We start from the raw sequence: 71,765 nt of genomic DNA on the forward strand, positions 1-71,765 counted from the left end.
TCACTTTGGTCAGGGATCTTTTGGTTGAAAGTGATAACAAATCTACCTTTAAAAAAAAACCAGAGAGGCCTTTATTGGCTCAGCAGTTCAGGATTTTCAAGATCAAAGATGCCATTGAGCTTCCACATGTCTCTCATCTTTGCTGTCCTTTGTGCTGGCTTCTGTCTTTCTCTGTGAAAGGATCCTCTGATCTCCCGGAGCACAGAAGACAGAGTGAAGTGGAAGCAAATGCCGGTGAGAGAGGATCCTCCATGCGGCTGCTCATCTTCCCGCGCTTCAAGGCCTTCAAGGTTACCTTCATGCAGGAGGAGTCTGCACTTCCTTGCCTCAGCCATTGTGGGTCGGGGGGACCCTGGGCTCTTAGAGAGATTTTGGAGGAGGAGGTAGGGACAGGTGAGGGGGCTCTGTTCCAAGACTCCAAAGCTGTTTTCTTTAACAACCTGTCCCTCAATACCCCCCCCCCCACACACACACTTTTCTTTCTCTAACGGCCTAAAAAGCAGTTTCTTAGGCTTCCCAGGAAGAGAGAAAAGAGCAGGATCCCCAGAAACTTGGTCTCCTGCCCTCTCATTGTGTCACTCTTGACCTGCACCATCCTTCCTGCCAGCCTCCTAGTCCTTTTTCAGACATTTTCATGTCCTGTGTCTCCCTCAACTTCTGGGCTTGGCAACTCCCCCACCTGGTGGACAGCCTTTGGGCGCCTCACGCCCGCCCCACCTGGGCAGGAGCAGTGGAAGACTAACCCACCCGGGACCCCGCCCCCACCCTGCCCGGGGATCTGCCTGGCGCTTCCGCCTCCGGGGCGGAGACTCCTCCCCCTCCCGGCCCAATTGTAGTCCCTGGAAGCGCAGCCAGAGAAGCCTCTGCTTGCTCCATCGGGGTAGCAAAGAAACTGGTTCCTCCCCTCGGTCATTTTCTTGCGCCCTAGGAACCACCGTGTGGCAGCACAGGCGCACCAAGGCTCCGGACACCACCTGGCCCCGGCAGTGAGACCTGGGCGCGACTTCAGCACCACGGACAGCGCGCGCCGGCCGCTCAGGCTGGTGCTATGCGGGCTGAATGTCTGGGAGCTGCAGCCCCATGGCGCTGCTTCTCAGCTTGGGCCTCCTCGGGCTGTTCCTAGGTAAGGACGGGCACTGGCCAGGTCCCGCTAGTCACGGTACCCTGGACGATGGCCCAAGATGCTGTGCTCTGCTTTACCCAGCCAGGCCGGAAGGTGCAAGGGAGGGATTCCCTAGGGCTGGGGAAGCCTGCTGAGGGGTAGGCAGGAGACCCATGATGTGGCGGGGAGCACCCAGAGACTGAACTGAGAGAGGAGCCACCCTGAGAAGCGATGCTAGGGAGAAGTGGAATCCTGGCCAGTGGTGGTGAGGAGGGTGTGGGTAGATGAGGAAGCTTTCTGTGATGGCAGGGGGCTGGTTCTGACAAGAGCTGAGGTGCCACTGGATTTCTTGGTGACACATTATCTCAAGCAACATATCTGGTAGAGCACCCCTCCCTGAGGACTCTATCATTTCTTTCCTTTGTTACTCTCGGGGAATAAGGCAGAAAGCGAAGAGAACAGACTTTTCGGTCCTCTTTGTCCCACAAGACAGGAAACTTGAAAGAGAAACTGACAGGCTGAGGACAGAGAAGGAGCTCTCCAAAGGCCTGGGGAGGGGCATGTTTGTGCAGAGTTATGGAAGCAGACTGCTAGGTGCGAGGGAAGGAGATATCCACACCTGCATGCCACTCACAGGCTGCACTCCTATGGGTATGGAGCTTGGGACTAGCCCAACCCACAGCTTCCCAGCCCACAATGTAGGCTGCCCAACCATTCTACCCAGGCCTGGGTCCCACAAGGAAAGGGGATGGTGTCAGGAGCACAGTTCTATGTGGAGACACACAGTGATATATACACACATTAACAGACACTGGCTGAAGAGGTATGTGCAGGGATGCAAACTGTCCCTCTTTGGCACACCCTGGAAGAAAAGCAGGCCTCACTTGGAAGCCTGAGGAGTTTGACAATATGGAGAAGTTTTGACTCCCTTCTAAAAATATCTGACTCCCAGATGTGGTCCTGTACAATGTTTGGCTGGCCTAGGTCAGTGCTCCATCAGTTCTTAAGTGAGTTCTCATCTGAACTTTTTTTTTTTTTGAGAGAGAGAAAGAGAGAGAGAAAGAGAGAGACAGAGAGAGAGAGAGAGAGAAACAAGGTGTAGTTCAGGGTGGCCTTGAACTCAGGCTGGCCTAGAACTCATGGCAATCCTTCTCCCTCAGTCTCCCAAGTGCTGGGATTATAAGCATGTGCCACCCCCATTATAGGCATGTGCCACCATGTCTGGCCATGTCTGAACTTCTTAGTTATTGGTCACAGACAAAAGCTTCTCCATGGGACTCTTAATTCAGGACCTCCAGGGGGAAACATGAACACTTTAAAACATCCTTAGAGACAGCAGTAGGAAGTGACAGTCTAGAATGCTGTACATAATGGAACACCTCACTTGCTGGGAAGGTGGCTTCTTTGTGAACCCTTCTGTTACTCACTTCCTGTCCCTGCCTTGCCTAGGAGCGTGGGGTACAGACACAGAGGAGCGACTGGTGGAGCATCTCCTGGATCCCTCCCGCTATAACAAACTTATTCGTCCAGCCACCAATGGCTCTGAGCTGGTGACAGTGCAGCTCATGGTGTCACTGGCACAGCTCATCAGTGTGGTGAGTGTGGATCCCAAGCTCTCTGCCAAGCAGCTAAAGTCAGCCTCGCCAGAATGCTTACTTGTCTCAGTGTGTCCCATGAGGGTGGGATGTGGGTTGTGGTGCGGATGGCAGGGGACCCCTCAGAAGCTTCCCTCTTTCCCTGCAGCATGAGCGGGAGCAGATCATGACCACCAATGTTTGGCTGACCCAGGTCAGTGCTCTTCCCTCCACACCTGTGGCCTTTCCTTTCCTCATCTTTATGTACTTTTTTTGTTTGTGTACTTTTAACCCTGTCAGTTTCTTCAAGTGCAGGAGAAAAGCTATATACCTTAGAGTCCTAAATAACTGAGCTTAAATCTTGGTTCAGTTATTCATTAGCTCTGTTATTTTAAACATATTCAATGTTCCTAGGTTCATTTTCTCACTTGTAAAATGTAGACCATAACACTTTGGCTCAATTGTACAAATTAAATGAAAACAAATCATATGATCCATACTTTGTGGGCAAAGAACTCATTTTTGGGAAGGAGGCTATGTTTGAAGGCTTCTTCAAGTCATATGGGTTCCAGCTTGTCCCTAACCTCGACCTTTGGGTCCTGTGGGAGGGAGTTCCGTGCTGCCTCCCTCTCTTCCTTTACCAGGAGTGGGAAGATTATCGCCTCACTTGGAAGCCCGAGGAATTTGACAATATGAAGAAAGTCCGACTCCCTTCTAAACATATCTGGCTCCCAGATGTGGTCCTGTACAACAAGTAGGTGGCCTTGGGGTAATGGAAAGTTAGGGAGACACAATGGGAGCACTCAGGGGGGAAATGTCTTGCTGGCAGATAAATTACCTTTGCTATGAGCAGGAAGGGGCATTTGCAGGCAGACAGAAGACCCAGGTCAAGTTGATTTAGGCCATGACCCGCCAATTAGGACTGCCAGGAACTTGAAGCTGTGGTGAGGATGTAAGATCCACGGCCCTCAGGGCTAAATGACTAAAAAAAGACTTTCATGGAAATCTGGGCAGGATCAAAGGACTCAAAGTCCCAGTTTCTCTTCCAGGTTCTAGGTTGTCTCCACCTGATCCCACAGATAATGGGACCACATCCTACTCCCACCTGCCCTTGGCCCCCTCCATGGCTTGGAGCTCCTCACTCTGGTCTCAGTTCCTCGCACTTATGAAAAGTAACAGACTTACACACTATGAGACAAGTCAGAAGCAGGTCCCCTCCCTCCTTGCCCTCTCTTCTACCCTGGAGGGGCCGCACAGGCCTCCTGACTAGGGCCCCTCTCCCTTGCTGCTAGCTCCTGCTTCAGCCCTCCCCCTCTCGGATGCTTCTCTCCACCCTGGCGTCCTCCTCCTAGCTCGCCTGCCTTTTATCTCCTCCCACTTGGGCATGGGTGGATGGGTGTGAACCGGGAACCACTTAGGCCTCGGCTGACCTTACCCTTCCCTTGACAGTGCCGATGGTATGTACGAGGTGTCCTTCTACTCCAACGCGGTGGTCTCCTATGACGGCAGCATCTTCTGGCTGCCACCTGCCATCTACAAGAGCGCCTGCAAGATTGAAGTCAAGCACTTCCCATTTGACCAGCAGAACTGCACCATGAAGTTCCGCTCGTGGACCTACGACCGCACTGAGATCGACCTGGTGCTCAAGAGTGACGTGGCCAGCCTGGACGACTTCACGCCTAGCGGGGAGTGGGACATTGTGGCGCTGCCAGGCCGGCGCAACGAGAACCCTGACGATTCCACCTACGTGGACATCACCTACGACTTCATCATTCGCCGCAAGCCACTCTTCTACACCATCAACCTCATCATCCCCTGCGTGCTCATCACCTCGCTGGCCATCCTCGTCTTCTACCTGCCATCGGACTGTGGCGAGAAGATGACGCTGTGCATCTCCGTGCTCTTGGCGCTCACGGTCTTCCTGCTGCTCATCTCCAAGATTGTGCCTCCCACCTCGCTCGATGTGCCGCTCGTTGGCAAGTACCTCATGTTCACCATGGTGCTGGTCACCTTCTCCATCGTCACCAGCGTGTGCGTGCTCAACGTGCACCACCGCTCGCCCACCACGCACACCATGGCGCCCTGGGTCAAGGTCGTGTTCTTGGAGAAGCTGCCTGCGCTACTCTTCATGCAGCAGCCGCGCCACCGCTGTGCCCGCCAGCGCCTGCGCCTGCGGCGACAGCAGCGTGAACGTCAGGGCGCAGGGGCCCTGTTCTTCCGTGAGGCACCTGGGGCCGACTCCTGCACCTGCTTTGTCAACCGTGCATCTGTGCAGGGCTTGGCAGGGGCCTTTGGAGCGGAGCCTGCACCCGCGGGTGGCCTGGCGCACCCCGGGGACCCGTGTGGCTGTGGCCTTCGGGAGGCAGTGGATGGTGTGCGCTTCATCGCTGACCACATGCGGAGCGAAGACGATGACCAGAGCGTGAGTCCCAGGGGGCAGCAGGCGGGTGGGATGGGGATCCTTGTCATGTGGGCTGAGCAGAGGCTGGAGAGAAGGTGAGTCAGGCCTCCTGGGGCACCTCTGGGGCGCTGGCCTGGGTTCTTCTGCTTCTGCGTTGCTTCTGGGAGGCTGCGTCACTTAAAGATGGTTCCACCTGACCTTGGGCCTCCTTGTATCCAGGGCAAAAGGCCTCAGCTGGGGCATCTTGGTGACGGGAGGGCGGCGTGGAACAGGAGGAGGCCCTGCTGGCTTTGCAGCTGACCTGTGACTGTCACCACCAAAGTCCTTCCCTGCGGCCATCACTGCACATTGTTAATGTGCAGCTTTTAGCACAGTGGGAGCCAAGTCTTTTATGAGCCCCATGGGGAGTAAAATCGAGGACAGAAAGCCTGCCTGTGTGGCTCTGTGTGTGTGTGCGCATCGGGGTTGAGAGGTTCTGCGAGCCTGTTCCAATCAATATCCTTTTTCTGCTCTTGTGGGGCCCAAGGTGAAATATTTATGGAGATGGGGGTGGGTGGCTCCCTGAACACCTCCCTTCTCCCCTCGCTGCATGCTCTTAGAGATTTGGCTTTTTCTGCAGCAGCTCCCCAGGAGGGGATTTCCTAAGACTGAACTAGGAGTTGAGGGGAGATAGGATAGGATGACATCACTCCATTCTGGGTCACAGCTGGTCTGCTCTGTGGTCAGCCTCCACCTGGCTGGTTCTAGCCTAACTCTCAGCTGTTGCCATGGTGACTGACCAGGCTTCCTTTGGGACCCTGCCATTTCTTTTTGGGATGAGGAAGGGCTGGGGGGATATGAAATATCAGCTCCCCTGGATGGCAGGAACCTGGGTTACAGCTAAGTTTGGATCAAGAAGCATCTCTAGTTGGGATGAAGGGAGATGGGGGTGCAGAGCCTCAAAGCCAGCTGAGGCCAAGTGGAGATGCTGGAGTGCAGGGCTGAGCTGCTGCTGCCTCCAAGCCTTCCCTTCCCCACCTGCTGCAGGGAACTCTGACTTCAGCATTTACTCAGCTGGGAGCTGGGCATCTGTGACCTACTTGAATGCCTTGCAGGCCACTTGACCTCAGCGTGCCCTAACTGTGTGCTTGATCTATGTTCCTATCACCTATTTTCCCCTAGCACTCAGCAGACGGCATCACCATTCACCCAGCGGTCACTCTGGAGTGACCCTTGACTTCTCTCTCTCCCTCCTGTCTCTCTGCACCGTGTGGGTCATGTGAGGTCCTGTCCTGTGAGCACCGCCTTCTCATTTCTTCTCCTCCTCTGTGCTAAGGAGTGGTGCTAGGCTGTCACCAGCTCTTGCCTGGAGGAAGGAATCTCCTAGTCGGCCCCCTAACTTGGCTGTTGGCTCTGAGTAATCAAAGATCCTTGTCAACTTGTGCTTTACCCCCTGTTCATGGCACCAGTTTACTGCTGTGCTGTCTGAAGCAAGACAAGCTATTTTTCACCTCAAGGTCTTGGCACGTAATGATCCCTTTGCTTGAAATGATTTTCATTTTTCCTTTAAAATGATTATTAGTGTCATGAGAGTATGTTGGAAACACTGTGACTATTTATCTAGGGTGTCTCTGAATGGGAACATTTGCTAGGAGTTGTGGGACATGCCTGCATTCCCAGTACTCGGGAGGCTGAGGCAAGAGGATTGTTGCAAGTTCGAGACTAGCCTGGGCTACAAAGTGAGCTCAAGCCTGAATTGCATAGCAAAACCCTGTATCAAAAAGATAAAAAAAGGGGGGAGGCATTTTCCGGCCTAACCCAGGTGGGAGTTGGGGGTGTAGTTCAGTGGTGGAGTGTGCTTGAGACCCTGAGTGCCCTCCCCAGCAGAAAACAAATTAAACCCCAGGATTAATGATCACATGCAGAAAATTGACCATCACTGTCTTTATCTACTACAAAGTGACATCCACTGTATTTCCATTCGTCCCAACAATGTCCTTTTTTGCGTCACTGCCCCGTCCCCACTGCACACCAAGACCTCAGACTGCGCGTATTCTCATGTCTCCTTCACTGCCTTCAGATTGGAATCACTACTCTCATGGCATAAACATTTTTAAGGGTACTATTTGGATTTGTCTGCATATTTTTCTTCACTTTATCCCTGAAACAGTGGGTTTCTCCTCACCCAACAGCTCTTGGTTAACTGCCACTCCCTCCTGAGCCCTTCCCAGGCTACCCTGTGCACTGTATCCTCCCTCTATTTCTCCATCTCAGCCCTTGCTTTCCAACACTGTGTGTCATTTTAAGCATTCTTATATATTTTTTTGCCTCCACGTTCCTTGGGAATCTGTAAACTTCAGGCTGTGTTTGTCTTGCTAAGTTGTATCTCCAGTGCCTAGCACGGTGCCTAGGTGGACAGCAGGCACACAGTGGCCACATGCATGAGTGGTTTTCAGCTCCTGACCCAAAGATGCATGGCTGATGACCCCCACCCTGCCAGCTTGCTGGGCTCCTGTGAACACTGGGCCAGAACCAGGCTGTGGTGGGACAGCTCTGAGGAGCGCTGGTTGGCTCTCAAACCCTGGAGAGTATGATCTTTCTGACTCAGCAGTCTTTTTTTTTTTTTTTGGGCGGGGGGACTTTTGTGCTTCATAGAGAAGCTGATTATCTAATTTGGACTTTGAGGGATATGTAGGTGTTCGCATACCTAGAGAACTTAGCAAGACGAACACAGGTCATGATTTTCAGATACGAAGGAATCCCAAAGGCATAGAGACCTGAGAGACAAGTGGTTTGGTAATTTTGGATTGTGGGGTGGGAGAGAATAGGAGATGGGCCCTTAACTGTCATGGGTAGATCTGGATTTCAGATCTGGAGCTGTGGATAGGCCATGAAGGCAGGTAAGACCTCGACTATGCTTTAGAAAGCTCATCACGATTGCTAAGGAGAAGGAGTGGTGTGTGTGTGTCTGTCTGGACCTGCTTATACTCATCCCACTCCTATGTCTCATCACACGATTGATACCAGGCCTTCATCTTCTCCATGCAGGTGAGTGAGGACTGGAAGTACGTCGCCATGGTGATCGACCGCCTCTTCCTCTGGATCTTTGTCTTCGTTTGTGTCTTTGGCACCATTGGCATGTTCCTGCAGCCTCTTTTCCAGAACTACACCAGCACCACCTTCCTCCACCCAGACCATTCAGCTCCCAGCTCTAAGTGAGACCCTGCTCATTTGCACCCTTCTGCACCCTACTGCCCCTGCTGTACAGTAGTGTCAGGTGGAGGATGGACAAGCAAGCTACCAGGAAGGGGTGCTGCCCCCAGAGATCTGTCCTCTTGCTTCACCTCCCCCTGCACCAGCATCCCCAGAGCCAGCTGCAACGTGGAGGAATGGACCGGCTCACAGTATTGGCTGGTCTCCTCTCCTCTGGCCAACTGGACAACAGTGGTGGTGGAGGTGAGTGAAGGCTGCAAGGCGGGGACAGAAGTGTCCCCACCTCAAGCAGGTTGATCAGAAGAGGCCCTGAAAGGACAGAAGGATCCAAGACCTCCATGTCATGGGAGAATGGCGTGACAGGGAAGAGAAGAGCAGCAGGAGCTCAAATTCTATGCTGGCCTGGCTGACACAAGGGGTATGGCAGAGGAGAGGAGCTGGATGTGACGTGGCCTCCTCTCTACTTCTTTGGGCCACAGCCCACAGTGCCAGAGGGTCCTGCCCGGAGGACTTGGCCTAGCCCTGCAGTCTATCTCCTAGGAAGCCTTCTGGCTCAGTCCCACAGCCCAGTGCCTCTGAGGGATCCAGAGCACAGCCCAAGTCCCCTTCTGCCTGGTGACAAGTTCTCTGCATCCCAACTTCCCTCTCATCTCTTTCTCACTGCAGCTAAGGGAGTGGTGGGCAAGGCTAGACCATTGAGTTCTGAGCCTCTGAGCCTCTGAATAACACACTTAGAGTTTGAGGCCCAAATACTAATCTGTGTGAAGAGTGCAAGCTTGCAGGCATTAGGATCTGGAAGAACCTTTTGCAGTCATGGATTCCAAAAGGGAGCCATGTTCCAATGAGGCCCAGTTGAGCAGTGGCTTAGTGCATGGTACTTAAATAACAAATGAAGACACAGGCCTGGAAGGTGCCATACGGCTGAATGGCTTCCTCCCCCCCGACAAGCATCTATCTGGGTGGTGGCCTTTTCCCACTCTGAGCTGATTGACTGCTGGAAGGATGGAAAGTGAGGCTATCAGCTTCAGGCGGCCCTGGCCTCTCTGTGCACAGCAGAGCTGGGCGGGGCAGTGGAGCTAGCGGAACAGGGGCACATGGCTGAAACTCTGCCATCTTTGTTGCTCATAACCCCCTCTCTCCTATCGCCACCTAAACTTGAGCAGCTGGAAGCAGGCTTCAGGACAGGTGTGCTGCCACCAATGACTTACAGGAAGCAGAGCTTCAGCTGCCTACCTGGGGCCCTGCAGGCGGCTCCGAGAGCTCCGCCAGAGGCCACTTGGCCAAGGACAGAGACTTGTTAAGGATGTTCTGCACCTTCCCCACCATGTGACCTGTGCTCAGTGCTGGGCCAGCAAGTGGCAATGCCCAGAGGGATCAGTTGACCAGGTGCACCCAGGAGATGTGACCCAGCACAGGGCATCCTGTGTCCTGAGCCCAGAGAAACTGCTGCTTCTCCAAGCACAGAGGCAGCGGGAGACCATGCTGATGCAGTGGGCGGGGTGGGTGGGGGGTGGGGGAGAACACAGCATGGGCAAGGAGCACTGGACAAGTCCTGGACACCAGCTTCTATCTAGGCCCAGCTGCGCTACTCTCTCACTAAGCCAGTGAACACTTGCTAGGCTTCAGCCTCCTTGTTTATAAAATAGGGAGAGGGATGGCCCCCTCCTGTGGATATAGTAAGGTGAAGGATGCTTGTGAAAATCTGTCACTGTACCTGGCACAGAGTAGGCACTTCATGAACGTTGAGTTTGAGAAACCATCAGAGTCCTAGGGATGCCACCTCACTGCAGGCCTCGTTACCCACTCTTCCTTAAACAAGCTGTCTCCCAGTGGTGCAGGACAGGACATCTCTAGTGATCTGCTGGGTTGGGCTTCCTCCCTGGCAGGTCTTTGCCCTGGCTTTATCTTTCCTTTGTGTGTGATGGCTTAGGAGATCTAGCCCTGCCTATGGAGTGGTACCTCAGAGCATCCCCACTGCTCAGAATGGCAGCGTGGCCATTTCTTCCTGGTGGCGTGGAATGCCCCTGCATCACCGAGATGCCCTCTTCTAAAGCAGAGTTGAGGACTTCCTGGGTCATGCGTAGGTCTATCTTTAACTCAAGAGACCTGGAAAACAGCTGAAATAGGTAGCAGCAACTGGAAAGGAACTCTAGCTTTGAAGGGGGACTGTGGGCTGGAGTCCCCATCAGGTGCTGCTGGGGTTGTGCTTGCTTTTAACACCACCTACTAGTGTCTGTGGTCCAAATTAGCCACCAGAGGGTGGTAGAAGGATGTTAGAGAGCTATGTGTCCAAATTCTGTGTCCCATTTTACATACAGGAAAACTGAGGTGTGGAGATGGCTTGCTGTCTGACCTATATAACGCGTGTACCCGTGAACCAGCTGTTCTGTGGCTGTTCAGTGGAAATGACAGTAGGCATGAGTGCAGCAGGGAGGGAGTAGGGGGTGCTGGAGGAAGGTTACTGGGCAACGTCACTCCTTCCCTTTGGGTACAGCCCTTTGGGGACCACCACAGTAGGGAGGAGGAAGGGCAGCGAGGGTAGGAGGTAGGCTCAGGGCATGGGCACCGGGAACCTTTGGAGAACCTCAGTCCTGCTTTTCGGTTCCGTGCTCCCTTTTGTGATGTCAGGGAGGCCCTGTGTCTCCTTCCCAAGGTGGGGCTGGCTCTCAAGACAGTGCTGGGCAGGAGGTGGCTCTGGATATGAAGAGGGAGGTGGAGAACCTGGATGGAAATCTGGCATGGGGACGTGGGAGCGGAGCGTGAGAACAGGAGTTGGGATTCATCAACAGAGAGGCTGAGAGCAGTTGTTCTGTAGCCATCTTTGAAAACACAACATTCACAGCTGTCTGGCTCTGCTTCTGAGAGTCGGCACCACAGCTTGGGGTGCGGCAGCTTCCTGGCACTGAGGCCTGCACCCTGGATCCGCTGGCACCATGTCTGAAAGCAAACCAGACCCAGGCAGCACCCCGACCCCTCCACGTCTGTTCTGAAGGGAGGGCTCTCCACAGAAGGGCAGCATCACTTCCCCCAGGAGACAGGACGACCTGGGAGCTCCGGCCTTGGCCAGTTTTTGGCCTCTCCAAATCCCAGGATTAGCAGCTGTGTCCTGTGTGTGCTCCATGCCAGTGCTTTCACTTCCTAACAACGGCCCTGTGAGGAAGGGGCCGGGTGACAGCAGGTGAATAGAGCTGAGCTTGAAACCCAAGACTGCCCGGAAGTGCAGACTCTCACGGTAGCCTCCCAGACAGGAGATCTGACAGAGGAAAGTGAGGTCCTTTTGGGGCCTCTCTGCATCATTCCCAAGGCAGAGAGACTCAGTCCAGACAGAAGTGTGCTGTGTCCCACACCCCACAGCCCAGTGCTGACCAACTCCCCTCAATGGCCCTGACCAGACCGAATGGGCAGCCACCCTTCAGTAGTTATGCTAGCAGGTCTAAGGGTCCATGTGATAGTCAGTGTGCTTAAGGGACCATAGCTCTAGGAGTCAGGAGGACACCTCACACACGTACCTCTGGTGCTGGTCTCCTCACACTGCCCCTTGCTGCCTGTCTGCACTCCAGGACTAGCACCATGGGACTAGCCCACCCTAGCTGGACTCATTAGGAACTTGAGATTCTCGTAAGAAAATTGTTTCCAAAGATACCTTGTCACTCTGTTGTATTTTTGGTGGAGGTTATGTGGTGGCGGGGCAGTGGGGCAGTGATTCTCATGGTCCAGTTGGCAAATGTGGTTTCTGGAGAAATTGGACCCATGAAGAGTCAAAGGCATTACACAAAAGCAAAGAAAAGGTGAGTGGTAATGGTCTGCTGTTAAATTATTATGGTTTGTTGCCTAACAAGCCTACTTATCAGATGGAAAAGAGGTGGACAAATGGATGGGCTCAGGATAGACAGAACACAGGAGTGGGCCCTAGGGAGACTCCAGGAAGTCAAGGCTGCAGGCTGTTCGGAGAATCTTGGTTTCATCAGGCCTCCAATCCAGAAAATGGTATTATACCGGGGGGCTGAGGATACCGGTCAGTGGTGGAGTGCATGCTCAGCATATGCACAGCTGTATGTTCCATGCCCAGTACTACAAAAAATAAAATGCAGCTCCTTGCGATGAGGAAGATGCAGGGTGAACAGCATCTGGAATGACCCAGCCTTGCTCCTGCAGGGCAGGCCTTCTTCCTGCACCCAGAGCTGGGCGAGAGGACACCATCCACCTCCTCCAGGAGGTGCGGAATGTATTTTCCCGAGCTGTGCCCTCAGCCCAGGCACTGCCCACTTCCTAAAGGCCTCAGGCCCCACGTGTCCCTCCAACTGAACCCAGGCACTGATTAAGAAGCATTCGAGGTTCCTAGGACATCATCCTGGGGACATTCTCCACAGCCTTTAAATTAAAAATGCTCAGACCCAACACTGTATTTCAGGAGACTCTCCCTCTCTGCCAAGTTCTAGTTCCCACTCATGCTCCCAAACATGTCACTGGCTCTCCTGGCCCCAGCTGTCCCATCGGTGTCAGAATGAGGACAGTTTCACCGTGACTTGGTTTCACTGTTGACAGCAATGTTAAAAGCTCAAGGATGGGTCGTCCAGAAATTCTCAAGTACACTACAATGTGGAATGAGCTGAAATTAAATATTTTAGTGCTACAAAGTAAGAAACCAAAGTGCTGTCTTCTAACACTGCTACTGAGTCTGCTGTGGTCCCAGCTGTGACTCTAAGCACACATCCTTGCAGGCAAAACAGATGTGGAGAGAGAGAAACAGCCCTAAGAGCAGGAATCTTGAGTCTCAGCGTCCTCTTCCTAGTCTGAGCCTTGAAATCCTACATAGCAAGTCCCGGGAGACAAGCTTCTTAATGGTGTGCTCTGAGGAGGGCTGGGGAGTGGAGCGGAGGAAACACAGGATGGATCCCACCCCACCTGCAACAGCTCACCTGCCCAGCAAGGTTCTTCACAGCAGCTTTTCTGCAGGTGGAGGGATGATCTTCTCCCCCAGTTCTGTCAGATGTGGCTGATGATGTTACCCCATGTGCTACGACCACAGGTCCTCTGTCCCCCTATTTAGCCCCTCCCCAAAACCAAGATTTAAAGTTCTCTAACAATTCAGATTTATCTTTGATTTTATTCATGAGGAATGTCTACTTTCAGAATCAAGGGGCATAAAAATCAGAATCATGAAACTGGACTGCAGCCATCATGGCACCAAGGCGATGCTTGGGCTCTTCCCCACTCTTTTCCTGGGGCCACTGGCAAGACCCCAAAGCCAACAAAGTCCCCTTGACTTGAGTAAAGGAAACAGCTTCAAGCACTGACAAGTGATTATTCACAGAATGCACAATAGCCACAGTTCAGACAAATCAACTACAAAATCATGAAAAAGAAACGGGAAGGGGATCTTGCTTATGAAAAACAAAGATTGAACACAAAGAGAACACTGGATGGAAGCTCTGCCTGTCTGTCCTGTGAGGTGTCTTGCTCTGTTCCCACAGCAGAAATAAAATATTCCACGTTTGCTAGATTAAGATCTCTGTGGCTGCCATCTTTTAAGAGACCCTGTGCTCTTTGGGAAAGCAGAGGCAGCAAAGTCACAGCTCTTCCAGACAATACTGTCCCAGAGGACCAGAGGGCCAACATCCTGAGCTATCAGCAGCCTCCAGCCTAAATAATCCAGGGGAGAAGCTTTCTTCCAATGGCTGGGCCCGCAACACTGCTCCTCCCCAGAGGCAGCAGCCAGAACTCATTTAATGTGCCTTTAGTGAATATTTCAGCTGGTGATATGCACAATGCCAGGGAGCAAGCCTCTTCCATTCCAAAGACAGGCACAAATTCTCCACTAGCTCCTTGGGATGCTTTTGTGTTTTGCAAAGACAACCTCAGTGTATCTTAAAACTTGTATGTTAGTCAATTTTTGGTCATAGGTACAGGATGTTAAGTAGTCATGATACAGATGCAAACAAGGATTTATCTACAGTTGCAGAGGTGGGCGAGACACAGGATGGGCGAACCAGACAGCAGTTAGAGGGCTGAGGTGGGGGACATGAAAATCTTGTGAGGGTCCAGGTGAAGATATCATCCAGAGCACAGTGGCAGCCTGATCCCAGAGGAAGCATGGGCTCCACAGTCCTGAGCATACCAGGCTGGTAGAGCCCCAGAGGTCAACGATTCCCAGGGGCCTGAGGATCTGATCACAGAGTGAAGCAGGGTGGAGGTGTAGACAAAGAATCCCCCAGAGTTTGAAGACACCTGCCCTTTTATCTAAAGTGCTGTCTCTCTAACAGGGAGGAGGACCTCAGGCCGGTGCCCTGTCCACCAGCTTCCAAAGCCACAGCTAAATCAAAATACTTCGATGAATAAAGGGGGAAAAACATATTTGAATTTTAAATCAGTGCAACTAAAGCAAAGAATCAACATCTCTGGCATTCTTTTCAAAAGCTCTGAATTTACACATGGCTTAGTCAACTTCTCTTGGTATCAATGCCACCAGAAATATTATACTGGACGGGACAGTGATCTGGCCCACAACCTGATTTCTCTGCCTTTATTCTTGGTAAGTGCTGACCACCTGAACAGAGATGATTTTCCCTCTTCAGACTTGTCCTGAATTTTCTCCTAGCAGCTGGCTGAGGTCTAAAGCCCTCCCCCACTGCACAGGCAGGGCCTATTCCTAGGAATGCTTTACATGAAGGGCAGATGGGAGCCTGGCAGTGCTCTGAGGAATGTCTGTGCCATCCTGCAGGGGAAACCTCAGTGACTGCTTGGGCAACCTGCCGGGCCCACTCTGGCTGGCTCTTGGCTTCCCTGCTCCCTGGCAAAGGAAGGGACACACTTCCCCAGGAGCAGCTTCCCCCCGCTTGCTGAAGTGCAAGATCCCATCACTGTGCAGGATCTGCAGATGCCAATCACATTTCCAATGGCTCTGGTAATTCACTGACTGCAGGTTTCAAAGCCTGTCCTTGTAAACGGTGCACCAAATTCTTCAAGCTCACCTCTTTACCCTTTGGGTTGGGAGGGAGAAATCTGATGATCACAGGAAGGACTCTCAGAAAGGAAAGGACCTGGGCCTGTGGAATCCGTGAATGAAACCGTGAGTTCCCGACATGATTTGCAGAGAACTGACTGGAACTTAATGAAGTCCATGAGAGGTGAGTGTAGCAAACACAAAGGAAAAGGAAATGGAAAAAAACAAAACAAAACTTAAGAAGAGGAAGTGGGCAGCAGGTGCTTGGAGGCTCTGCATGTTTGGGTGGAAAGATAAACCCTTTCTCCTTCCTCCAAGTCTCTGTTTCCATACTTGGGAAAAGAGATGGAACTTGGACTAGGCTCTGCCTAAAAATCCCCAAGCAAGCAGAGTAAATGGGAATCCAGGCTTTAGTACCAGTAACAAGGACTCCATTAAAACAAAATGTAAAAACAACACAAAACAGAACTGTAAAAGTCCTGACCAATGTGATGAGGAATCTGAGGAATGCTAAGACCTCCCTCTCTCAGTAGTGCCAGGCTGGGCCCTCAGTCGTTGGGCACTGGGCAGAGATAAAAGTTCTTTTCCTCCTGGGGTTTACTAATCCAGTTCCCATAGCCCATGTCCTTCAGACTTTTTTTGAAGTAGTTCTTGGTTGTCTCGTAGTCCCGGGCAGCTTTCTTGGCCTCACCATAGGAGAGTTTCAGTAAATCCCTGCGGTAACGGAAGGAGCAGAGCTTCTTAAATTGAAGAAAAATGTTCTTCTTGGAGACCCGGGATAGTTCATTCCGTGGCCTGGGGACAAAAGCATTTGTGACTCATCCAGGTCAGTAGAGTCAGGAGCCCATGTGGGACAGTAAGTGGCTCCTCAGCTCTGCAGATGGGCAGCCGGTGAGCTCAGCCCACTTGTCTGTGCCCTCCCACCTTCTTACCCGTCCACGGTGCCCCTAGTGCCATCCAGGATCTCTAGGTCATAGCCATCAGCCAAACACCAGTTGACACTCGTCTCTTTAGTCTTCCCGGACTGCCTTTTGGAATCATATACACTGACTCGGCCCACCTGGAGATTCCAGAAAAATTAAAGAGAGAATCCTTTCAGGGATATGGTTTCGAAAGAGGGACACAGGGCTCACAGCAAAGAGCACATGAGGGGCCACAATCCTTCCTCCTTCATTTAGCATGTGTTTGACCATGACCAAGCAGAAGCTTGACTCTACATCAATTCAGACTAATCCCAGACTAGAGGGGGAAACAGGGGGTCTTGGTGCACAAACACTGCCTCTCCTGGTCCACAGAGTATACTTTTTCTCTGCAGATAGGACGTATTGAAAAGAAAAAACAACAATAAACTGAAGAGAAAATAGAATGGGGTCAGAGCACCTTGGGGTGGTTGACAATAAATGGGTATCGTAGTCCATCTTCAAACACACTCCCATCTCTTGTCACACGACAGCAAATAGCACGGGTCAGATGCCCTTGGCTGAAAAGGTAACCTGGGTACAAAGAAAGAAGAGTATATATCCGTGCTTGCACCAGATCCTAACAGAGCCTAACAGAGGCTTGCGGGGAGTCCCAAGGCCCAAAACAGAGGTGTCAAGACAGAGAAGTAATTGTGGCTCCCCAGGATATAAGTGGGACCATAACAGAAGATTCCAGGTAAGGCCCAGTCTGGGGAAAGCAAAGAAACAAAGACCCCGCCATTGTAAGTGGCTGATTTCTTCAGGGCATCTTGGGAAAGACCATGAGGCACACTTTCCTGGCTGTGCAGACTGGGCTCTCAGAACCATTAGTGACTCAGTCAACCTTGCTTTGCAAAAGGGGAGGCATCCTATCAACACCTGGTGACAAAGCATGCAGTCTACTGGGATTTGGAGCAAGAAGGGCAGATGGGTTCCAGTGCCACCACTGCAATCAATTTCAGAACATTTTATCACCCGCTAAAAACACCCTCTACCTACATTCCCCTTTTCTCTCCTTACCCAGTGTGACAGATTTCAGATACACAGGATGTAAGAAGTGAGTCAACAGCGCCCCCTGCAAGCCTAGAACATTCCAGCGCAGGATTTTGTCACTACAGGACATGGTCCGGAGTCTCTCCCCAAGCCGAATGCCATCCCATGTAGGCACAATGTCGCTGGACTCTACGGGGATTGTGCCTTCCCCTGCAGGAGAGATGGGAGTCAGAGCCACGAGATCCAGGGCCAAACCACTCGTGGGCATCTACTGTATGCTGTGCACTACACCTGGTGCTGGGCAGCAGTGAGGAGTAAACTTCAGTGAGATCCTAGTCCTCCTTCAGTGTGCACAGGCTGAGGTCCAGAAAGGGACCAGAGACACGCTGACCAAGCAACCTGTCCCTCCGCAGGAATCCTAGCTGCTTAGTGCTTTGGAGCATTTGAGAGAGCTATGTTGGGAGACACACAGGAAAATCTCTGGGATAGCTGTGGAATCAGAGACAAGGAATAGCTGGAGTGCCACTGACCCAGGGAACAGCAGCAGCAAAGGCCCTGCGGCTGAAAGGGCTGGGTGGCGCAGGGAGCTGATGAAAGAGCTGATGAACCTGGAGTGCCCGTGCACGAGAGGAAGGGTGGTGCGGGTGAGTGGAGGCTGAGGTCAGAGCAGGTCTGCCTTCTGGAAAGTGCAGGAAGAAACTGACAGGACGTTTCTGTTTTTTGTTTTTGTTTTAAAAATAGTAACGGCTTTATTGACATACATCTGAACACTGTAAAACTCACCTTTCTACAACCTAAAATTCAGTGATTTCTCTTTTTTTAACTTTTTAACTTTTTTTTAACTTTTCACTTTTTATCGGTACCGGGGATCGAACACATGACCGCCTTCTTGCAAGGCAGGTGCTTATGCCGCTGAGCTAAATCCCCAGCCCCTAAAAATTCAGTGATTTCTAATATCTTTTTAATGTTTTATAATTGTGCATCCATCACTGCAATCAATTTCAGGACATTTTATCACCCCCTAAAAACACCCTCTACCTGCTCTCCCCTTTTCTCCAGCCCCAGTGCTGGGCACTTACTAACAGACTTCCTGTCTCTATGGATCTGTTCCAGGCGATGCATGTAACTGGAATCATACACCACGTGACCTTCTGAGACTGGCTTTTTTTTCCCCCCTTTTGGTATGGAAATTGAACTTACAACCTTGCACTTGCCAGGTAGGTGCTTGTGCCACTGGACTGAATACTGGTCCCTATGACTGGCTCTTCTCATTCAGGACTTTATTTTCGCATTCATCTAGGCTGTACATGAATACTGCATTTCTTCTGATGGTTACATATGGATGTACTGTACTGTATTAGTGCATTCATCCAGGGATGGATGTTGCTATCTCTCAGACGTTTTTGTTTCTTATATACTCCTGCGAGTCAGCTGCTGGGTCGTCAGCTTATACCCTAGATCAGTGATGGCGAACCTTTTAGAGACCAAGTGCCCAAACTGTAACCCAAACTTGTATATTTATTGCAGTGTGCAAACACTACAATTAAACTTGAATACTGACGTTTTAGTTCAGAGGATACAACTCATACATTAACACCTTTTAAGAGCTGTTTAAAACAAAAAACAACATGCCTGCCTCTGGTTTGCCACCACTGCTTTAGGGTGCTCAGCAGGGAGGTGACATATCTGTCTGAGGACCACATAGATGGCTGCTAAGTGTGGCGGGAACAGCAGTGATGTGAGGAGACAGGAGGGGGTGGTGGAAGCCAGAAGAGGTGAAGAAGCTGGTGGACAGGGTGCAGCACTGCAGACAACAGGAGCCAGACATGAGAGCCAGACCCTCAATGTCACTTCTGCCGCCCTCACCCGGGCTCTCCTATCCATCCCACAGCCATGCAGATGCCACAGGATGATGACTCTCATCTTTTGTTTCCTGCCAGACTCTGCTGAGATCCGGATTGGCAAAGTCCCTGGCCCCAAGCTCACAGACTTGAGATAGAAGCACTCTTCCTGCAGACCTCCCCACCTGGCTCTTCCTCTTTGCTCGCTGACCCAAGGCAAACCCTGTAAAGTGCTTGTGGGATGGAAGGAGATCATGTGTCACTCACCATTTTCCACCTTTGTGCGGAGCTTGCCTTGTTTGGGATTCTCAAAGACAGGGTAGTGGCGAGAATCTGTGCTTTCCACAGCCCGATCACTACAGGACTTGTCAAAGAGGGCACCATCTCCACAGGGCGCAGTGCTGCAAACAGGGTTGTCACTACATGGTCTCCCTCCCTGCTCACCATGCTGACTTCCCTCCACCCCTGCAGGGCTCAAAGGTGGCTGTGGTCAAAGCCAGGAGCATTGCCTGCCCTGGCCATGGGGCAAGGGGGCAGAGTATGTGGGAGTCGGGGATGGGCTACAGGGTAAGGTCAGGTTCAGTGGCCAGGGCTCTGTGGGGACTCACTCCTGGGGGCTGGGTGGAACCTGGGCTGGCAGCAGTGAAAGTGCTACAGACCTTATATAGAGATGAAATGAGACAGACTTCTTTATTTGGAGTTTTTCTCCTCCCCTAGCAGGCTCAAATATACTATCCTTTGCCGTCTGGGAGTTGTATTTCATTAACTCACTGTAGAGAAACCTGCAAAAGCAAAGTGTGGTCAGGAAGGTAGGTCCCCTTCTGGGGAGAGCAGCCTGTGCCTCTCTGCCCTGACTCCACTGAGCGCCCAGGAAGAAGAGCTGACTGGTGCAGACTCCCAGGGATGAAGCAGCTCGAGGACGCAGGGCCGTCAGCAGGGCATGATGCAACAGTAATCTTTTCCATTCATTGCATTTCTGTAGGGGGGACCTTGCTATGGTGGCTATAGGGATTTTAGAGAAACTGATTTAAGGCATACAGGAGGCTGTTGCTTCTTCCCTTCATACAATAAAGACAAGGTAAATCAGAGAATGTGGTCAGAGAGTTCAGGCTGTTGTCAAGTCCTCAGATGACGAGAGAGGGGTCCCTCATCCCCAGGGCCATTTTGAGTTTGAAAAAGGTGTGAAGCATGTTGGGACGTAGGCAGCTGCACAAGAAAGCAATTTGCCTGCCTGCTTGGTAAGCGCCCCTGGCGCCGGCTGGGAGGAGAACCAGTCAGCTGTTCCCGTGAGCCTACCTGTGTGCAGGCTGAGAATCACACATCTCCCCTCCCACCCCAGCAACTGGAGAGAGAGCTCTGAGCATCTCTTGGGAGGATGACCATAGGCAATATAGCAAATATGGGGGATATCCTTCTCTGTTCTGTTTGAAGCAAAGGTATTTTCACTGTTATGTTTTGTAATGAGTCTTTTGCTCTATTCAATATTCTCCTTCAGTTGGTTTTACAATGTTCTGTTATTGGTTTGATTTAGCTATCCCTAACTGACTGCACAAATATTGTGAAGATAACAAGACACACTATAGTACCTATTACTACTATCCCAGTATCCTGCCTTGAAGTTCTGTATCAATGTAACTACATTGTCTCTATTGGCTTTGTTCTGTATTGTTCTATTTTTACTACATTAAAAAAAAAAAAAAAGGCATGAAGGATAATTAGCAGAAAAAGGTTGAGAAACAAGCTGAGGAGCACATGCAGCCGGTGAGAGGGGACAGAGGTCCCAGGATCTGGGCTATAGGGGAAGGGTGCATGGCCAGGCAGTGTCTCTGTGTGCTGGGTGCAGGGAGGAGTGGCCAGAAGCCGGGGTGCCCTGGTGGGACAAGAGGTAATAGGCAAGGGATGCCTGGAACACAGCCAAGCCAAGGAGCCACTCTGACCTCGCTCACCTGATGAAACCCCTCCGGGAGATAATTTCTGCATGGCAGTCGTTGACAGTTTCTCCCTTTAGGCTGAGAGAATCTCCTTTCACACAGCGATTCCCTGGGAAGGCATTTAAAGCAGAATGGAATAATCAGAGGAAGAGGCTGGCAAGCTGGGCAGAGGCTGTCCGTTTTTAAGGCCTGAAGGTTCTTAAGCTCTAAATGATCAGAAATCTCAGGAGCTGAGTGAAGCTAAAACAAACTCTTACCCAAAATGCTTGGAACCAGGTGTTTCAGATTTCAGAGCCTGTCAGATTTTGGGATATCTGTGCAGAGCTTACCAACATTTTAGTGCCATCACTCTGGCAGACAGGCAGGGCTGTGTGAAATGAGTCTTTTCTTCTTCATGCTTGTCACATGAACTCTAGTACAGGTTGAAGGGAACCTGCTTCGAGCCCCTGTGGGAACACGCACCTGTCCCCAAGCTGACCACGACACCCATGTCCTCAGAGTCCTTCTTCATAATGATGGCAGCCAGGATCTTCCGGCCAAGCAAGGAGGGCTGAAAACTGTTGGTGAGGGCATTGAAGCACCGGTGGCTCAGCATCGCTATCTGGTCATGGAAGGTGCTGCCAGTGAGTGGAAGCTGTGGGGACAGGTGGCAGTGTCAGGGCATGCAGCCATGCCCACCATATTTCACAGCGGGCAAGAGGTCACGGTCTCCTGGACTGTGCGTCATCTTTCCCCTCTCACCTCTAGTGTCCCCGCTATATGCTGCATCGAGGCTAGTGCTAAGGCCTAGGAGCAATTCACATGACAGCAGTGACCAGCCAACTCCACTCAGAGAGGAGCTGCATGCCCCTCCCCCCAGAAAAGAGAGCACGAAAAGTAGACGTCTTAACTGTCTTTGGCTGTGCATCTGGGGACCTGGAGAGGAGGAGCATAGTTCTTCTGAGACTGGCCCCTGTCACTGGGGTTACCTCTGTGAAACCCATGCGCTCTGCCTTCTCGTTCTCCCCAATCAAGACACGGAGGGCCGCGTCGGCTGCTTCCTGCTTGCCTTGCTTCTTGCTGTGGGCACAGACCGCTGGAAACCAACGCCCCCCGACTTTTGCTTGGTAAACAAACCTGTGGGATGAGAAACAGGATGAAGACAGGCACCGGGCCTTGACAGCTATGCAAGGAATGAGCTATTTTTGCTTAAGAAATGGCCAGTCTTGCAAACACATGGACCTGTCAGTCTTGCAAGTTCATTTTTAAGGCTGCGTTCCCCAGATTTAGGACATTTATGAATTGCAACATGATTGTTGCTAGGTCCAAAGGTCACCCAAACTATTACTTAGTAGTTTTCTCTAAACCAAGTCTTTGCAATACAAACACATTTAAAAAGAAAACTTCGTATTTTACAAGTGGGAAAACCAGTGCCATAGAAGGCTATAAAATGGAATATGACACCACCATATTAAATTCTGACTAGATGTTGCACTGCACCTGTGAAAACTCTGACAGTCTTTACCATAAAGAAGACCAGGAAGTAGTAATGAGACTGAAGAAGGAGCACCAAATGTGGACTTTCTTCTTAGGCAGAAATGAGAAGGGAATGAACTTCTTCCCAGCTGAATCACTCTTCCTTAATACACATTTTTACCCACATCCATTTCATCTCCCTCCTGATTAGCTCTCAAAGCCTTCACCTGGGGAGGTCATTATGTCAAGATGTGCTGCAGGCCAAGGACAAAGCTTTCCTGAAGAGTTACTTTGTGATTCCTGGCAGGCTCTCAGTGGACATGGACAATGGGAGGATGGATCTGAGACCCAGGCCTCTGTTGACAGTGAGGCCTAACAGATGGGCAGGGGCATGCTCCCCATAGCTCCTTGCTTTCGCTTTCTGGGAATACAGAGGAAGAGCATAAAGGAGCCAAATAGCTTGGAAATCTACCAGGTGAAGTTTCAAGAATCCTATTAGATTCTCATTTACTGGTGGGAATCCCAGCTTCGATTTTTAACCCAGATTTTAAGATTATGCAATTATAATTCTTCAGAGTTGTGCCATCCAAAATGGTAGCCACTGATAGTCACATGAGACTGTTCTGTTTAAAGCAATTAAAATTAAACATAATTAATAATTCAGTCTGTCAAACTAGCCACATTTCAAGTGCTCTCTAACCACATGTGGTGGGTGGTTAGCCTCTCTAGGAGAAGGAGTTAAAAGTGACAATAAGCACGAGTAATTGCTTTAAGAGGTTCAGCCAAGAGAGAAACAGAAATGAGAACAGAAACCTAGAAGGCAGATATGAAGTCCCTCACTGTTTTTAAAAGACGGTCATGTGCCTATTTATAGACTGATGGTGAGCAACCTATAGAGATGTGGCCAAAAATGATGTGCAGATTGGAGATGCTGCAAAAGCACAGGCCTAGAGCAGACAGGAGGGAACGGTGCACAAGAGCCAGGAGCAGGAGGAAGGTGCTTCCCTCACACTTGCCGGCAGATACAGTTCAGAAGGTGGTCAGGATGTGGCTTGGTATTATAAGATAAGGTCATTTCTCATATGATTATTGCTGTGTTCTCAAGTGGGAGGTGAGTTTATCAGTGTGGAGGGACTCAGGTATTGCTGGGACTCTGACAAAAACATCCAAAATGGTTTACTCTGAGTAGGAAAGAAACTTTAGTAGAGACATTAGAAAAGGGAAGAGACGGAGAGGCAAATGCCCCTCCACATAGAGTCCCCCACCACTCTCCGCTACTTCCGTGGTAAAGCACCAGCTGACCCCAAAGCTGGCCCCATGCCCAGCCTTTGGGCACCAGGTCCCCTGATCACTCTGCTTTTCTCCCACTAGATATATACAGGAGTCTCTTGGCATCCATGGGCACAGTGTCCACCCGCTCCATGAGTACCAAAGTCAGAAGATGCACAAAGCCTTTATATAAAATGGTGTGTTATTTTCATGTGACCTATGCAATGCTGCTGTGTACTCTGAATCATCTCTAGTCGCTTCCAGCACTTAATACAATGAAGTGCTATGTAAGTACTTGTTATAATGGATGGCTTAGGGACTACTAATAAAAGTGTTCAGCACAGATGCAATTAACAAATTTTTTCGATATGTGCTTGGTTAATCCATAGACACAGGACTTGCAGATGTGGAGGCCAGCTGCCTTGTGTCCTTTCTATAGCCTTTCCTCTCTTGAGAATACTTAAGGGCTCAGCTCAGGGACCATATCCCGGGAAGCCCTTCTTGTTCTGACTCTCACAGCACACCAACCCCAGCCCTTTGTAATCATGAGATCATACACTTCTGTGGTGACTCTGTTACTAACAGACAGAAGGTATTCTGCAGATATGTATTAACTGAATCCAGAAGAGACGCCAACTAGGAGGCTTCCAGGATTGTCCACGTAAGAGAAGATGGTAGCTTAAACAGGAGTATTGATATTGAGGAACAGAATTGTCAGTGTTAGGCTGAGAGTGTAGCTCAGCGGTAGAGCACTGGCTAGGCATGTGCAAGAACCCAGGGGTGACCCTCAGGCCTATACACACACACACACACAGAGAGAGAGAGAGAGAGAGAGAGAGAGAGAGAGAGAGAGAGAGAGAGAGAGAGAGCAGAAAAAATGACAGGTATAACCAATAGAATTTAAGGATAGCTTGGCTGACGGAGGTGAAGGCATGGAGTTCTTGGTCTGAGCACCGAACAGTGATTTCATTTATTGAGACAGAATCCACAGTGGGAGAAGACTTAAAGATGGCAAAAACCAAGGGTTCTGCTTTGTGCTTGTCATGCTCAAGACATCTGGCTAAGTAGAAGCGACAAGGAAGCATCTTGTAAGAGGTATTTCTATTGTAGAGAAGTTTTGGGCTAGAGATACACTTAGCACTCTCCAGTAGTTCGATTATAAAAATCATGGAATCAGTAATGGTCACCAAGAGAAAGGAAAACACAGAGGACCCAGCATAATTCACATAAGGAAGTAACATAATTTACTGCATGTGGTAGCCAATAAACACCACTATGCATTAGCATTTCCCTTCTTACATAACTGTATAAGCAACCCTGACTCCCCAGGACAGCTGAGGCCAATGTCCTGTGTCCCCACAACATACTGCACATTGCTTCACATGGCAGATTCCTGCCCTGTACGTGGGTACATGTCTGCTGCACATGTGGGCAAAAATTTTTGTATCTTCAATTTAGCTCCTAAGAAGTTCTTACATTCTAGAGAAGCTGAGGCAGGAGGCTCACAAATTTGTGCACAGCCTGGGAAAGTCAGTGAGACCCTGTCTCACACTAAAACATAAAAAAGTCTGCACATGTAGCTCAGTGCAAAGCGCCTAGGTTCAATCCCGAGCACCTCTCCTTCTCCTCACCACCAAAGGAAGTTCTTCCATTCTGTGTGAATGGCTGACTTCAAGTCTCAGTAAAGAGGTATAGAAGATTTCAGAGAAGAGAAAGAAAAGGACTGAACATACCACATGGAGGAATCAGCTGAAAGCTAGAGGTGCAAGAAAAACCGAAAGAGGAACAGCTGAAGTGAGACTGTGATGCTTCCTCCCAGGTGGCTTCAACACAGGGCACAGACATTCTGCCCAAGGGGACGATGAGAGGCCTCTGTGGCCTCTTCTAACCTGAGAGTTTTAAATTGGGTGACTCTGATCAAAGGGCTAATGTTCTTATGATATTAAAAGTTCTACCTGCTACACCACTTAGGAGCAGCAATCAAAACAAACAAACAAACATACGAGCAAATCACAAAACAACCAAGCAAAGGAAAACTGCATAAAGACAAAGAAAGAGTTCACAGAAAAGGAAACGCAAATAACATACAAACATGAGTGGTATCATTTACTACTGACAACAAATTTAAAATAACAAAGCCCTGTTTTAATGAGCTCTTCTCTTTAATGACATGTTCAACTTAAAAATTAGATACAACACAACACAAATTCAAATGGCTGAGCATACAGTGAAAAGCACCCCTTCAATGTGTAAACATAATTTACCAGGCAAGGTTGAAGACAAAAACCCATGTGTTATTTCTGTGAATGTGCAGTTCATGTACATGTTCTCTGAGATTTCCTACAAAAAAGTTCTTACCTCCTAAGAAATTAGCCCTCTGGCTGTTGGGTACTGTGGCATTTCCCGGCCAGGGGCTCCTTCTACACGGACTGATTTTTGCATTACATTTTCCAGGCTTCTTTCTTTATATCCCATGTTTTGTGTGTTGATAGCAAAGGCTTTACTCAAAGATTCAAGGATTTACTCAATCTTTACTCAAAGATTCGAGAACATCACTACTTTCTATCTACTGATTTTATTTATTTCCCATTTCAGCCTTGGCTCTGTGGGAGTTCAGATGCAAAGAACAGGCAAAGCCTGAATCTGGCTGTTAAGGTGGACAGGCTCCCCACCCTTGCTGTCCCCTAGCACCACAATGATTTGAAGATCATGGTTACAGTGTCTAAAGTTCCCATCCTATCTAGGCTTTTAGGTGCTCCCATCTGATCCACTAAAGTGCTTTTCTAGCCAAAAACTAGTACAATTTTGGCGGGGGGAGGCGGGAGACACAGGGTCTGGCTACACAGCTCCGGCTGACCTTCAACTCACTGTGTAGCCCAGGCTGGCCTCACACTTGCAGCACTCCTGCTGTGGCAGTCTCCTAAGTGCTGAGATTATAGATTATAGGTATTATACCCAGCATTACAACATTTTTTAAAAATCTGTTAGGATCAATATGCCTTCTTACCCTTCTTTTTCTGAGCTTTCCTAGTTACTACTTATTTTTTATAATTATTTCAGAATCAATTTTTCCAGTTTCAAAATAAATTCTATTGCTGTTTTTATCAGGTTCTGGAAGCAGCTGCTGTCACATAAAATGGATTTTCCTGCACCAGGGTGTGGCTCTGGTAGACCAGCCCTTAACATGCTCAAGGTCTGAGGTTCAACCTCTGGCAGGTAAGGGGAAAAAAACCCCCAAGATTATCCTTGCTTATTGCTATATCCTGAGTCTTATTATTATTACTATTTTGCAATACTGGGGGTTGATCCCAGCACCTTCACACTAAGCTACATCCTCAGCCCGTTTTAGTTTTGAGATAGAATTTTGCTAAGTTGCCCAGGTTGGCCTTGAACTTGCATCTTGCCTCAGCCTCAACCTAGGTTAAATTACAGGCCTGTACCACAATACCTGGCTCTGTGAGCATCCTTGTACAAGTCTTTTTGTGGCCATTTCTTTCATTTTGTGGAGCAGTAAATTGCTGGATTTACCCTTGGAAGAGAGCTGATAAAAGTAAGGAATTACATAGTAATGTGTAAAAGCTGGCTTTGTTTGAATTTCCTTTAGTTTTCTTACAAGTAGACCAAGTATACAATCATATCATCTGCAAATAATGATGATTTTACATCCTTTTGCTTCTTCATATACTTACTTCTTTTTTAACTGGCACTGGCCAGTAATTCCTCAATAATATGCAATGAAGAGGACACTGGTATCTACATCTTCCTGCTAAATTTAATGAGAAGAGTCCTAGGTTCATCATTAAATAAGCTGCTGCATTTTGACTTTGGATGTGTATTTTTAACATGCTAAGGAGGATTTGATAATTTCTATTTTATTGATAATTTTTTAACCTGAATAGACATTCAATTTTATACACACCTTTTTAGAATCTCTAAAGACGATTACATGGTTTTTCTCCTTTATTAACAGGGTAAATAATAATAAACACCCTAACTTAGTCTAATCTGTGAACTGCACCGAGATATCATTCTTCACATTTTAGAATAGTAAACATAAGAATTTTGATAATACTGTGTGAGTCTGGGTGGAGCCAGACAAGAGCCATCACTGGGGGAAGAATAAACCGGTTATTGGAGGAAACCCTGGCATGTTTACAAAAACTCAATTGCTTATAAACATGTTATTCATTGTAGTCTTGTTTATAAGCAAGTCTGTAAATAATCCAAATGTTCATCAACAGGGACTGGCTAAATAGCAGTAAAGCTGTGCTCTGTAGCACTATCCTTTGCAGCTATATGAAAATACAGAGTGTTACGGTGACTCTTCCACACTATAGTCGTACAATATTCAAGCTGTCAGAAAATACCTATATGCATTTTTGTGTAAAAACTAGGGGGAGACGTCCTTGCCCACATTTATACAAAGATGCTTAGGAAAGATTCATAATGTAAAGTTCATGCATTTTGACTTGAGAAAGTATAAATATGACATGAGAGCTAGGCTTATGGGAGAATTGAGGGACTTTTACTATTTTTAATAGTCTATTACCTATATAAAAATTTTTTAAACAGAAAAATGTACACAATCCACAGCCCAGAAATTTCACTTGTAAAATGTACACTACAATTGTGCAGTGTAAGCCAAAACACACATACATGGACATTCATGGAGGATTTCTACTTGTGTAACCAAAACACCTGAATGTCACTGGAAGTTGCTGAAATAAATTATACTGGGGTGGGAGTAGCTTCCAAGGTAACAATAACATTGCACTTCTTAAAATTGGATGGTGGTGCTTGGATATCCACTTTAGAAAGGGTTTCAAATCTTTTATTTATTAGCCCTCCTCCTGTCCTGAGGAGTGAAACCAAGGTTTTTATATTAAGCTATATCTCTAGCCATTTCTTAGTTTTCTAATGTAGAAACAGGATTTCACAAGGTCTTTAAGTTACTCAGGCAGGGCTAAAACTTGAAATTTCTCCTACCTCAGCCTCCCACAGTGCTGGGATTACAGGATGTACCACTATGCCTGCCTTTTAACAGATAATTTAAAAACTGTAAGTATCTCTACAATGACTACTATGTGGCTGTTGGGTCTACATAAGCTGGTATGTAATGCTGTGAGAAACATTGGTAGGAAGTGTGGAACAGAAAATATGAGGCACGCTTATGTTTAAAAAAAGAAGGCTGAGGATGTAGTTCAGTGATACAGCATTTACCTAGCATGCACGAGAGGCCCGAGGTTTGTGCCACACCATGACAAAAAAAAAAAAAAAAAGAAAAGAAAAGAAAAGAAAAAAGAAGGGGAAACATTATGCACAGAAATTTTAGAAGGACTTATGTAACAGGACATGGGTCTGGGGAAAGAAACTAGAAATCCGGGACAGAAATGAGGATTTTCACTGGTACTTTCTCAGTGAGTTTAAAGCTCACCCGTGTCTGCTGAGAGGCAATGCCCACACAGCTAGACCACTCACCTTGACTGGCCCCTCCTGTGCAGATGGCTAATGCACACGCCCCAGGGTATGGGCCATCCCCACCCAGCATGGGACACTCACTTTGGCTCATGAGGAGGTCCGGACTGGTCGATTAGCTTGAACTCGGCAGCGAAGCCATGCGAGCGGGCATACTCCAGCAGGCCGCCCACAGGGTTGGTGTTCAGGTACCTGACGAGCTCGCCAATCCGCCGGATGTTGTTGGGCACCCCAGACTCCAAGGTATCAAGTGATTCAGAGTTTGTATCTCCAGACTAGAAGAGAATTAGCCAAAGAAGAACCAGAATCATATCGGGAAACTAAGGGAATCACAGGTCATCCCATCACGCTCAGCTGCTAAACCTGGGAACGGCAGGAAAACGCCCACCTGGTTGTCAGCTGCATTGGTGGCTTCCTCATGCAGGGCTTTCATGGCTTCCTCTGCAGCCATCTGCTTTGCCACCTTCTTGCTGGGGGCGCTCACAGTGGGGAAAGTTTGAGCTCCAACTGCAACACAGTACTGGAACCTGACAGGAAATGAAGGAAAAGACATTGAAGGAGTGGATTGAGATACGTCTGACTAGTCAGGCTGAGTGCCTTTGCTGTTTGTCACTTCACTCACAGCCAGTGCTCCCACCACCTCCTGCCCCCAGTGGTCTTAGCTTGCCTAACCCCATTCAATATGCAAATTTTGAACCTAGGGCCTTGTACATGTTAAGCAAAGACTACCACAAAGCTACAATAGGCCACTTTTCTGGCACACAAAAGTCTATAGATGCTTAAACACAGCTGCTCAGGCAGGACCTGTGCCATCTCTTCCTATCAACGGTGACCTCAAAGCTGGGAGCCTCTCTAATGCTTGCTCCTTTGAACTCCTAATCTCAGTCTCTCTGCTTTACAGGCAGTGATGAGGCCCTGAAAGGGCCCTCCCTTTTCCATACTGAAACAGGAGAAACTGCTCACTAGGTCATCTGCCACCTCTGAGGAGAAAAGGAAAATTAATGGCACACAGACATACTTGGGGTCGTGTGCGGGTCCTTCTTTGGACAGAAGACGGAATTCACAGGAGTTCCCCAATTTGTGCATGCATTCCAGCAATGTCGTGACAGGGCTCTTCCCAGAAAACAAGGATGAGGCTGAATGGGTGGGGGGCTGGGGTTCTGTCTAAAGAAAATGAGAGACAAGAAGAAAACACAAAACAAAAAAATAAATACAAGAAAATACTCGTCAGTCCAGCACAGCAGAAAGGGTGTGATGGGAGAATTTCTTGTGGATAGCATAATGTGGGGAGCTGGCTGTCCACAGGAAGGGGGCTGCTAAGGATTTCCAAGGCGTGGAAGGATTGGAAGGTTATTCTCCCAGAGAGGTCAGGGAACCTTCAGGTCTCTTTTGTACACTGTGGAAATACAGTCAGCTTGGGATGGGAGCAAAAAAGGAGCTGCCTGTGGAGGAAAGGTAAGATGGATGCTGCCTCAGAAAGGCAGTGACACTCTACTCTTGGAGCACTTCCAGGGCCAGTTAAAACCCTGATGCATCCCCGACATCAACCTTGAAAGGATGTCCCCAGGAGGGCTGGACACCTACCTTCTCTAATTCCATCTCGGTGGAACACAGGGATATATCTTCGGGCTTTCCACTGTCCTGAGCTTTGGCTTCCCGAAGCAGAATTGTCATGGCTTTCATGGCTGCGTCCTGCTTTGCCACTTTCTTGCTGCCAGCTTCAGCTGGGGGAAACTCTCGGCCACCGATGACAACCTGGTATTTAAATCTTGGTGGAAAGCAATCAGTGTGTGAACCCTAGGCTTCTGCTCTTTCTAAAGCAGTGTCTACCCCAGAATGCTCCACTGTACTAAGGGCCTTTTGACTTGCACAGGAGCTGCAGGGGAGGACCAGGACCTCCTATCACTTTGGAAAACCAGCCTGTCCCATCTTTTATCTTGGTGAAGTTGGGGTGGGGAATCAAACACAGGGCCTCATGAACGCTAGGCAAGTGCTTGATCTACCACTGAGCTACATCCTCAGCCTATTTTATTTTTTTAAATTTTGAGACAAAGTCTCATTGAGTTGTTCAGGCTGGCCCTGAACCTGGGATCCTCCTGCCTCTACCTCCTCAGTGGTTGGAACACAGGCATGTGTCATCATTCCTAGATTATAGTTTCTTTTTGGGAACAAAAGCAACTAATGACTCCATATGGCTCAGTGAAGCAAGCTCAGCAGAGCAAGCTCAGCAACAGGAGAGTGATATAAAACTTGCTCGGGGGAAACTTACTATCTCTTAGCCATAAAATACAATAAAGTCTATATAAGAGGTGAGGGGTAAAATCAGCATTATGGTCCTGTCAACAACTATGTCTCCAGCCTAGACCAACTATGTTAGACTGGCCTCTTCAAGGGAGAGCCTCAAAGAGAGCAAAGGGCTAGACATGCAGCTCAGTGGGAGGATGCTTGTTTACCATGCACACAGCCTTGGGCTCAACCCTAGCACTGCAACACATAGCAAAGGTATTGTACAGCCCAGCCTCACATACCTGACACCTGGCCCTTATCTGAGACCTCACAACCTGGAGGGGGCACAAGGGATGCTGGATATGGGAGGAACAACAGCAGACTACTAGAGCAGGGTACAGGGACCATAACCTGCCCTGAGAGTACAATACTTTCAGAGCTTGTTTTGAGTCATCCTAGAGCTCTCATTTATACCAAACCTGAGAAGAATGAATCTTCCTTCACAACACAAAAAACATTTGTTCTAGGCCTCTGGACTGGTCACTTTAGTTCAAGCTTTTCAATTCTTTGGCAGATCTAAGATTTCATTTAGAAAAATAGGTCAAATTTTTGGTCTCCTAAGTCTCCTGAAGTACTTGAACATGGTATCAAGTATTCTGAAATATGTGGATACAGAATCGTTTCTTATAGCTGACATCCAAAAAACTACTAAACACAAAATCTATGGCTTGAGGATGTGGGGAAAGAAAGTGAATGCCAGCCACCCAAAGCTCTTTCCCAGAGACAAACCAGCCCTTGCCTTGCCAGCTTTTAGGCTGATTTACCCTCTTTTCTTAACAGTTTCCCTGCAATGCTAAGTTGGTGTCATGAAGGTAGTTTAGACAAGAATTAGAGCCATGGCTGGGAATCTTACCCCAAGAAACACAGCCATGTAAATAAACACAGAAATATCTTGGTCAATGACATTTCAGACAGACCACATATACAATGGCGGTCCCATAAGATTACATTGCCTGGTGGTGTGGCTGTGTCCGTTTGTCTCCATGTTTGCACAATAATGACACTGCTTAAAAAAAAACACATCTGTCACAATGTCCCACTACTGTTAAGTAACACATGACCATGTAAAGGTTGGTGTCACCTTCAGTGGTTCTCTAGCTGCACCCTGCGGCCAGTGTCAGTGTCTGCCAGGCCTTTTGCGGCTCCTTTCTGAGCCCACCTATCTTCTTCAATCTGTCTCTGACCTATGGGACCATCTAATGTAAGTTTGGTCAGTTGTCTAAGTTGGGGAACTTCTGATTCTTTAGCTCAAGAGCAGCAGCAAGGGCTGGCCCACCTATCTGTACAGAGATGGAGCATAAAATTAGAACCATACCTTTACCAGGCAGACAGGCAGGCATACATTGCCCCACCGCCCTCTCCCTGCTTGCTTTACTGTCAGCACAGCCACCCTCATTCAGTGTGTGCAGCTTGCACCAGCCAACCCGCACCTATTCCTGTCTCAGGAACTTAGCTTGGAGGGAGAGAGTTCAATCTCCTGTCTCATGTCTGGATACCTTAGGAGGCAGGCATGACACAGATGCAAGAAAGCCAATTATGGCTAGAGAAGTATTTCAACCAATGCACAGCCAAGATGCTGGCCAAATCCCTGCTCATCATCTGGAGAAGGGCCAAGGCAAAGTGATTTAGCCAAAAGGCAGAAAAGGAAGAGGAAAGAAGCCACCAAAAGTCCCTGCTCACAAGTCAGCTGAGACTGCATTCAGAGGTGAATCCCTGACCCCAACACGAGGCACAGTTCCTGGGCTCTTACCGAGGTTCATGGGATGGTCCACTCTGCTCTACGAGGTTGAACTCACACGTCTGACTAGCGAACTGTGCATACTCTAACAGCCCGCTGATGGGGTTCTTCAGCTGACACTCTGTCAGTTTCTTGTAGGGTGAACACCGTGGTAAGCCAGGGCTGTAGAAGGAGGGCATCTCCATGATGGCTCGAAACTCACCTGGTGCTGCACGGATACTGTTCAAGTCATCTGGGATGTCATCTGTGGCCCACTGACCGTTTTCAAAGTCAACATACCCTGCTTTGGAGGGGTTATTGTGATAAAATGATGGTTTCAGTCTCATTGGTCCTGGCCGAGCCTCTTCTCTACTTTCTAACTTCACGTCAGGTTCCTGCCTATTCTCCACTTTTGCTGTGGCCATGATGTTGTTTGACGCATCCGATGGGGATAAGTGACAGTTGGGGAGCGTGGCATTTGTTTTAGTCTCAGAGACAGCAGGCAGAGTGGCTGCAGGAACACTGTGTGAATTTCTCCTGATTTGCATCTTCTCACGTTTCTTGTCTGTCAAATACCATATGGGAGGTGTTGCCCCTTGCCTGTAGACATCTCCCTGCCTCTCCAAGTCCATCAGCACTGCATTCACATCTCGGGCTTTGGTGAGGCCAATATTTTTAGCCAGATTCAGGGCAGAGGAGTTAGACACATTGAATAGGTAGTTGCAGATTTTCTCCTTGATCTCAGCCATGTCAAAAGGCTCAGGAGAATTTTCTAAGTTGGATGTGGAGTTTTCGTCTTCAGCTTCCAAACTGGGCTTTGGGTTTGAAGATCCCAGGCTGTGACTATGTGGTCTCACAACATCACAGGGCTTATTCTGGGCCTGAGCTGAGGCTGCAATGCTCCACAAAGGGGGTGTTCCTGTTTTCTTCTGCAGCTTACCCTGCTTTGCCAGGGAGTACAAAACCTGATTGACTTCCTTTTTCGGCACCCTGAGCTTCCTAGCCAGATCACGTGCTGTGGTGGCTGACTGTTCTCCAAGCTCCTCTAAGAGCTTTAAGATCTTTTGCTCCCGATCCTGGTTGATGTTCAGTTTCTGGAATTGTGAGGAAAGTCCATCAACACCTCTCCATGGCACTCTGCCGTATGCTGAAGGAAACTGGGATCCTACCTGGAATCCTGGATTTCGGAAAGGTGTGATCTTGGGTACACCCCTAATCTCTAGTTGTCTGTCTCCAGCAGGTGGTCCTGGATACCCTGGCGGGAGTCCTGGGAGTAATGGTGGTGGTATTGGCAGTAATGGTATCTGTTTTCCAGGCAGGGGCACTTCCGGAAGCCTGCCCCTGAGAAACTCTATTTGCTGAAGTCGGAAATTGTCAAGGTATGATCCTGGCCCCGACAGCTGCTGTGGGGCCTTGTTATGTTCATGGTCCTGGCGGGGGTGGGAACAGTGTCTGTGGAGGGAACAGCCCTGTGAGACAAGATGAAGGAAGAAAGTGAACAGGGTTGCGGTGGTATGCTGGGAGGCCCCCTACCCCTGCCCATAAAGCTGCTCTGATGCCTAGTTAGGGTGACTCAGTCCCTTCAGAAGCACTGACTAGGGGTCACCAATGGGAAATGGAGCAGGAGACAGTCCACAGGGCTCCCAATGGCACACAGAGCTTCGGCTCTCTCAGCACAGATTCTCTATGACCTAACTTCTTCTCTCCCCTCAACAGAATTCAGGTGGCCAAGAAGGACCAACCTCCAAAATTCTTGTAAAAATCAGAAAAATAAATAAATGGTTGTTGTGAAGATAATCAAAGCAGAACTATAAAAATGGCAAGAGAGCTGAACTAAGGAATCAGCAAGATCACCCTTAAGTCAGGTTGCCCATCCCCAAATCCTCTTGTCTTTGAAATGTCACCCAGCTGGTTGTAGTAGTACATGGCTGTGATCGCAGTACTTACGAGGCTGAGGCAGGAGGATTGATGCAAGATTAAGAACAGCCTGAGCTACACAGTGAGTTCAATGTTAGCTTCAACTACATAGTGAGACTGTGGCTCAAAACAAACAAACAAACAACAACAATAAATCCCCCCAAAACACACACACACAAAACCCCAAACTGTCACCTGGATGACTGTGATAAAACAAATGTCAGGTAGTCCACAGTGCATTATGCCAATTTTGGTCATGAAGGTGCATCATTGTAGGTGTATAATACATATGTTTATTTTTTAGTAATAAACTCATAATATTTAGTAAATAACTCATAATGTTTCTATTATGAGTTAATTTTATGAGTTTTACTAAACAGTAAGTACTTAACAGGAAAAAACATCAAAAAGCAAAATTCTGAATTTTTAATATTTATTGTTTATAAAAAAGCATCCAAATTTTCAACACCAATTGTTTTTCGATATACAAAATCTAAAAAAAAACCAACAGAATTAAATTTCTATATGAACTACAATAAAAATACCAATAGAACTCTGAGAAAAAAACAACCTTAACTTCCATTATCACACCTAAGGCAGTCTTCACACAACAATACATTCCATACGTGTGCATTGCTTACACTGACAGCACATGCGTTTTGCTTTCCTAGCTTTTTTGTCCTAAGAGGACATCCTTGACAGCTTGCTGGTCTCACTGTTTTTTGTTTTTTTTCTGGAAGATTCTTATTATATAATATGTAGTTAACAGGAACATAAATTACGAATAAAATAAAGTATCAAATTCTTAATATGTACCGTGTGTTTAGAATAAACATCAACAAGTTCACATCAGCTGTGTACTTGCTTACAAAACCTGTAAGATAATATCAGGCATAAATTCCTATGTGAACTGCAGTGAAAATACCAACAGAACTGAACAACAAAAATAATCTTTGCTTCAATTGTCACACCCAAGGCTATCTTCACACATGACAACTGCACGTTCCACGCACATATCTCACTTACACTAACAGCACTTGTTTAGCTTTCCTTTCCTGTGTGGCAGGTATTCTTGTCACCTCTCATGTATATAGGAGCTAATATATTGAACTTTTCAATATATGAGGAGCTTCATAATATATTGTACAATATGCATATAGCAGGAAAATACAGTAATAAAATATCAAATATGTAATGAGTCTTAGAATCAACATCAAGACTTTCGCATCAACTATTTATTTGCTTACAATACCTAAAAGATAACATCAGAAATAAAAACCTATCTGAGGGGCTGGGGATTTAGCTCAGCGGCATAAGCATCTGCCTTGCAAGCAGACGGACATGAGTTCAATCCCCAGTACCGATTAAAAAAAAAAAAAAAACCTATCTGAACATCAATGTAAATACAAACAAGTCTACCATAGAAATCAGCTTTGCTTCAACAGTCAATCACAAGGCAGTCTTCATAAATGAAAACTTCATGTTTCATGCACAAGTATCACTTGCACCAATAGCATGTATTATGTCCTTTTGTTTTCCTGTTCTTTCTTATAGGTCACAGTTGACACTTTTTGGTATTCCTGTTGTGTAATAGGTCTCCATGATGCTGTACCAGCATGTTCTGTCAGCTGACCAGTGTGCTTCACAGTTGTATTTTTTGCTGTAGTTCCTTGGGCAGAAGCATTTTGTTCTTACTCTGCTGTAAATAGTTTCTTATGAATCCTAGTCCGAATCTTCTAAGAAAATTTCTTTGGGATATTGTGCACTTGTTATTTTCTTTATAAACTCTCTTAACTATTTATACCACATGTTTAAGATTGAATAAAACACAATCATCGTCCAATGCTTTGTGTTTCGAGTGACATCACAGTTGCTGCACAACTCATTCACAACATTTACTCTACCATGGGTTTTGTTGTAGGAAGTTACCATCTCAGGCTTCCACTTTGTCCTGGTTCCCTATCAATATTTCCATCATGGTGCAATGTTGACATCAGTAGTATCATTTTTCTTTGCCATATCTCTCTGAAATCCAAAGATTATACTATACAGTTGTTCTGAAATTGCAATATTTCATTTGGAGTTTCTGCTTTGTTCCTGCACACCATTGAGTGTTTATAAAAAAGCATCCTGGCCAACTTTTGCTGTTAGCAAATGCAGCATCAACTGGAAACTGGTAAACCACTGTCGAATATCACTTTCCAATTAGTTTGGGAGGTGGGAGTAGCAAGCCTTAAATTTCTAAATTGAAAGCATAATACATCCTCACATCTTCAAGGGTATAATTTTTTATGCTATACTTTGAAGATTTTTTTTGACATATACTGCATAAAGGTACAGCGCCATGAAATGCTGCAATACATGTTCATCGATAGTGATGTATTCATTACTGTGTAAATTGCTTGACAACTACCCACAAATCTCTCCAACAATCAGTGAATAGCAGCCAGATTATCAGTTATTTTGTCATCAAACCTAGGCAGTTTGGAAGGAAATCAAATGTCCTCAGTGTCATTGTTATTTTACAAAGCTCAAACCCACACCATCACTTTTCCATAAGTCACTTACATTCCTGTGATAACCATGAGAAAGCCCTAATAAGTACAGCAGATGTATGAAAGCTTTCAGTTAAACTAGTGAGGTGTCATAATAAACATAATGTTGAATATGGCTATTGCTGTATACAGAATGTTTTACTTGTATTTCAATTTCACATCTTGTAGCATTTCACTTATTACAAAAAATTTCCACCACTGAAGGTCAGTACCGGTATTCCATCCAACAGGTTTCACCCCTGCAGAGATAGATCCTCACTGTATTTTTGGACCTAATTCTAGTTCCATCTGGTGGCATGACCATTTTGTGCCATTTCAACTGGTCAAATATGTACGCACATTGTTATTTCCTTCATCACCTCTACCAAGGATGTCTGCATTCCTTTATTGGATAATTATTGGGTTCATTTCACCTTCACAGAACCTTTGGCTCACATGGCAATGTCAAACTCATATCTTCATTTTTCATGCATACATCCCTTGATGATTCACTTATGAACTCTTCCAAAGCTTGTAAATCTGGTTCTTCACATGGCATTGTACTGAACTGGGATATTTTTACCACTGAAGTCAAAATAACCTGACGTTCCATGATGGTAAAGTACAAGTTTACATAGAACAATAGTGTGGGTATATTTTACCCCCCACAATGCTGATACAAAGATGTAAAACCTATTAGATGGAGCATAAATGTGGGTAAAAATCCCAGTTTGACACTTCTGCACACGTGCACACACCTTGCCATTCTCCTATCAAGTGAGTAAACACAAATATTGCTTCCTGTATCCCCCAGGCACAGCTACTCAGACAAGATGCACAGTTGGCTACTATTATGCTAAAATACAAATTTACAGTAGAAAACTATGGAACAAATTTTTCTTTCTTAATGTTATATCCTGTGGTTAACTAAATGACTCTCCAATCCCCATCGTGGTCTTCCAGGCTATAAGAAAAATATAACAGAATGATTTACAAAAGGCAAAGGGCTGCAGGCCCTCAGAGACCAATCTGTTGGCATACCAGGAGGACCAGAATTCAGTTTTACAGAACACCAAGCCACTGAGAAACATTTATGCACTACCCACTGGACAGGGTTCAGATAGGAGGTGCTCATAGGATTAGCAGGTCAGGTAGTACCTTGCTTCCTTTATCTGGGGCTTGCACACCTCAGAGCAAGTCCCATGTTTATGTCTCCTTCTCTAACCACTCTGAAGGCTGCAAGGAAGCTGTGTCCTTTTAACAATTTCAGTTATGTATTCCTCACACTCCATCACAGTGACAGAATTTGAATGTTCTTGGCAGTCTCTCTCGGGAGATTCTGGCCATGTGGTCCCCTAAGTTTTTTGCCAGTGACCTCTACCTCCACCTTCCTGCTACTGGTTGTCTTGTGCAGGTGTTCCTTGAATGCCACTATTGCTCTAACTTAGGCTACCACCACGTCCCTCAAACCCTGAACTTTCCAGTGGCTAGTAAAGATATTTTGGAAAGAACCAGGTAGGTCTGCCATTCTTGTGCAAAAGCAGCCACATGTGATTCATAAAACTTTATTAACTGTTTACCATGAGACTTATTATAAAAACATGTACAGTGCTGGATTTGGCTGTGGACTGTAGACTGCTGACCCTTGCTCTTTTTTAGATGATTTCCCTGATACATCTACAACTTCCATTGTTAACTCTACTGAGGACTGCTCCTCATATGTGCCCTGCCACTTTTATTTCTTCCCCATTCTGGCCTGATACACTCCTTATCATGCCTTGAGCTCATGATCAGTGAGCTTGATTTCATCCACCCCACAAATTAAGCTAGCCCTCTTACGTAACTCAAACCTGTATGATCTCTACTGACTACAACCTGCACTTTGGCCAGAGGCTTAAAACCTGAATTTCCAACTCCCTAGTTAGATATGATACCCTGCCATTATCTCAAATGCTCATATGCTGAACCAAATTAATTTGTCCTTCAAAGGTAGCCCCCTCTCCTGTTGTTATTACTGTTGATGGCATTCTCTGCTTATTACAGTTAGAAATCTGAGTCATCTCTTGTTGCCTGTCTGTTTGCTGTCTCCATCTTCCAAGGCCTACCCAGGTAGCTGCAAAGGCCTGTCTTGTCTACCACCTCTGAATTGTCTCTGGAATGTCTTCCAGTTTATTATCACAGAGGTCCCTCTCCTTGAATACCTGTAACAGCACATACTTCTATCAAAGCTACTCAATTTTAAAACATGACAACGGCACACATAGACTATAGTATATCTGCAAGATAATTAATAACATCAGGTGCCCTAAACTCATCAGGTGCCCTACACTCAACTCCACTCCTAATCTTCACAGCAAAGTACTGATGGGCTTGTTACTGACTCTACAGTGAGTGCCAGGGGAAAAGGAATTATATAGCGTAGTCACCTTTGCTTCCCTAGCACCCGGTGCAAAGTTGACAGTGAACCAACATCTGTGGAATTAATGGCTGCATGAACAAGATGTCCCTACACATGCAATCACATCTCTTTCTCCTCTTATGCATCCTGTGCCCCATGATGCTAGAAGCAGAAGTGACGTAGACAGAGTACTCAGTCCACAGAACTGAATTTTGAGAACTTTAGGGATTTTTCTGATTAGCTCTTAAAAGTAACCTTGAAAGGCTGAGGATTTAGCTCAGCGGCATAAGGACCTGCCCTGCAAGTGTGTAGTTGTAAGTTTCATCCCTGGTACCCAAATAAATAAATAAATAAGTAACCCTGGAAAAAGAACTCTGTTTTGGGACAGTGTGGTGGCACACTGGTTGCAATCCTAGCACTTGGGAGGCTGAGGGAGGAGGAAGTCATGTGTTTGAGGCCCACGTTGGGTACATAATGAGTTCAAGGCCAGCCTGAATTACATAGGGTAACCCTGTCTCAAAAAAACAAAACATAACTAAACAAAAAGTAAAAACTACAACAACAAAACAATGAAAACTCCAACTTTGTTTGAAGGTGGTTAAAGTCAATTTTTAGCTAAATCATTTCTAGACTTAAACTGCTGCTCTAGCCAAAATCTAACAAGCACTTGAGTGTTCACCTTTGAAAGAACTGAGAAAGTTACATTCGTACTGTGGAACAACATTCACAGGGCTTTTATAAATACGTGATAGGAGTATGTTAAATAAAACAAAAAAGGCGACTAAATGTCTGTTACAATCTCTTCTACTGTAAACAAAGGGAGTACCTCATGGATAGACACACAACACATAGGATAAATAGAGGAAAAAAAATGATCCATTAACAGCTATTTTAGGAGACATTAGGAGTAGAGAGAATGGAATTAATTTTGTGCTTCCTACCCTCCAGGGTTTTTGAGTTCCTAAAAACCAGCCCCACTTGAACACAGTCATGTGGACAGCCACTGAAAGGTGGTCATTCCTGAAATCCTTAAGGTCATTTCTCTCGCACTTCTTGTCTGTTTACTGAGCAAACTGGGTAACAAGTCATCTAACATTCACTGCGTCTAAAAATTTTCAACTTTTCTATTGCTGGTCAAGACAGAAGCTCCTTGCCTCTACAACCGGGTCTCCGAAAGTAACACGCTGGTGGCTCTAATCCCGCTAAAGAAGGATTTTTTAAAAATACACATTAATAATATGTAACCACTTTAAACTTGAGGTGTACATATAGTGAAGTTTACAAATAGTGAAGTTTACCCTTTTAACGTAGCCTGCGTTTTAACAACCAAGATGCACAACACTGCCACTTCCCCCGGAAGTTTCCTAGGGGCCTGAGCGGTCAGTCACGTCCCTTCACACAGCCCTGGCACCCACGGATCTCCCTTCCTCCCTACAGCTTTGTTTTTCACAATGGCATATGCGTGTGCGCACATCTGAAGCCTCTTTAGTCTGCCTTCAGCTCAGCACCTTGCATTTGGATGTGCGCGGGGTTGCTTCCAGGACCACCATTTGTGTTTTCCGGTTTTAGCTATCCTGGATAAAGCTGTTGTACACTTTCTCCTCAGTTATATGAGCTGGTTTTAGTTTCTGATGGCTCTCTGGAGGTGCAAAGGGTGCTGGAAAGGCGCCTAAGTGTGAAAGCTGAGCCAGCGGAGCCGGGGAGGCGGGAGAGGGAACGGGTCTGTGGCTGGGACACGGCCCAGTCCCCATACATGGAGGGGCGGGTGGGTCCCAGCTCCGGTGCCGGCCCAGCGGAGCTAGGGAGGAGAGTCGCCCCGCTTACCTGCCGCGGGTCCATGGCACACACCCGCCGTGCATCGCCCTGCACCCGAAGTCTGCGTGGGCGGCAAGATGGCTCGAGCTCAATTTCGGTTTCGTTTCCTAGAAAAGCCGGCCTCCGCAGTTTCACGGGAGGAGGAGTTTGGGCTGAGCAACGCAAGACCAACACTCGCGCCGCACTCTCCACCTCCAGCCTGCTGAGGCCTCCTAGCGTCAGGCCTCGGTGCCCTAAACCCCGGCCCAACCCAGCCCAGGCCGGATCCTGAGCAAGGCGCAGTCCTCCCTCTCCCCAAGCCGGCCCTGACCGTGGCCTCAGATAGGGATTGGACTGTGTCTTTGAATGACGAACGTCTGCTTGCTTGGTGGACTTCTTGGCAGGATTCTCACCCTGTTACAAACTGAGGCAGGTGTTTCCAGCCAGACAAAGTAAACTGCAAGGGACAATGCAAGACCTACATCACCAAACTACACTACTGCTTCATCAGCCTCATTCCTGGCAAAGGTTAATTAAGCATGTGCTTCTCTCTCTTGATCTTCACAACAGCTCTGCCAGGAGGCGTAAGCCCACTTTACAAGAGTGGAAACTGAGGCTTGACTGAGTCCACGAAGCTGCTAAGCCCGGGCAGGCTATGCAGAAAGGGCACTCTGGTTTGCTACTCCGCCCTCCTGGGGCTATACCACCACTGGTGTTCTGAGAGGGAGGGCTCCATTCACTGCTTGCCAAGCTGATCTAACTGCTTCATTCTGACAGCTCTCCAGTTTGCCTCCACCTGCCAGGAGACAAATGTCCCTTCCCAGCAGTACTTTCAACCCGTGCCTTGTGGTCTGTGTCCTCTCATCCGTCCTGTCCTGCACTCCAAACTTTGGCGTTCTCCAGGAGACTGGGCTTCATTTGTTCTGTGCCTTCCCACATTCTGTTCCTTGCCTAGTGACCAGCGCAGCTCCCCAATGAAACAGGAGACAGGAGACGCTTTTGTGGACGACAGTTAACTGCTGTTTTAGTTACACGGGCTCTGATTTATATATTTGGCCGTGACCAATCACAGGCTGCCAGGAGGAAGCAGGGCGGGAATGGGAAGCAGGCTCTGGCTACTATATCCAGCTGTGGCCAATCAGGAGTTGCCACAGAGTATGGAGTGAGCACAAAGTGCGCACGGGTTGGCTAATTTAAAGAGGGACATAGCGCACTGCGGAAGCTGGCGTGGTCCTTAGTCCCGGTGGGGTATGGTATGTTGAGCGCCTGCGCCCAACAGCCTAGAATGCACTTCTCGACTGGTGGTCCTGGTAAAGCCATATTTCAAAATAGGCTTCACCAACTGCTCCCTAGAGAGGCATAATTAGTGAGGAGCCAGTGCCTTTGTGGCTCCAGGGTCTGGGCTCCTTCTTGCTCAGTCCTTAACCCTAACAGGGCCCTTTCACATTTTTTGAAAATGCCTCATTTGATCATTTACCAAAACTCTACTAGAGCAAGGAACATGGGCCAGACACAGTTGAAGCACTGAGGCTGTGGTGTCAGAGTCAGATCTTACAGCAGTTGACTGGTGGAAATCACCCCTACAAATATGTTATTTATATATTTGCCTTTCCAGCTGTCAGGGGTGTGTGTGTGTGTGTGTGTGTGTGTGTGTGTGTGTGGCCTGCATCCCTACAGTCTCTTGAACAGTGACCCTTAGATGATTGGACAGTTGAATGAATAACAGCACTCAGTAGGTAAAACAACCAACAAAACAGTTAACTTCAGAGGAGTAAACTACAAATATTGATAAGCATCTGAAAGAGTGCTTGACCTTGTTACATCAGGGAAATGCTCAGGCAAGCCCTATCCAGTTACTCCCCAGTCACTGGACAGGTACCATTAACGTTCTGATCAGACCAGGAGACAGCAAGGGTTCAGAGCAGTTCCTCACCCCTGTGGGAAGCTAGGCTGCCCTTCCCTGGGAAAGATGACAGTGCACATGCTGCACACAGAAGCCATGCAGCCATCCCACTCTCTGAGCACGATACCAGGAAAGAATCCACAGACACGCTATTTGTAATAGCTCCCAACTGCTGGAGACAACCCACAGAGCCACCAAGGGTAAACTGGGCAATGATGGTGACAGATGCCTGTGGTGAAACATTACACAGCAACACAGCTGAAAGAACCACTACCACGTGCTGCTAGGTGGGTATGTGTCAAAGTATCACACTGAGAGGGACAGACAGAGTGTATGCCATGTGTGGTTCTAGTCACATACAGTCCCAAACCAGGCAAAACCAAACCATGGTTCACACTGCATAAAAGCAGGGTGGTAACCAGGAGAAAATCAGGAGGTAGTTGTGACTAGGAAAAAATATTCTGGTGCTGGTGATATTCTTGTTGTTGACCTGAACAGTGGCTACACATGTGTTGCTTTCAAATTCATTGTTATATTTTATTCACATCTCAACACATACACTATATTTCACAATTTTTAAAGTTAAAACCAACTCTTCCTGCAGCATTGAAGTGCAACCTCCCCATGTTCTTTTCTCCACTTTAAGGAACCTAAGGCAGGTCTTACCTCTGCTTTCTTGCTGTGGGCTGGATAATCTGAAAGCATTTAACTATTCCTCCAGAATGACCCAGAAGGTTTCATCCCAACTGCTGCACAGCAGTACTGTGCTCTTTTCCTTGTTAATCTAAGACAGGATGGGGCACTGAAGAAGACAGGAGCAATTTCTTTCCTCCAGAGAGGGTTTATTTGTGCCTTGGAAAATTGCCGCTGTCACTTAATTTTAGCAACTCAAGTAACTGTAGATTTATTCATAAACCTTTTGCTCCTCTCCTCAGTAACTGTTTTAACTCCTCCAGGGCTGAAAGGTGGTCATGTAAATGTTTTTGCTGTTGTAGGGATTTCAGTGGAATGAAGCTCTTTGAAAAATTAACCAAAAGTAATTTCTGTTTACTGCAGAAGTTTTCAGAAAATATAGCTGATAAAATCACCCTTAGCCCTCCACTACGAATTCACTGGTTCTTGCCTTCTTTTCCAGGTCTTCCTTGAGTGTGAAGATGCTGGAGCACAAAGTGGCTGGTTCTCTCCCGCAGCAGGTGTTCCTGTGGTGAAGCCTGGCTCACATCCCAGGTCCAAAAGAGCCTCCTGCAGGCCTGGGAGGGCACCCAGCCACCATGCCTCATGGTGCAATAATTGCTTCCATGACAAAGAGGTGATGAGGACCTTCCCTTGGTGTTGCCAGTAGTCTGGCTCTTTTTTCCACAAAGCACTGCCAGGCTCTAGCTCCTTAGGCACCTTCTAGACTAGACTTTTCCACCCTGGGAAAAGATTTGTTATCATCAGGGCAACTGAGCTAGTTTTAGCTCCAATCAATCGCTGCTCTTCTTACTTTTTAACTGAAAAACTATTAGTTTGGCTTTGTAATTATTAATTTGGTTTGTTGTGAATTTTCTGTTTAACCTCATTGGTGCAGGAATGTGTATTTACAGCAACTTTTGAGTCAGTAATTTCCTGTAACCAGACTGCTGTACACATACAGGCTACATCCATTTGGATCTTGTACATCCCTATGCTAAAGCAGACACCTGCAGGCTTCTTCAGTATTGGCTCATACAAGAGTTTGCAATTGAAATGTGCTGCTTATGCACTTATGCTGCTTGGACTGCTCGCAATATATTATTAGTGAAAATTATAAATCGTTATTTTTTAGATTTCTGGCATTATTTTAAAAGAGAACATGCACATTAGCAGACTCATGTTTTCATCCAGGCTTGTAGGAAATGGGTAATGAGCAATGCATGCAGTTGGCATGCACAGACTTACAGGTCTTTTCTGTGGCTGTTTCTCTTCAGTTCTTTTCTTTTCTTTCTATTCTACCGAGACAGCTACTATTCTGGCAATAGTCACTTTCAGAATTCACAGGTTTTCCCACAGTAACTTCACTTGCTCTACTGACTTGCAAGGCTTCCAGATGGCCCAGCAGTGAGGTGTCTGGCTGGCTGAGTAGCACTGTGTGGCTGTGTTTATGCTCATGTCCATTCTCCTGATGTTCAGTGACCAGAACTGGGTTTTTCTTTTTCTTTTTGTACTGGGAATTGAGCTCTGGACCCTCTACCTGCCAGGCAGGGATTGGGCCGCTAAGCTACATCCCTAGTCCTTTAGAACTGGCTTTTGAAGTTACGAGAAAGTGAGAAATATCAGGGGCCCCCACAAGAAGCAGTCTCCAAATCTGTATCCAAAGTTATACATAAATGAAAGAAAAAAAAGATGGTATTTATCAACTATCAGTATGATTAGGAATTGTGTTAGTAGGTTAACCATATAATAAAGACACAGGATTAGTAATCATGTCAAAAGAGTATTTAAATAATGGCCAACACTCCTACATAGAATATTCCAGGTACCTAAAACCAGTTAATAGATGTACATTTAATCTCATGACTACCTCACAAAGGTGCTCTGTACAACTTGTGGCTTAGGCATCCAATCCTGCCATCTTAAACTGTTTGTCCTAGCTAGCTTAGGCTTGTGTACAGCACATGACTGACTGCCAGCATGGCTCTGGCCCACATCAAGAGAGGCTCAGCTTTAGGACCCTAAAGCAGGGAGCTGCCACCCACTCTTCGTTTTAATTCCTCTTTGTTCCCAGGAGACCCTAGACTATGAGTCACCAGGCTCAGACCCAGCTTCCTACAAGGGCAATGTTTCCATCTGCACAGCTTGTAGGAAGCAGAAGGGACAGTGCGGTCCTATACTAGGTAGGGATGACAGTAGTCCAACTGAGCCTGAGTTCCACACCGTTTCCTGGGAAGCAGGCTGATTTCACTAACAGTCAATTTGTAGAAAGCCAATTTGCCAAATGGCCAATTCACTGAATAACCAATTTATGAATTTACTTTTTTCTCCCCACGCTTAAATGACCAGTTTTTATTTTGTCTTCATAGTAGAATGTGGAAGAAATGTATGCTGTCACTGCCCTGCTGTATGAGAGCTGGTAACTGAGGAGGAATCTGGGAATGCCAGGAAGTAAGAGTCAGTGGCCTCTGTGAAGTTTCTGCAGTAACTTTCTGTTGGCAGACAGCCACTTGGATTCACAGTCTTCTTCCCAAAAGGAATTAGTAAAGCTTTGACATTTCTCACTTGTCTTTGACAGTCTTCCTTTCGGTATTGACAAGTCCACAAAAATCTCTACTTACTAAGCAGAAGGCCCTGCCAAGTTAAGAATAGAAGTAGTTTGAAGATGCTAGCCTGCAAGACTGACAGATACGGGCCATGCCAAGCACTGTCCATGGCTACCAGGAGCTCGCAAGACAAGGAGGAAAGAGTCCCCAAGTCTCTGGTAGGAGCAGAGTCATATTCATGCCTTGATTCTGGACCTGTAGACTGATTTTAGATTTCTGGTCTCCAGAATCTGGACAGAATAAACTTTTGTAGTGTTAAACTGTGGTTTGTGGCAATTTACTACTATAGCCATAGGAAACTAACACAGCATCCTGAGGGAAGTGCAGAGCAAAGAGCTAGCATCTTGGGAATTTCTGAACTGAGAATGTCAGAAGAAAGTGTCAAACGTCATGTGCAGTGCTATGTTAAACAATATAGCTATCTCACACTGTCCAACAGGATTAGAGCTTTATGTTCTGACTTCTTTTTCCAAGAAGCTGCCACTTATTTATTTATTTTGTAGTGCTGTGGATTGAACTTATAGCCTGCTTCCAGTCCCATCTCCTGCTTATTCATGGCGATGTGGATTGAACCCACACCCTCACGCATGCTGGCCAAGTGCTCTATTACCAGGCCACATCTTCAGCCCTTCATTTTAAAATGAAGATTGGGCATGGTGGCGCAGGCCTACAGATCCAGCTACTTGGGAGGCTAGGGTGAAATAGCCACTTGAGTTCAGGAAGCCAGGGTCAACCTGGGGTATACACTGAGACCTCAGTGTAAAATGTAAATAAAAAAAGATGAAAATAAGTATCATATGAAAGAAAAAACATAGATTCTGGGAAGATGGTGGAGTGGTGAGCTGCAGAGAAAAAGCATGTCTAAGATTTGGTGCCAAAAAAAAAAAAAAAAAAAAAAAGATTTGGTGTCCAGACACTACAATCTAGCAATGTAAGGAGGAAAAGAAGGAAGGAGGTGGATCCCAGGAAAGATCTGAAGTGAGAATTGAAGCCCTTGGGTAGGGTGGAGAGACTTCAGCAAAGAAGGAGGATGCGGCAGGTGGCGCTTTCTCCATGAGCCCAGGGTCACTGCATGGAAGGGAATGCTCAAACCTGCAGACACAGGGTGACTATGGCACCCCTTAGAGAAGCCCACCAGTATAACGGAGCAGCAGACGCAGTAGACTGCAGGGGCCGGTGAGTTTAGACAACCCCCAGGAGAGGATGACTGGCCAGGAGCCATCTTGGAGAGGGGCCAACTGAGTTCGGAACTCAGAAAAACTGATGTCTCCAGCTAGTAGCTCTCACTGTTGGCGTAGGGCAGCTAAGTTCAAGTCAGTAGGAAGTCAGGCAACCAAGTTCAAACTGAAAAGGGGATATAGACTGCTGCTGGCCAAACATATCTGGTTCCAGCCTCACAGCCAGAAAGCAATCATAAGTTCAGTGGAACTAAAGATGCAGGCTCACTGGGATACCCCACCATAAAGCTATAGCTGGCTTGCAGGGATTAATCAAGTTGGATCTGGACTCTGCCCATGTTATCTACCAGTGACAGAAACATACCTTAAAGTGGATTATTTTTTTTCTTAACTCTTTTTTGTCTTCCTCTATTTTCTTGCTTTTTGTTTTGTTTTTTTCTTGATTGGTCTTTTTTTTTTTTCTTAACATGAGTTGAACCTGGTTTCTAGTTTTTGTTGTTGTTGTTCTGTTTTTATTTTTATTTCTTCCATCTCTCTTTACCTTGCCTTCTTCACCAGTTTCTCAAATTTGTGTGATCTTAATTTGTCTTCCAGCCTTGCTCCTAATCTCTTTTTCTTATTCTATTTCTCTATTTTTCCCTCAACCCTTTTAAAATGTTCTCCCCTGAGGGTAAAATCGCTATATTGAGGACTGACTTCCTAAATACAATTTTCTGGTTTATTTTAGATTTTGTTATATTATTACGGTTCAAGGTAGAAAATTAATAGTTGTCTCAGTTTGTCATTTTCTAGGCTGTGTTTGATGCTATTGCTGATTGTGCCATTTTAGCCAAAGTGACGTAACTGTCCTCACCATTATTCTTCCTGAGACTGCGATTACCTACAGGTCACAAAAATACTATTGACCAGTATCTAAGAATGAGGGGTTGGGCCAAGTGGGCAGCAACTTTGCATTGCCAATAAATTGAAGAGGTAGGACTGCTCCAGACTCAAAACCCAAAACTTAAACACCTGGAGAAGTAGTAATTACTAAGGGCTCTAAGTACTAAAAATAAAGCTACTCACCATAGACAATTTACAAGCATCAACCAAGACATTAAGCTAATTTTTTAAAAAAGAAAATGGCAAGAACCTTAACAAGACACAACCCCAGATGCCCAGTTCACAAAAGGCAAACCCAGCAGGCAACAAGGTGGAACAATCTGAAAAAAACCTACCTGAACTCTGTGAAAGCATAAGTAAAAAAGCAAATGAATGAAGTTCTACAAAAAGTCAAATTGGAAATAGTTTCTCTGATAACTACAGAAATGTTGAGCAAATCAAAGACATGCTTACTGACTGTAGAGTAGATACAGATAAAAAAAAATAGATAAGCTTAGGAAAATGAAGGAAACCATGGACACCCAACATAGGAAAGAAATGGAATCCATAAAGCAGATTCAATCAGATACCCAAGAGATTAAAAACTGCATTAAAAGTACACACAGAACAATGAGCCAATGTGAGAACAGAATCTCAGATATAAAAGAACAGAATCTCAGATATAAAAGTTGTGGTTAGTTATCATAAAAAGAAATATTTCTTAAAACTAGCAAGAGACCATTAGTATCAATCCAGCAGCTGCTATATGATTCAAAGAAGAATAAGAAAAGATTGATTAGAGCCAATTTAAAAAGCAGAAGAGCACACAGCCTGCCTGGCAAATGCGAGGCCCTGAGTTTGATTTCTAGTACAAAAACACACAGAGATACACACCCACAAACAAAACAGAACAGGAGATAGCACAAATTACATTAAAAAAAAAAAACAGTTCACAGAACTCATGGCAGAAAATTTCCTAAGCAAGGAAAAAGAACTTGACAAATGGATAAGTCAGGCATACAGAACTCTAATTAGCCATGATCAAAAATAATCTACATCAAGGCATATAATAGCCAAGACCCCACAAATACAACAGAAGAACAGAATATTAAAAGCTGTTGGAGAAAAGAAAATAAACAAATCATCTAGAAAGGAAAGTCCTTCAGAAGCACAGCAGTCTACTCAACACAAACCCTCAAGTCAAAGAGAGCTGGGAATAGTATTTTAAGCCTTACAACAAAACCTCCACAAACTATCTTTCAAAATTGATGGAAAAATAAAATACTTCCATGACAAAGAACACCTGAGAAAATTCATAAACACCAAATAAACTTCAAAATGTTCCGAAGGATATTCTAGTGAGTGATAACATGGATTACAACTCCATGAACCTCAACAGTTTGAATTCACCAGGTAAGGCAAGCAATTAAATGGGGTTGGGGGGGAGCCAATAACAGGGAAATAATATACCAAGGATAAGTCAATACATATCAGTTATAACCATCAATGTGAATGGCCTCAATTTACCAATCAAAAGAAACAGGCAGAATGGAGTAAGAAACAAGACCCAACAATATGCTGAACACAAGAAACACATTTAATTTAAAAAGCAATTCACATACTGAAAGTCAAAAGATGGAAAACAATACTCCACGATAGGAATCTGGAAAAAAGCAGGGATAACTATTCTATTTGCAGATTTCAAGCCAAGACTGATTAAGAGAGACACACAAGGTCACTACATCCTTGTAAAGAGAATAGTCCCACAAAAAAGAGATGACAATCATAAATATATATCACCAGATATCAGTACACTCAACTATATAGGACAAATATTAATATATGTGAAAAATCAAATAAGCACTAATATAATTATAATAGGGAATCTCAATATATCACTGTCACAAGGAAGGAACAAATAGTTACCAAAAGCAGCAGATGTGCTGACGATAGCTTACATCCTGTTTGACTAGTGATCCAGATATTCAGGAAGACTCTGTAACAATCTCATAAAATTCCCAGTAAGATATTGAAGTTGCTATGGTTACTGAGGAATTTGTAAATATGTAAAAACTCCTGAGAACAAAGCCTCAAGGTTGGTGCCTTAGCTGATTGCTGACCGCTGTCTGCCAGCTAATAAAGCTTTCTTATATCCATATCCTCCTGCATGTCAGCCTTAACAAAATCTTCCAATGCATATGATCATAACATAGTGCAATGAAATTCAAAATCAGTGACAAAAGAAACCACAAGAACTTCATAAACAATGGAAATTAAATAACATAATCCTGAACAACCAATGGGTCATGAATAAAATTAAAGAAATGAGTTTCTACAGTTAAACAATAATGCCAATACAATATACTAGAACTTATGAGACACAACGAAAGTAGTCCTACAAGGGAAATTTATGGTAGTGAATTCCCATATCAGCAAAACAGAATTTGGGCATGGTGGTGCATACTTGTAATCTTAGCACTTGGAGGGTAAGCCAGGAGAATTACCTTGAGTTTGAGATAAGCTTAGCCTACATAGTGAGTTCAAGGCCAACCTGAACTACATAGTGAGACCTTGTCTAAAAAACAAAACAAACAAGTAAAAAAGAGCAAGTGCAAATAACCCAATGTTGAACCATAAGCTACTAGGAAAAAAAGAGCAGTAAATCAAACCCAAAGCTTGTACAAGGGAGGAAAATATAAAGAACAGAGCAGAAACGAATGCAACTGAGACTAAGACAACAATATAAAGACTCAATGAATCGAAGAATTGGTTCTTTGAGAGATTAAATAAAATTGACAAACAGTTATCCCACTTTATCAGAAAGAGAAAGAAAGAAAGAGAGAGGGGGGGAGGGAGGGAAGGAGAGAGGGAGGAAGAGGACTGTGGATTTAGCTTAGCAGCACATGTGACTGCCTGACAAGCACATGGTCCTGAGTTTGATTCTTAGTACAGGAAACAAACAAACAAACAAACAAAAACTTCAGGTCCATGAAATTAGGAATGAAAAGGGTAAAATCACAACATATCCTGCAGAAATTCAGAAGGTCACCAATATCTACTTCAAGAACCTGTATTCTATTAAGATAGAAAACACAGAAGAAATGGACAGATTCTTAGATGTATATGAATTGGCAAAGCTAAATCAAGAAGATACAAAATTCTAAATAACCCAGTATTTAGTCAATGAAATTGAAAATATAATTAAAAATCTATCAAAAAAGAAAAGCCCAGGCCCTGATAGATTCACTGCTGAATTCTACAAGAAATTTAGAAAAGGCTGCTAATTCTCAAACTGTTCAATGAAACTGAAAGGCAAACAATACTCCCAAATTCATTCCTGGAAGCAAGTATTACCTTGATACCAAACCCAGAGAAGGATCCAACAGGAAAACAGAAGTATAGGCTTATCTCCCTAATGAAAATAGACACAAAAATCTTCAATAAGATACTGTCACATAGAGTGCAGCAAACCATCAAGGATATTATACACCACCATCAAATAGGATTAATCCCAGGGATACAGAGATGGTTCAACATATGCAAATCAATAAATTAACAGAGCCAAGCACACAAACCACATGATCATTTCAATAGATACATAAAAAAAATTTGAAAAACTTTAACAATCATTCATGATAAAAATCCTGCAGAAAAATTGGAATAGTCTTTATGTCAATCTGATAAAAGCCATTTGTGATAAACCAATTGTTGACATCAGAGTAAATGTACAAAACTGAAAGCTTTCACTGTAAAGTCAGGAACAAAACAAGGATGTCCTCTATCACCACTTATATTCAATACAGTTCTAGAAACATTAGTCGAAAAATTAGACAAGAGAAAGAAATAAAAGGAATAAGAATAGAAAAGGAAGAAGTTAAACTATCATTATTAGCAGATGACATGATACTCTAGATCCCAAAAACTCTACCAAAAGACTTCTAGGTTTAATAGCCAAATTCAGTAGCTACCTATATACAAAGTCAACATTCAAAAATGAATAGCATTCCCATACACAAACAATAAATTCACTGATAGAAAGGTTAGGGAAAGGACACCTTTCATAATAGCATCCAAAAAATTAAATACCTAGGAATCAATCCTACAAAGGAAATAAAAGACCTCTACATTGAAAAGTACAGTACTCTGAAAAAGGAGATTAAAGAGAATATCAGAAAATGGAAAGATATCCCTTATTCATGGGTAGGAAGAACTAATACAGTGAAGACAGTTATCCTTCTAAAATTGTTATACACATTTAATGGAATCCCAATCAAAATTCCAACAGCATATTTCAGAATTAGAGAAAATAATCTTAGAATTCATTTGGAACTAGCAGAGACCTAGGATAGTAAAGGCAATTCTGGGAAACAAAGGCAAAGAAGGAGGCATCACAATCCTGAACTTGAACTATACTACAAAGCTACTGTGGTAAAAATAGCATGGTACTGGAAAAAACAAACAGCAAACAGACCTAAGGATCAATGAAATAGATTAGAAGGTTCAGAAACAACTGCAGCCACTTTACTTTTGACAAAGGAGCCAAACACCATCACTAGAAAAAGATAACCTATATAATAAACGGCAGAAAAAAGTGTCTTTCCACATGCTGAAGATTAAAACTAGCCATATCTTTTACCAGGAACTCAAATGAAATGAAAATGGATCAATGATATAAATCAAACACTAAATCTGCCATAGGATAGAATTGGTAGAACTTTGAAGACATTGATGCAGACAAATATTTTATGAACAAAACTCCAGTTGCACAGATTCTATCACAAAGAATCAACAACTGGGATTTCATCTTATTAAAATGCTATTTCACAGTAAGAGATATCACCAACAGAGGGAAGACACAACTCACAGTGTGGGAAAAAATTTTACCAGGTATTTCTCAGACCAAGGACTACTATCCAGAATATATAAAGAACTCAAAAAAAATCAGAGCCCCCAAATTTAAAGATCTAATTCGAAAATGGGCACCTGAAATGGAAATACATTTAATAGATAAAGAATTAAAAATAAGGACCACAGATTTAGCTCAGCAGCATAAGGCCTGCCTGGCAAGCATGAGGTCACGATTTCAATCCCTGGTACCAAAGCAAACAAACAAACGAACAAACAAAAAGCCAAAAGATTAGAAACAGCACATAAATATATGAAAAAATGTTCATTATCACTGGTCAATCATGAGATGCAAATTAAAACAAAGCCGAGATTCAATCTCACCCTAGAAAGAATGGCCATTATCAAGAAATTAATAACTAATTAATAACTAATACTGTTGGGGCTGTGGGGAAAAAAGAGACACTTCTTCACTGTTAGTGGGAGTGTACACTGGTGCAATCACTGTGGAAATCAGTGTGGAGATTCCTCCAAAAGCTAGGACTAGAGGTCTCATTGTTCCCAGCTATTCCCCTTCTTGGTATCTTCCCAAAAGAGGTAAAAATCCCCTTCCATAGTAATATATGCACATCGATATTTATAGTGGCACAGTTTGTAGTAGCTAAATCTTGGAAACAGTGCACCTATCCATCAACCAATGAACGGATAAAGAAGTTGTGGTTCTTTTATACAGTGAATATTACTCAGCCATAAAGAAAGATAATCTTGAGACATTCCTAGGTAACTGGACACACCTTGAGAACATACCCTTAAGCGAAGTAAATTGGACACACATGTGTAAATACTACAGTTTCTCTGGTGTGAGAAACTAGAAGTGTAAATAAGGACCAAAATGTATAACAGATATTGTGAAATAGGAAGAAAATGGGAAGGGGAACTAGGAAAAGGGGAGGATGAGAGGAAGTAAGGGAAAAGAAAAAAAATGAGGAAAAAAGGGAACAAAGGGCAATAAAATGAAATACAGTCAGATATTGTGATTGTGTGATTGTGTTTATCAGACCCTCCTAAGTGTTCTCCATGTATGCAATCTGGCTTCTGTCCTGTCCAAATTGCTGCACAGAGCCAGAGTGATCTCTAGAAACTACAATCTGATCATGTCATGGAACTCACAAAAAAGTATAAAACTAGCCAAGTGTGGGGGCACATACCTATTATACCAGCACCCCAGGAGGCTGAGACAGAAAAATCAAAATTTCAGCTCAGCTTGAACAACTTAGTGTGATCCTGTCTCAAAAAGTAAAACGCAATTTAACCCAGCTGTTCCTCTTCTTGGGATCTGCCCAAAAGAATTAAAAGCATATCACAACAATATACACACACCCATATTTATAGCAGCACAATTTGTAATAGCTAAATCTAAGAAACAACCCAAATGTTCATCAAATTGATAAAGATGTGGGTTTTTATACAATGGAGTACTATTCAACCATAAATAAGGATAAACTTGAGACTTCCTAGGTAACTGGATGCACCTTGAGAACAAACTTTTTGGGGGAGGGGGCGGGGTTACCGGTAATCGAATTCAGGACCTTGTGCTTGCCACGTAGGTGCTTATGCCACGGAGCTATATCCCTGGCCAAGAACAAACTCTCAAGTGAAATAAATTGGACACACATGTTTAAATAATGCATTGTTTCTCTGGTGTGAGAATCTGAAAGGGTAAATAAGTAGAAAAATATATAATACACATTGTGAAATAGGAAGAAAATGTTCAAATGGGAAGGAGAACAAGGGAGGTAGACGGGGAAAGGAAGGAAGAGAAAAGAAAATAAAAAGAGCTAGAAGGAAAAAATAGAAACAAAGCTTTTGTAAATAAGGAGGGGAAGAGGATTTGAAGGGAGGGGAGAAGATTGGGGAAAAAAGAAGAATCAAGATAAGTAAAGGTACAAATTCCCTATGGTGAATGTGATCATTATGTGTATCTAAAGTGTACCAATAAAATTAATTTTAAAGCAAGTAAAGTGGGCCAGGGATGTAGCTCAGTGATGGAGTGCCTCTGGATTTAGCTCTAATACTGCAAAAAAAGAAAAATTATAAAGTAGCAGTTTAAGGGAGGGAATAGAGACAGGGATCCAGGGCACAAAGGGGGCTTCAGCAATACAGATAAGGCTCTGGTTCAGTGAACATTCAGTTTACTGTTGAATTTCAATGACTTACATGCTGCAGCATGCCTATGCTTTTATATATATATATATACCATTTACACTATCCACGACAACAACAAAAAAACCAATTTGATGGATCCCCAACACTCTTATGACACAGCAAAACTCTTTACGTGATGGCTCAGAGGCCTTGCTTGTGTCCTCTCTCCTTTGCCCATCTCTGCTCTGTCTTCTTGAGTCTTCTCCTCTATCCAGGTTGCTGACTCTCTCCTGCCACATGCTCCTGCCCCTCTCTGTGTTATTTTCACCCAAGTGATGATATATCCTCAGGCCTCAGCTCAGTCTACACTTCTGCAGGAAATGCCTAGTGCCCCTCTCCAATCCTATGCTTTGCAGCACCCTGAGCCACTCCTTTGGCACATGTCACACTGGTGTTTTCACCTGCCTCAGTATGGTTTTTGGTTGTCATTTCTTTTACCACCACTTCCATAAGGCCAGAGCTATACTCATGCTTTGCTCATCTGGGTATTAATTGCCCTTCATAGAGAAGATAGGTTTTCAAGAGTATTTATTAAAAACTTGAACATTATTTGTATCTCAAGTGTACCAATAAAATTAATTTTAAAGCAAGTAAAGTGGGCCAGGGATGTAGCTCAGGGGATTTAGCTCAGCAGCATAAGCACCTACCTGGCAAGCACGAGATCATGAGTTCGATCCCCAGTGCCAAAAAAACAAACAAACAAAAAAAAAAAAAACTTGAACGTACACTTCCCTTGAGAAACTCTGTGTGTGTGTGTGTGTGTGTGTGTGTGTGTGTGTGTGTGTGTGTGTGAATCTCAGAGACTGGTGTCCCATAAAGGAAGATCATGAATCACTGCTAGTGACTTTTTTCTTTCCGTAGGTGTATACCTCTGATCTGACCTATGACTTCTTGATCTGACCCCCATCCTCTCCCTAGTTTCAGTGGGCAGTGGGGACCCCAAGGGAGGGCCAAAGTCTCCAACATGCACACTAAAAAGTTCAGGGACAAAGTGATGAATCCCAACACAGCTGCCAGTCTATGTATTTGACTCTTACCAAAAACAACTAGCAGGTCACCTGATTTGCACACAGAGAAGACTGATTAGAGTCCTCCACAAACGTCCTGTGCTGCATGCAAGTAGCATCTAGAGACAGTAAGACAGAGACTGTGTAGGACTTAAAAACCTCTCATCTCAGCCTGCCCTCCACTCCAGACTTAGCTCCCAGAGTTTAACCACTGCACAGGACTGGTTTTCTGTGGCAGGGCAACACCCCTTCAACTCCAATTTTTCATAGCAGTCTCTATTTTTCTATCAATAAAGAAAGTTAAAGAAAGGCAGAAACTGTAGGTGGAGGTACTACTGACCCTTGTAATCACTCTTCACCCTTAAACTGATGAAATCAATATGAAATCTCTTCTAATCAGGTAATATCATTAGGTATAATCTCCCTATTTAGGCAAACTGGGAGATAGGAGTGTGAAAGGATACTTCTTTAATAAATTGTTCATCATGAATCAATAGTTGGTATCAGCTGGAATCCCAGCACTTGGGAGACTGAGGCAGGCAGATCACTATGAGTTCAAGGTCTAGGCTACATAGTGAGACACTGTCTCAAAAAAAATTTTTTTAAATCCCAGTTAATACCACACTTTGAACAGGACAGTTAAGCACCACCACTAAAATAAAAAATAAAACAAAGAATTCTGAGATGCATTATTTTTTACATTTATGGTATTGAAATATGAGTTGAATATAAGTGCACATTTAATACAGTGTCCTCATCTGTTACTAAATCAATAGCATGTGTTTAATGGTTTTAGAATGGTTTAGAACCAAAGAAACACAGTATTCAATATATATATATAATAATATGTAAAATAATATTTCCATATTCTATAACACAAAATAGAAATGAAGTAAACTATTTAAAAGGAGACAAGAGATTATTTGTTTTTGGTAACACCATAACCTTAGTTGATCCAAGAGGATCACCTGAAAACTCTTAGAACCAACACCCAATATCAATCAAAGAACATAGCTGGACATAAGAGAAATATACAAAACACAATAGCTGTCTTATGTTTAGAAAAAAGCTATATGCTTAATAGCAAATAAAAAGTTTAAAATGAACTGAGCGCAATGGCAAACACCTGTAAACCCAGCACTCTGAGGGGGCAAAGCAGAAGGTTCACAGGTTCGAGCTCAATTTTCAACTTAGTGAGACCCTGTCTCAAAATAAAACTTAAAAAAAAGAAAAGAAGGAATGAGCTAGGAATAGCTCATTAATAAATCTTAAGAGCTTACAGGTGAAAATTAAAAAACTTTTCTGAGGAGTGCATGTCTTATAACTGTTTTTCTTTTTTTTTTTTTTTTTTTGTCTTTTTCACTTCTTTTTATCGGTACCAGGGATCAAATTCACGACTGCCTGCTTGCAAGGCAGGCGCTTATGCCGCTGAGCTAAATCCCCAGCCCCGGAGCGCATGTCTTAAATAAAAGGGCATACCAACCCCAAATGTGATGGCTAAAAAGTTTGAGGATGATAATTCATACTCATTTAATAATGGTTTATTATAAATAATTCTTTTTCAAGTTTTTTATTTTTAAGAGAATAAGACCAAACAAAACAAAACAGAATAAAGCCAATCAAAACAAAATAGTGAAAGTGATACTTTAAAACATTGTAATAGGAAAACAACAATGGCTACCATAATGCCTCATGTTATCTTCAAAATAGCTGTCCATACCATCAGACCTAATAAAATCAAATAGAACAGAATAAAACCAATCAAAGCAAAACAGTGAAAGTGACACAGGACTTCAAAACAAGATAGTAGGAAATAAACAATAGCTACCATAATTTATTTTATCTCCAAAATAGCTGCCCATGCCATCAAATATAAATCAATCCAAACAAAACAGAATAAAACCAATGAAAACAATACAGGATTTAAAAAAAATAACAGGGAATTAACAATGGCTACTGCCTTCCTTAAAGGCATTTCCTCCCCTTTTACTTTACCTCCCTTTCATAGTATCTACTATACATTTTAGATCCCACTAACTCCTTCGGTTTTTTATACTACGGAGACAACATGATGTTCACCCATGTGAATCCAAACCATTTCACCCAAGAGCATGATCACAAGTTGCATCCATTTACCTACAAGAGCCTCATGATTCTTCTTTTTTATATCTGAGTAGCTTTCCATTATATAAAAAGGCCGTGTATTTTTATCCATTGTGTGGTTGATGGGCAAGCTACACCTGCTTTTTTCTGGTTCCCTGTCACATGGAGCATTGTTTTCTCTCCTTTGACTTTCAATCTGTGAATTCCCTTTCAAGTTAATACATTTCTTGTATACAGCATATTAACAGATCTTGTTTCCTGATCCATTCTGCATGTGTTTCTTTTTATTGATAAATTGAGGCCATTTACATTAATGGTTACACCAACAGGCACTGGTTCATCTCTGCCATATTTTTCCCTACCACTGGCTTCCTACTCTTCCCCTCCATTCAACTGTCGGCTGTGCTTGGTGATCCTACTTTGCTGCTCTTCCTGAGACCATGGTCATTCTTATCTCTCTCTAGAATGTCCTTCAGTACACTTTGTAGGGTTGGTTTGGTGGCCATGCTGGCTACTCACAGGAGAGTCCTGATGGCAGCATGCAAATTGGGGCTGGGCTGGTTCTATAAATAACTCTTTTTTGGTGGTGGTGGTGATGGTACTGGGGATTGAACACAGGGCCTTTACCCAGAGCTACATTCTCAGCCCTTATTTATTTTTAAATTTTGAACAGTGCCTCACTGAGTCATTCAATCAACCAAGGATGGGCTTGAACTTATGATCCTCCTGCCTCAGTCTCCCAGAGTGCTGGGACTATAGGTGTGCAACAAACATCTGGCTTTTACTGCAAATTCTATTAGGCTGAGGCAGCAAGGATTGGATATCTGACAAAATGATAAATCTAAAATTAAAGTGCAAGGACAGGCAAAAAAGATCATAGGACTTCAAAAAAGGAAACAATAGCTGTGCTAATAAGTCAAGGCAGTACTGGTATTCCATGAGAGTGGAATAAGAGACCATAGAAAAGACCTCCACAACCATCACAGAGTTTGTGTAAGTAGGAGCTGAATGCATGATGAAGAGCAGAAGCAGCAGCAAAGGAAGAGGGGGTTATTCAAAAGATAGAGCTGAGCCAGCTGGCTGGGTATTTCGAAAAAAAAAAAAAAATCTGGTGATGACTTAAGTAGCTGTGTCTGTCTGTCAGATCAGGAATGGTCCTGCATATCCACATATGATATAGACATAGAGACATATAGACAAGGTCCTGGCCTTGTCTATAGAAGGTACTTGATAAATATGTATCAAAAGAAATTCATTACTGATTAACGGAAGGAAGAGAAAGATAAAAAGGAAAATTGAGCAAAGGGGCACAATCAGGCAGTCCTCTCTACTGGTGATAAAGCTAAACAGGTTCAAAATTTTAACACAGCAATTGAGCAATTATGTGTCAAAAGCCTTAAGTATGTTATGACTCCAGTTAATAATGATCATTAATAATGTAACCATCTTCCTACAAAATCATTAATATTTATAATGCAACTCATAAAATCAACCTTGAAATATAGGCATACAATTTGAAATACAGTATCAACATCTACGTTTAGTATAAACATATGTTTCTATGAGGAAATAGCATTGTTTAAAATTGCAAAATACTGAAAACACCTTTAATACCCAAAGCTGAATACGTGGTCAAGTAGAGTCTGACATGAGCATAACAAAAAATAACTATAAAGAGTTAATGGCAGATTTTAATTTCCTTTAAGTAGAAAGAACACAAAACTGTAAATCCAGAACAACTACATCTTGAAAAAATAATTTGCCTGAGACCCAGATCTACAGGCCACCTCCCCAAGCATGAGTCTGTCTACCTTTCTGGGAGAGGGCCAGTTCCTCCAGTATCTGAGGACCCTGAACAGTCTGACTTCACCCAGGCTTGGCCTTCCACTCTAGGCAGTGATATGCCACATAACAACTGTGCCCACCAAATCACAAACAGAGGCCTGTCAGGGCTTTCTATGGCAAGGGGCCCCTGATGTGAGAAAGTTAGGATGTCTTGAGGATATCTCGAGGATGGTAGAGGGCTGGGATACTGCTGAGTTCCCCAATTAACCAATATGGAACCCTCCCCCTGTAAGCTAACCAACCCAGTACCTCATGAAAGGCTCATGTAAAGACAATGTCTAAGAGGTGGCTGTGATGGCTTATAACTAGATGTCCCCCCAAAGCCTTATATATTCATTGGTAAAGACTAGGCTCTGGAGATTTCAGATGGAAATGACTATTTTTGTAGTGGCATATTTTGGTAGAAAATTCATCTGCATTTTTCTCATGTTCAGAAACATTGCAGGAGACTGAAGTAAAAGTATGTAGACAATCTGACAGAAAAGATTTCAAGGCAGTCTAATGTTGAAGAGGTGGGATGGTTATTGTCCGGGGATTCTAGCTAGCTGAAACTTGAGAATGAAGAGTAAACAGTCCAAAAAATGATTTAAAAGGTTTCCAGTTTAGTCACAAAGGAAACTCTGGTAAAGTTGTGGCCTGCAAAGATAGAGCAGAGGAGAACTTGGTTGCTGAAAAGATTAGCATTTCAAAGCCAAGTACTTTGGATCCGGGCAGTAGAAAAGAGGGTCTGAGAGTGTCACAAGGACCAGCAAGACTCCACCCTTTGCAGCCTCAAAATTTCAAAGGTGAAAGACTCCTTTGAGAAGAGAGTCACAGAACACCATGTTCCGGAATGGTGACAGCCTAGAAAATTTGTTCCTCAGACTGGATTCATAGTGTTCAGCAATCCAAGTATTCAACCTCTACAGCCAAGAGAGAAGAAAGCCTGGCTACTGCTTTAGCTGCTTCAGTGTTATCCACATGGCTCTACTTTCTAACACATGCAGAACACAAGAGTTGTAGGGTTAGCAGGGTTTCTACCCAGGTTTCAGAAAGGCTGGGAGGCTAGACAGTGTGCCCCTGAGAGGGAAGTGTATAAAGCCAGAAGTGCAGTGGAGATTCCAGAAAGCTGGAGATGCCAAAAATGGAGTTTGTCTGTGGAAAGCTGCAAGGAATGAGAAAAGCTGCCCAAGAAAAGCCATGAGGGCTACAACTTCTTGGAGTTTACATCTCGCCACAGATTGCCCTGGGTATTAGACATGGAACTGTGAGATTTAATATTTGCTCTGCTGATTTTGCTCTTGCTTTGGTCCCAAGGCAGAAAGGTAGGGTATAGCAATGTTGGCTGGGGGAATATGTGGGATCTGTTAATTACAAGATTCCAAGACACATGCCAAAAAATTCCCAAGCCCCTACAGGGACTTACATAACTATAGACTTCTCACAGGTTTCTGCAACATGTGCATAGAAAATAAGGACACAGATGACATAAAGATCTTGCTGTCATGCCTCTTTACAATAGCCCATCCTGTGTCCCCCATTTGCTTTTAAAGCTTCCTCTTTTGTTTGGCCCAAGTTTGCTCTGCAGAGCCAGTTTGTCCCTTACTCTCCATCTTCACTTTTTCAAATAAACTTTGTCACCTTTTTGCTTTTCTTTTTTAATTCTGAGAGGAGAAGGACATGGAAACTAACAGAAGAGCAACCCCAAACCCAGTAACTTAACTTGGTGAGCCATTTCTATTTTGTTGTTGTTGCTGCTGTTTTGTTTTGTTTTTAAGACATGGTCGTACTATGCAGTGCAGGCTGGCCTCGAACTCGTTTATGTAGCCTGCGCTGGCTTCTAACTCATGGTGATCCTCCTGCGTCAGTCTTACAGGCCACCATACCAGGTGAGCCATTTCTAAAAGGATCTACTAAGTAACATTTTCCACAGCCAGCCAGGAGAAAAGTTCAGGTACCAGATAAAGGTAAGGCTATCAGAGTACAATATTTTTCTCCATGACTCTTTCCTCCTTTTCCTCAGTCTCTTCCCTAGGCTGGGAATCAGGAGACTTCTCAAGACAGCAGGGAAGGTCTACCTGGCCCCAGTACGTAGGGAGGATTCTGTTTTATTTCCAACCACAATAGGCTTTTTCTTTCTTGCTTATGCTCACTCCAGGGGTATGAGGTAAGTAGGTGCCTGTGGTCAGTATATGTTTATTGTATTTTCTTACCCTTTTTTGAAATTAGCCCAGACTTTGCTAGTTTGTAATTGGTTCTCCATCAGGTTTCTCTGTTTTGGTCTGAGGTACCTCCATTTTGTCTCGCCACATGGCTGGCTGCCATCTTGTCTTGTTATGTGACTATTATGCAGGCTTTGGTCATCTGCCACCATCTTTTCCTTTTTATTTTTCTTTCTTTTATTTTTTATTAACTGTCATTAAGAGTTAAGTCGCTAATTTTGAAGAAAAGGAAAAACCTGTTTTCTTTTGAATTATTTTAACTGACATAGTATCATCATGCACCCCTCCCAAAGATTGTGTAGTCACTTTAAGAACTTGTGTGGCTTTAGGTGGGGCTACAAGAGGAGGAGCAGGTTGCCAGTGCCCAATGGCCCCAAAGGCCTATCTCCTGCAGGTGGGGTGTGACCAACTTACAGTGGCTATGGCCGTGATGATGCCTTAGAGGCCTGGGGAGGCAGGCTTTGGTGGTGTCGATGGTCTGCTTGGGATGGTGCTGGAGCATGGGGGTGACTAGACTGGGAAGCACACCCAGCCTTGGCCAGTAGTGGGTGACATTGGGATGAGGCCATATGCATGGCCAATAGTGCCCCTTGTTCTCAGTGGGTGGTGGTCAGAGGATAAGCTGCAAGTCAAAGCTAGCTTTAGCTGACTCAGCCTTCTCTGGATCCAAGAACCCTCCTGAAGCTCTGGATTTCTTCCTTGTTAAAATCTATACCTGAAGAGCTGAGCAGAACAGTGATTAACAGCATTTAAGACCTAACTAAAGTGCCTATAAGTATACAAAAGCAGAACCATCCCTGTCCTTATCCTTTTTACTAGCAGAGTAAATGCAAGAGTTGCTTCTCCTACATGGTTTCATTTTGTTTAAGTAAAGAACCATCTAAAGGTTCAACTGAGTGGCTAAAGAGACTTTGCTTGGGGAAAGTGTCACCCTTACTTCATTGGAGTTAAAGGATTAGGTAAGGGCAACAAGTGGCTTGACCCTTTTCCCCTTATGAGTTAATGGGCCTCAATTGGAGACAAAAGCCCTAATGGGGGCTTTTCTTTTGCAGTTAATGATTCTGGCATCACTTGGGCAGAGACAGCTGCTTAGTTGGTATTAGGATCTCACAAGAGATGTTTTGTGAAAGCCTCAAGTCTTCTCCTTCTGCATGGCACACCATCTTAAGGATTCAAGACCTCTCCGTAAATCCAAAAAATAACCAGTGGGAAACCTCTTGGACCTTGCCAGAACACAGATTTTACTGACTTTACCAGTAGGCCATATCATTGATGAATAGGAAAGGTTTGATCCTGACATTTTATAACAGGAACAGCTTATCTACCATTACAACATGGTTTGGGTTTAATACAAACTGGAAAATGGTGAGAGATGGGTAAGGAATAGTTCTTTAAATTACGAGACTATTCTCTAGTTACAGCATTTCCACTTAAAATACAAAAGGTGTAATAAAATCCTTTATGTACAGATTTCTGTGCTTCTTTATGACAGGAAATACACAAAATCTAAGAGAATGGCATTGTCCTATAAACCCTACTTGTCTCAGGGGCATGTGGATATCTGTGACTTGTTTGATGATACTGGAAGTCTTTTCCAATTCCTTATAGTTCCCAGGACAATACACTAGACCCCTTTTCTGTTACAGATGTCTTACAGTACAAAGCAAAGATAAGAAATCCTACAAAAGCCTAGGAACTGTGTAGGTGGGCAATCTGCTTTAAAGCGGCATAAAATTGGCTTACAAAAGCCCAACCCAAAACCCCAAATTTTCTACTGTAAATTTTTATTTACCATAATAGTAACCAGCTATGCATCTCAGTAGTAGCCATGCCTGAGGGATACAGGAAGCAATCCTTGTGTTTACCCACTTGGTATCACAAACAGCAAGATATGCACATGTGTGTAAAAATGTCAAGCCAGGAATTTTATCCATATGATGCTTCATGTAACAGTTTTTGCATGTTTCCCAGAGCATCATGGTGTGTGTGTGTAAAACACACCCATACCATTCTTCTCTTATGTAAATATCTACTAATGGAATGTGGGTATAGCTCACAATAGCTGCACCTGGGATAAGAAAGAACCCATCTGTGCATTTATTCACTTGGCAGATGAACGTATGTACAGTTGCTTCAAAGCAGCAACATGGGCATCTTACCCATGAAATACTGATTGTTAGATTTTTATGCATTTAATATTTGTTTTCAAAAGTTTTTTTTTTCAATTTTTCTGATAGAATCAGCTCAGTGAAGTACAACGGCATGTGAAAAACCAGATTTGCAAGTTTTAGAAGTGGTCATAGGTGGATCATCAGGGTACTCACGCATGGAAGATGAAGATGATAATGATCTTGATGCTAGCCATGTGAGGCAAGGATCCTGTGATGGTGAAATGGACCAATAATCAATGAATATAGACACAAGGAATACAGACCTCCTTGACGTGGATGATGAAGAAAACAGCAATGTTAAGTACATATTTGTTAAGTACATAGTTGAAATGGCATGAAATGATCACGCAACCAAAAGGAATGATGCATTGTTAGAACTAGGTCCAAAAATACTATGAGGATTTCTGCAGGGGTGAAATCTATTGGATGGAATACAAGTACTGACATTCAATGTTGGAAATCATTTGTAACAGATGAAACACTACAAGATGTTGTGAAACTGAAATATACAAATGCTGAAACACAAGTAAAATATTTTGTGTGAAACAACAACCATATTCAAAAATGTGTTATTTTGACACCTCACTAGCTTAACTGAAAGCATTCACAGGTCATTGTACTTAGCAGGGCTTTCTTATGGTCATCTCAGGAATATAAAAGACTTAAAGAAAAGTAATTGGTGTGGGTTTGAGCCTTGTGGAATAACAGTAACACTGAGGACATTTGGTCTCCTTCAAAGGTTTGATGACAAAATTACCCACCAAGAAAGAACAATAACTGGGGGGCTTGGATCAAAGATGGCAGATAGATAACAGCTGGCTACAGAGGCTCCCTGAGATAGTCAACTTAGAATTCAACATAATATAGAATGGGGAGCCCCAAACAGAGGGAGATGAATTCTCTCATCCCAAGAAGATATTAAGGTGACTTGCCGGCCATCCAAGGTCCCATCATGTCTGGCCGATGCCGTGACTTGCCAGGGTCCTGCCGTGACTTGCCGAGGTCCCGCCACAACTTGCCAGGGTCCCACCGCGACTGGCCAAGCTGTCCAAGGTCCCACCGCTTTGACCAACTGGAGGCGCAGTTACATTGAGTTCAAAGGTCAGTGAGTCAAATGGAGAGCTGAGTTGGCAGGGAGCCTACATTGACCTGTGATGAGGGACTTGAGTGGAGCCATTCCACAGACAAGGGTTCCCTGGCGGATGACCTTCTGGGACCGGGCAGGACTGGCAAGTACAAGAGGCAGCAGTGACGTCAGTCAATTGTTCCCTTCCCAAAAAGGGTTGGTGGAGTGAGCTAGGCCTAGGTCACATGCCCGGCTGAGACCCAATAGGTTATCTGAGGTCAAGTCCCTGCAGCAGTGGCACACACTAACCACACTGGCCTGGTGGGGCCTCTGACGTTTGGCCGGTCCGGAGGGGAGGCAGTGCAAAGTAATACAGTAGTGCAGGCCACAGAAGCTTGACTGATCTGGAGGGGAGGGGCCGGCATATGCTGTCCCTGACTGCAACTCACTAGCACACTGCAGTGTGAAGGGTCATCTAACCAGCGCACTTCAGAAGAATTGTAACCAACAAAGAAAGAAACTGGGGCCTCCTGTAAGAAGCAAAAAAAAAAAAAAAATGGGAAGAGGAAGCAACAACAAAAAGTCCCCAGGCCCAAACCCTGATAACATTGACTCAGGACAGGTAAATACAAAGGAGAATGAGAACAGTAAACATGCAATATCAGACACAGCACCAGTGCACAAAAAGAGATATATTCAGGACCTCATAGACAAGTTCAAAAGTGAAATTTTTAGCCACATAAAGCAAGACATAAGAAGATTAATAAAAGAGATACTAAGCACCCCTCAAGCAGACACAGACCAAATAAGGAAGGAACTCAAACACAGGAAAGAACCATTTGGTGAAGAATATAAAAAAATATAGACAAATGAAGCAAATTCAAAGAGATCACCAGGAAATTAAAAACTCTATGGAAAGATGGCAAATCAGCTTGAAAGAAACTAAGGATAGATTATCCAAACTGGAGAACAGTTTTGCAATGTGGGAGTATGGAAGGGAAAGCTTTTTAAAAATAACAAGGAAACAAGCAGTAACAATACAAAAGCTAGAAGATGACAAAAGGATCTATAACTTGAGAATAAAGAATGTAAATGAAGAAGCTGGGATACAAACAAAAGAACTACAAAGTTTATTCACAGAAATAATTAAGGAAAACTTCCCAAACATAGGAAAAGGAAATGATATTCTGATATATGAGGCATACAGAACTCCAGCCACCTACAACCAAAACAGAGCTACACCCAGACATATAATAATCAAGATCCCAGAAATTCAATATAACAACAGAGTATTAAAAGCTGTTAGAGACAAGAAACAGATAACCTACAGAGGAAGGCCCATCAGAATAACTGCAGACTTCTCAACACAAACCATCAAGTCAAGAAGAGCCTGGAGCAAAATATTCCAAGCCCTGAAAAAAAATAACCTCCATGCCAGATTGATATACCCTGCTAAACTGTCTCTAGAAATTAATGGAGAAACAAGATGCTTCCAAGACAAAGAGGAACTTGGGAAATTTGCAACCACCAATCCAACTCTACAGAGAATACTCCAGGGCATTTTAGAGAGAAAAGTATTAGGACTCCAGGAACAGTGGCAGAGAGGCCTCAATGAATGGAGCAATGAATGGAGAATGAAGAAGATAAGCAGACAACTGATGGCAAAAAAAGAACATAACAGAAATGAGGCAGAGAAGATTTTATTCAAAACTGATATGATTGATAGTATCAAGTCTGAGAGTTTAGGCAACAACAATGAAGATGATAAGACTCAATGACACAAATTCTGGTTTGATAACTGCCGGTTTTTGAAGTTTTATACCATATACAAAGTTGTGTTTTTATTAATACTGTTATGTACTGACATATTTAATTATACTACGTCTGGATGATATAGCCAATTCTATTGGAGATAACAAGAGACAACACAGGAACTATGGTAGAACGATTTGTACAATGGTCTTATATGTTTATTTCATTTCATGTGTTTATCAGAATATGTTTTGTTTTGCCTTGCTTTGTTTTGTTTCTCCCTCTAATATAGAAAGGATAGAAATACATATTAATACTCACGTATGTGTAGAGTCTATAAACAGTTTATAAGAACTGATCATATGACACATGATGAAATGAACAGATACTTTGAAGAAAAAGAGACACTAAAATACCCAGTGCTGGTCCTGGAGTGTCGTAATGTGAAACGCAGCAATAGTATTATTCTTTGTTCAGAGTGATATTAACCTGCTTGTGTTTACTCAATCTCAATTGAAGTAATTGAGATATGAATTGAAGTAATTGAAGATATGGATAACTGCATGTATGCTTAAGTGTATAGGACTGATAACCATATTTCTAAGTTTTTATTGGACAATTGAACAGAACTGGTTGCAATCTCACTGTTTGAATCCCCACTTTATAAGCTCCATGTTAGTATCTTGAATAACTATTTTTAAGAAGAGAATATGTAATCATCAACTAGTGATTTCTTACTGATTCTTTTTTCTTTGAAATTATGTATTATTTCTACCCATTTTCTATTTTATTTAGTTTTTCTTTAAATTAAATTTTACAAAAAGACACTACAGTACCCAGTGCTTATCATGGAGTGTCATGATGTGAAATCCAGCAATACTATTATTTTTTGTTCAGAATGATTTTAATCTGCTTTAGTTTGTTTAATCTAAACATAAATGAAGATATGGATAACTGTATGTAAGTTTAAGTGTATAGGACTGACAACCATGTTACTAAGTTTTTGTTGGACAGTTGAACAGAACTGTTTTCAGTCTCGCTGTTTGAATTCCCACTCTACACGTTTCATTTTTGTATCTTGAACAACTGTTTGTAACAACAATATGTAAACATCAACTAGTGATTTCTTACTGTTTATTTTTTCTCTGAACGTATGTATTATTTCTACCTATTTTCTGTTTTGTTTATTCTTTCTTTAAATAAAATTTTTTTAAAAGGAAGAACAATAACTGATAATCTAGCTGCCATCCACTAATGGTTGGAGATATTTGTAGGTAGTTGTCAAGCAATTTACACAGTAATTGAATACATGACTACTGATGAACACATACTGCACATTTCATGGTTGATGTATCTTTATACAGTATATGCCAAAAAACTTCAAAGTACAACATAAAAAGTTATACCTTTGAAGATATGAAGTCATATTATGCTTTCAATTTAGAAATTTACCCTGGAACTCAGTCTCCAGGTCCTTATTTACATAGTAATAAACCAAATCGTGTTATAAACAGACTTGCTATTTCTACCTCTCAACAATTGGTTACCAGTTTTCAGTTGATCTTACATTTGCTAAAAGCACGAGTTGTCCAGCATAGGAACTATATGCAGGAACAAAGAAGAAATTCCAAATGAAATGCTGTAATTTCAAAACAAAGTGTATTGTATAGTACAATCTTTGAATTTCAGAGAGATGTAACACTGGTTTCCTACATGGCAAAGAAAAACACACTGGTACTACTGATGCGGAAATACTGATAGGGTAACCCTGATAAAAAAGAAGCTTGAGGGCTGAGGATGTAGTTCAGTGCCACAGTGCCTACCTGGTAAGTGTGATTCCTGGTACCAAAAAATCAAAACCAAAATCAAAACAAAACAATCAAAAAATGGAAGCCCGAGATGGTAACTTTCTACAACAAAACCAAAGGTAAAGTGAATATTGTGATGAGTTATGCAGCAACTGTGACTCAAAACACAAAGCATTGTACAACAGTTGTGTTTTACTCAATCTGAGATGTATGTGGCATAGATTCATAGCTTGCATAGAAAATAACAAGTGCAAATATCACAGAAAATTTTTCTTAGAAGATCGGGACTGGAACTCATAAGAAATCATTTACAGCAGAGGAAAAACAAAATATTTCTGCCCAGAGTACTACACCAAAAAAAAAAAAAGTGTGGAACACATAGGTCAGCTGGCAGAACAGGTTGGCACAGCATTATGGAGACCTACTGTACAGCATGAAAACTAAAACGATGTCGACTGTGCCCTAGAAGAAAGGACAGGAAAACAGGACAGGACACTATCAGTGGGAGTGATACTTGGGCATGGAACATATGGTTTTCAGGTGTGAGTGTTTCAAGTGTAAGCTTTTGTGTGAATGTTGAAGCAAAGATGATTTCTGTGGTAGACTTCTTTGTATTTACATTGACATTCAGATAAGTTTTTATTTCTCATATTATCTTTTAAGGTTTTGTAAGTAACTAAACAGTTAATGTGAAAATGATGTGTATTCTAAGCACTCACTACATATTTGATATTTTATTATCATATTTTCCTGCTACATGCACATTGTACAATATATTAGGAAGCTCCTGACAAAACAGAAGATGAGAGGTGACAATGACCTACCACACAGGAAAGGAAAGCTAAACATGTGCTGATCATGTAAGTGAGATGTGTGCATGGAACATGCAGTTGGTATGTGTGATGACAGCTTGGGTGTGACAATTGAAGCAAAGATTATTTTTGTTATAGAGTTCTATTGGTACTTTCATTATAATTCACATAGGAATTTTTCTTTCCTTTTTTTTTTTTTTTTTTTTTTTTTTTTGTATTTTTACCGGTACCAGGGATCAAACTCAAGACTGCCTGCTTGCAAGGCAGGTGCTTATGCCGCTGAGCTAAATCCCCAGCCCCTTTATTTCTTTTTTTTAAGGAAAAATTTTTTTATTATTTAAAGAAAGATGAAACAAAATAGAAAACGGGCAGAAATAGTACATACTTTCAAAGAAAAGAAATAAACAGTAATAAATCACTAGTTGATGTATATGTATATTGTCCCCCCACAAATAATTGTTCAGGATACAAAAGTGGAACATATATATGGGAATTCAACCAGGGAGACTGTAAACAGTTCTGTTCAACTATCCAACAAAAACTAAGTAATATGACTATCAATCCTATACACTTAGACATGTACGCATTTATCTATATCTTCATTTATGTTGAGACCTAACAAAACTTATTAGATTAAAATCCTTCTGAACAAAGATTAATAATATTGCTGGATTTCACATCATGACACTCTGGAATCAGCACTGGGTACTGCAGTGCCTCTTTCTTTCCTTCAGCGTATTTGTTCATTTCATCATGTGTCATAAGATCAGTTCTCATAAACTGTTTATAGGTTTTATGCAAGCATGAGTCTTAATATGTATTTCTATCATTTCTATATTAGAGGGAGAAACAGAACAAAGGAGAACAGAACTAAACACATTCCTATAGACACATAAAACTAAAAAGACATAAAACTGTATAAGGAGTTCTACCATGGTCACTGTGCTGT

General features: G+C 44.2%; 2 protein-coding genes across 3 annotated transcripts; one reads left to right on the forward strand and one right to left on the reverse strand.

Annotated features, from left to right (window-relative positions):
• Window positions 1–803: 803 nt before the first annotated feature.
• Window positions 804–11,909, forward strand: Chrnb2 (cholinergic receptor nicotinic beta 2 subunit). Its single transcript, XM_003475582.5, has 6 exons — window positions 804–1,123; window positions 2,552–2,697; window positions 2,846–2,890; window positions 3,321–3,430; window positions 4,126–5,098; window positions 8,105–11,909. The coding sequence occupies exons 1-6, from the start codon at window positions 1,060–1,062 to the stop codon at window positions 8,273–8,275; spliced, it is 1,509 nt and encodes a 502-aa protein (XP_003475630.1). The 5' UTR covers window positions 804–1,059; the 3' UTR covers window positions 8,276–11,909.
• A 1,447-nt stretch (window positions 11,910–13,356) lies between these two features.
• Window positions 13,357–42,018, reverse strand: Adar (adenosine deaminase RNA specific). 2 transcript variants are annotated; one of them, XM_013158644.3, is made up of 15 exons: window positions 41,812–42,018; window positions 33,172–34,607; window positions 30,720–30,903; window positions 30,154–30,299; window positions 29,524–29,662; window positions 29,220–29,410; window positions 21,827–22,052; window positions 21,399–21,570; window positions 20,952–21,045; window positions 19,665–19,787; window positions 19,273–19,406; window positions 17,192–17,374; window positions 16,593–16,705; window positions 16,145–16,272; window positions 13,357–16,007 (listed from the first exon to the last, which is right to left on the reverse strand). In XM_013158644.3, the coding sequence occupies exons 1-15, from the start codon at window positions 41,824–41,826 to the stop codon at window positions 15,761–15,763; spliced, it is 3,531 nt and encodes a 1,176-aa protein (XP_013014098.2). In that variant the 5' UTR covers window positions 41,827–42,018; the 3' UTR covers window positions 13,357–15,760. The 2 variants fall into 2 exon arrangements, with proteins under 2 accessions (XP_013014098.2, XP_013014099.2); XM_013158645.3 differs by having other exon boundaries at window positions 21,905–22,052; window positions 41,812–42,017.
• Between the last annotated feature and the right edge of the window lie 29,747 nt (window positions 42,019–71,765).

This window comes from Cavia porcellus, unplaced genomic scaffold (genome assembly GCF_034190915.1).
Source record: "Cavia porcellus strain 051 isolate PalLab524CR breed Dunkin Hartley unplaced genomic scaffold, mCavPor4.1 scaffold_6, whole genome shotgun sequence".
Classification (NCBI taxonomy): Eukaryota; Metazoa; Chordata; class Mammalia; order Rodentia; family Caviidae; genus Cavia; species Cavia porcellus.

What these genes read in the sequence shown, in the direction of transcription:
- Chrnb2 (XM_003475582.5), top strand. Translation starts at nt 1,060, where the DNA reads ATGTCTGGGAGCTGCAGCCCCATGGCGCTGCTTCTCAGCTTGGGCCTC. An exon ending in CCTCCTCGGGCTGTTCCTAG is followed by an intron (nt 1,124 to 2,551) that starts GTAAGGACGGGC and finishes TGCCTTGCCTAG; the next exon opens with GAGCGTGGGGTACAGACACA. An exon ending in GATGTGGTCCTGTACAACAA is followed by an intron (nt 3,431 to 4,125) that starts GTAGGTGGCCTT and finishes TTCCCTTGACAG; the next exon opens with TGCCGATGGTATGTACGAGG.
- Adar (XM_013158644.3), bottom strand. An exon ending in CCGAGATGGAATTAGAGAAG is followed by an intron (nt 30,300 to 30,719) that starts GTAGGTGTCCAG and finishes CATTTTCTTTAG; the next exon opens with ACAGAACCCCAGCCCCCCAC. An exon ending in GGACCTCCTCATGAGCCAAA is followed by an intron (nt 22,053 to 29,219) that starts GTGAGTGTCCCA and finishes CTCATCCCACAG; the next exon opens with GTTTGTTTACCAAGCAAAAG.